The sequence below is a fragment of the Capricornis sumatraensis genome, chromosome 1 (assembly GCF_032405125.1).
Source record: "Capricornis sumatraensis isolate serow.1 chromosome 1, serow.2, whole genome shotgun sequence".
NCBI lineage: Eukaryota > Metazoa > Chordata > Mammalia > Artiodactyla > Bovidae > Capricornis > Capricornis sumatraensis.
The window spans coordinates 228,168,050-228,231,720 of record NC_091069.1 but is presented as its reverse complement, the minus strand read 5'-3'; the positions used below and the strand labels follow the sequence as shown (position 1 = coordinate 228,231,720).

Below are 63,671 nucleotides of genomic sequence, written 5' to 3'. Positions count from 1 at the left end.
GTATTGGTATCCATTAATTTATTTTTATTTTTTTATTTTTACTTTATTTTACTTTACAATACTGTATTGGTTTTGCCATACATTGACATGAATCCACCATGGGTGTACATGCGTTCCCAAACATGAACCCCCCTCCCACCTCCCTCCCCATAACATCTCTCTGGGTCATCCCCGTGCACCAGCCCCAAGCATGCTGTATCCTGCATCAGACATAGACTGGCAATTCGATTCTTACATGATAGTATACATGTTTCAATATTATTATTCAAGTTAATTTTCAATCCTCTGTATAATGGGTGATCTTTTAAATTGTATAGCAGGCATTTGGACTATATTTGAAGGATGGCCCCTGTCCTTTTAAAATTTTGTCTTAGCTTGCAATCTATTTATCTTTGGCCTGATTCTATGGTCTGTGGTTCCAATAACTAGTTTTCAAAGCTGTCTTCTGCTTCTCTTAGCTTGTGACATGAGGCTGCCACTGGTCTCAGCTAAAGCAGTTTGAGGGAGCTGAAGGAGCTTCCCCAGGCTTAGTGACTTTGCACCTCTAGGGAAGGGATTCTCCGGTGTGGGGGACAAAGACCGTCTCCTAGACTTGCATGATGCCATCTGCCCATGCTGCCAGCAGAATGGTTATTTCCGGGCTGTGGAGAAGAGTCATGTACCTTGTGGACTAGGAAATTGTGGTGGGATTCCCCCAGCTAATGTCCCCTACTACACGGTGTCTCTAGGAAAATGAGTTCAGTCTCAGCTCTGGCAGGGAGAAGAGCAGTTCCTCTGATTATTTAAAGCCTGTAAGGCTTCCAATCTATCCCTTTGTTGGTTCAGCCAATTTTTCCTAGTGATGTAGGCAGGACTCCTGATCAGCCAAGAAGAGGAGTTAGCCTATCTCTGACAGCTCGCAGAGCTTGCAGTTGTTGTGCAAGGCTGTCCAAGAGCCAGAGTGTGTGATCAGTGCTCAGGGTGAATCTAGGTTTTGAAGGGCCAAAGTAGATAGGATTTTACAAGCCTTCTTTAAAGAAAAAAACAAAACAAAAAAATAGTACTTAGGTATGAAAGTGAGTATTGTGTTAGATATATTAAAGAAATCATGTTTAACAAATCTAAAATTAAAAAAAAAACTGGTCATGCCACAGACACCTTAAATTCAGAAAAATAAAATATTTTTATTAATTGAAAAAACTCACAAGTCAAATTGCAATCATTTATGAGACATCAGGCATCCCTGCTGGCTCAGACAGTAAAGAATCTGCCTGTAATGTGGGAGACTGGGTTCGATCCCTGAGTTAGGGAGATCCCCTGGAGGAGGAAAAGGTAACCCACTCCAGTGTTCTTGCCTGGAAAATATCATGGACAGAGGAGCCTGGCAGGCTACAGTCCATGGAGTTGCAAAGAGTTAGACGTGACTGAGCAACAAATATTTTGAATGAGACAGCACTATAGAAAATGGTAAAGCAGGCTCAACTGATTTCAATTTGACCTGGCTGATTGTATAACTTTTCTGTTGCTGTGTAATTAACTACCATAAACTTAGTAGCTTACAACAACATACATTTATTATCTCAAAATTTTTGTCAGGTGTCTGGGCATAGCTCACCTGGGTCGTCTGTTCAGGGTCTTACAAGGTGTCAATTAAGGTGTTCTCTAGGCTGAATTACCATCTGGAGGCTTGAGTGGATGAATCTGATCCCAAGCTCTTTCAGTTTGTCGACACAGTTCACTTCTTTGCCACTGTATAACTGAAATGTCTGTTTTATTGTCTGGCTGTCAGCTGAAGGCTATCTGCAGTTTCTTGCCACCTGGACCTCTGCCTGGGGTTACTAAAAAATTGGTAGCTTACTTCCTCAAGTCATCAATAGAGAAAAAATATCTCCCTAATCAGCTAACAGTGACATCTCATAACCTTTGCCATATTACTAACCGAATCAAGGAAGAGATATCCCATCTCATTTTCATATTTTATTATTTTAGAAGCAAGTCATAGACCCTGCCTACATTCAAGCTGTGATAAGTGCTGTCATAAATGGATGTAATTTCAATGTGCAGGAAATTATTCAGTAGGAAAAAGTTTTAAGGGTAGAAATCAAGATGATGGAGTAGAAGGATTTGGAACTCACCTCTCTTTACAAACACATCAAAAATATATTTATACATGGAACAATTCTCACACAAAAGCAACTGTGAACTGGTATAAGACCTCTTATTCAACCAAAGCTGCAAGAAAGATCCTCATGTAGCTGGGCAGGATAAAAAAGAAAAAGACTTTGGGATGGGATTGGAGCTCCTGAGAGGGAGCTGTGAAAGAGGAAAGGTGCCCTTGCCTTGAGAATCCCCTTCAGTGACTGGGAAGTCCATTAGGACAGATGGAGAGCCCAAGGGGCCTGGAATGTGCTTGCCTAACTATCCAGGCAGAGACAGACAGGAGCTGTTGGCTTCCACTTCCCTGCCCTTTCCAGCCCAAAATGTGCTTGGGGCTGCGAGTATGTGAAGTGCCCAGACATTGAAACTAGGGCTTCAGCTGATGGACCCTTGGAAAGGACTCCATCTAGGCTGCATAGAGACAGCCTGAAGGGTGTGGAGTGTAGTCTGGGCTGACAGTTAGTGCATTCAGGATGGGGTGTGGTATGCTGTATACACCCCCAAATGAGCATATACACGGGTGTGAGTCAGCCATGAGAGCCCCATTTCCCCCTTGCCATGGTGGGGTGTGGCTTAAGAGGCTGCAAGCTTTGTGAGCTTGAGGACTGGGCAGAATGATTATCAGTTCTCTGACAGCAGGGGTCATCCAGGGGCAGGTTCCACAGCAGCAGACTTAGTCAGCCTACACATCAGGTGGTGGAAGGCATCACAGAATTGCATGTCCCTGGAGCACAGCCTCTGGGGAGGAGTATGGAGTGGTTCCTTTCCCAGCAGAGCACTCCACTCCCACCTATATTATACTGCAGCTTAGAGCTGGATCTGGGCCAGACATGCCCTAGGAGAGGCTTACCAGAGAGGCAAGCCAGGTAATGGTCGTCAGTACAACCATTTTGATTCATACAGCCACAACACCCCTGCCCTCTGTGTCAGACTAACACAGGTCTGGGATGAACACAGTGGAAAAGGGGACATGATCTTGGGCTGTTTCTGGGAAAAACTGAGGACAGCAGCACAGGTGACACATAGGCTCACTGTGACCACACAGGCCTCTCTTGCTTTGGCATCTCACCTCCTTAGTAACACAGCACACACTTAACAGGAATAGAGCTTTACTGAACCCAATCTTCAGGGCTTCTACTCCAACAACTGGGGAACAGGCCTGCCCCTGACAGGGCTAATGTAGCCACAAAGCAAAGAGGAAACCCCACCCAACATCCAGTGCAGGCTCTGGTCACCACCATACCAATCACACCCCCTAGCAAGGGGATAATGGCCGGCACACTCTGACGAAAAGTGTGCCAGGCATCCACACCAGAAACAGCCCAGGTACCAAAAATACTGGACTCACACAGTCTACACACAAACTCTCCCACATAAAAACAGCCCTCAAGAACACAGTATATGATTGTTTCTCCCAATACATACAGGCAGAGAAACCAGTAAAATGAAAAAGAAGAGGAACTACTCCCAGTTAAAAGAACTAGAGAAATCCCCTAAAAGAACAAATAGTGAAACAGACCTCTCCTATCTACTAGATCCTGTTCAAAAAGGAGGTAATAAAAATACTAAAGGAATTAAGAAAGATTATCAATAGAAACATAGATCACTGTGACAAGGAACTAAAATCTTTAGAGAGGAACCCATCAAAATTAAACAACTCAGTTGCCAAAATAAAAACTAAGCTAAAAGCAATGAGTAGGAAACTAAATAATGCAGAGGAATACATAAGGGATGTGGAAAATAGAATAATGGAAATCACCCAATCAGACATCCATCACCCAGGCAGAAAGTCAAAACATTCTCTGACATAAATTGAAGCATACTTTCTTAGGTCAGTCTCCCCAAAGCAAAATAAACAAATGGGACCTAATCAAACTTCAAAGCTTTTGCACTGCAAAGGAAACCATACACAAAACAAAAAGACAATCTATGGGATGGGAAAAAAATATTTGCAAATGTAACAAAGGGGTTAATATGCAAAATATACACACAGCTCCTAAAACTAAATAACAACAAAAAACCCAACTCAATCAAAAAATGGGTGGATGACCTAAATAGACATTTCTCCAAAAAGACCTACAGTAGGCCACAAGGCACATGAAAAGATGCCCAGCATCACTAATTAGTAGAGAAATGCAAATCAAAACTACAATGAGGTATCACCTCACACAGGTCAGAATGACTATCATCAAAAAGTCTACAAATAATAAAAGTTGGAGAAAGTGTGTAGAAAAGGGAATATTCTTATATTGCTGGTAGAAATATAAACTGGCACAGCTAGTATGGAGAACAGTATGAAGTTTCCGTAAAAAACTAAAAATAGAGCTACTATATGGTCTAGCAGTCCCATTCCTGTGCACACACCTGGAAAAGATGAAAACTCTAATTCAAAAAGACACATGCACCCCAGTGTTCATAGCAACACAATTTATAAAAACCAGTACATGGAAGCAGCATAAGTGTCCATAAACAGATAAATGGATAAAGAAGATGTGGTATGCATATACAATAAAATAACACTTGGTCACAGAAAAAAATGAAATACGGCAGCTACCTGCAGCAAAACAGAGATGGACCTAGAGATTATCAAACTGAGTGAAGTAAGTCAGACAAAGAGACACACATTGTGTATCATTTATATGTGAAATCTAAGAAATAAGATAAATGAATTGATTTACAAAACAGAAACAGACTCATAGACACAGAAAACAAATGTATTTTTACCAAAGAGGAAAGGAATATGGGAAAGAGGAATAATTTAGAAGTATGGGATTAACAGAACCCACAACTATATATAAAATAGCTGAGGAACAAGGACTTACTGGAAGACAAGGCACAATATCCAATATTTTGTTGTAATCTATATTGGAAAATAATCTTAAATATATGTTTATAAATAAATACATAAAACTCAATCACTTTCTTATACATGTTAAACTAATACAATATAGTAAATCAAGTATATTTCATTTAAAAGGCAATTAGTCAGTAAAGGGCTCTTCCCTGGTGGCTCAGATGGTAAAGTGTCTGCCAACAATGTTAGAGACCTGGGTTCGATCCCTGGGTTGGGAAGATTTCCTGGAGAAGGAAATGGCAACCCACTCCAGTACTCTTGCCTGGAAAATCCTATGGACAGAGGAGCCTGGTAGGCTACCGTCCATGGGGTCAAAGAGTCGGATATGACTGAGTGACTTCACTCACTCTTCACTAGTCAGTAAAATTAATTATATAATTATGTAATTTTAATGGTACGATAAGATTATAAAAGCTGATGCCGTGAAAGTGCTGCACTCAATATGGCAGCAAATTTGGAAAACTCAGTGATGGCCACAGGACTGGAAAAGGTCAGTTTTCATTCCAATCCCAAAGAAAGAAAATACCAAAGAATGCTCAAACTACCACACAATTGCACTCATCTCACACGCTAGTAAAGTAATGCTCAAAATTCTCCAAGCCAGGCTTCAGCAGTACGTGAACTGTGAACTTCCAGATGTTCAGGCTGGTTTTAGAAAAGGCAGAGGAACCAGAGATCAAATTGCCAACATCTGCTGGATCATCAAAAAAGCAAGAGAGTTCCAGAAAAACATCTATTTCTGCTTTATTGACTATGTCAAAGCCTTTGACTGTGTGGATCACAATAAACTGTGGAAAATTTCTCAGGAGATGGGAATACCAGACCACCTGCCCTGCCTCTTGAGAAACCTGTATGCAGGTCAGGAAGCAACAGTTAGAACTGGACATGGAACAACAGACTGGTTCCAAATCGGGAAAGGAGTAAGTCAAGGCCATATATTGTCACCCTGCTTATATAATTTATATGCACAGTACATCATGAGAAACGCTGGGCTGGAAGAAGCACAAGCTGGAATCAGGATTGCCAGGTGAAATATCAATAACCTCAGATATGCAGATGACACCACCCTTATGGCAGAAAGTGAAGAGGAACTAAAAAGCCTCTTGATGAGAGTGAAAGAGGAGAATGAAAAAGTTGGCTTAAAGTTCAACATTCAGAAAACTAAGATCGTGGCATGCGGTCCCATCACTTCATGGCAGATAGATGGGGAAACAGTGGAAACAGTGTCAGACTTTATTTTTCTGGGCTCCCAAATCCCTCAGATGTTGATTGCAGCCATGAAATTAAAAGACACTTCCTCCTTGGAAGGAAAGTTATGACCAACCTAGATAGTGTATTCAAAAGCAGAGACATTACTTTGTCAACAAAGGTCCGTCTAGTCAAGGCTATGGTTTTTCCAGTGGTCATGTATGGAAGTGAGAGTTGGACTGTGAAGAAAGCTGAGCGCCAAAGAATTGATGCTTTTGAACTGTGGTATTGGAGAAGACTCTTGAGAGTCCCTTGGACTGCAAGGAGATCCAACCAGTCCATGCTAAAGGAGATCAGCCCTAGGTGTTCTTTGGAAGGACTGAGGCTAAAGCTGAAACTCCAGTAGTTTGGCCACCTCATGCGAAGAGCTGACTCGTTAGAAAAGACTCTGATGCTGGGAGGGATTGGGGGCAGGAGGAAAAGGGGACGACAGAGAATGAGATGGCTGGATGGCATCACTGACTCAATGGATGTGAGTTTGAGTGAACTCCGGGAGTTGGTGATGGACAGGGAGGCCTGGCGTGCTGTGATTCATGGGGTTGCAAAGAGTCGGACACAACTGAGCACCTGAACTGAACTGATTGTAAAACTAATCTGGAGGACGTGTGGCTTATTAATATAAATACACACATTAATAATTATAGTTGTTATTTGAATTGACTTTTAAAAATAAAAAATATGTTACATATATACACCAGTATTGTAGGAGAACATCTATTTCCTCAGTATAGAAAATGCTAGATTAGGTACATCTAATATTTAGAATTAGTAAAATTTTACTTCTTCATTATTTTTCTAAGAAATTTATCTCCTACTTAGAGTACTTATGCATCATCTGAAAGCCATAAAAATACTTAGAGTTGAGAATGAAGGGTGTAGTAATAATATAAATAAAATAATGGTAAAATATGTTTATAACAACAATCCAAAAAGAGGGAATTCTTACCCTTACTAATCAAGGCTTACAGAGACTTCATTAAGGATTTTGTCTAAAAAGATAGAGCTAGAAAATCAAACCCTGGTGATATTTGGATTTCTGAAGCAAAAATGACATACTTTTACATATTTTTTATATCTGATAATATGAGTGAATTTCATTATCTAGCATTTACTCAGAATTCCCTAAGGATGGATCTGAAATGCTATTAGAAGAGCAGTTTGGACAATAATCCCCAAAACATCAACTCCCACATAACTCTGAGGCATGGATATGAACTTTTCATTATCTCAATGGAAAAAAACTAGATCAGTTCCAGACACGAAGGGCTGTGACCTGTACAGTAAAGTAGGACAGTGTTAAAACCAACAAAGAAGCAAAAATGAATCAACCCATTAGTTAAACTGGCTTCACAGATCTGTTTCTTTGTTTTGTTTTGTTTTTTTTTAAAGCCAGTGACCCTGTGGACTCAGTGTTAGAAGCCTGGTATCTCAACTAACCTGGAATACTAACTACCTGGTCATTTGGCAGAATTCCAAGTTTTGTTCTACAATTTGATCAAATGAGAAGCCCTACATTATTATCTATCCTGAGACACTGTATCAATTAACAAAGAGTGCTGAGTCAGTCTTCTTTTAAGGAAGTGATTGCTTAAATAACACACAGCCACATGTTCAATAAGATAAAAAACTGTAATAAAATAATTACTGGTACAGTTTTGTATTTCTATTGCTCCCAGTTTTTTACTCTTCAAATCCTATTTCCTTCTGACATTCTTAAAGAGTGCATCATAAAAATACCACAAACGATAAAACTGAGAGTCAGTCACCAGATGTGAGTCTACAACAGAGGGAATAACAAAGGATTCTGTCCTGCTTTTACTTTATGTCCTACATGTTGTCCTGCTTTTTACTTTATGCACAGCTTAGAAAAACTTACCCACAAAAAACAAGCTTCACTATTGTTTTGATTGGCCTTCTTCTTCTTTAAATTATTTACTATTATTATGCAACTGATACTAAAAATTTGATATCACATGGCTTAAAATACTTCACAATTACACTTAGATCTCTTTAAAGTAAATGGCTTCCACTTAAATATTAAAAGTTATTACACTTAAATTTTAAAATTTATTACACTTTATTTACTATTATTGTACAACTGATACTAAATTTTGATATCACATAGCTTAAAATACTTCACAATTACACTTAGATCTCTTTAAAGTAAATGGCAAACACACATACACAGAAGCAAGAACAGATTTGTTTGCTTATTTTTTAGCAGAGCTTTCCCTGGAAGTTAGTGACATAAAGAATATCCAAGAAATCATCTTGCCCTAAATGATAGTAATCATATGGATTACTTGTTAGCCAAGAGAAGAATAACTAGTTGTTTTGAAAAAAAAAAAAATGCTTAGCAAGAAAAATTCTATGGCTATGAAATAAAAATTATATTCCTTTGGAGTACTTGGCATTAGAAATGTTTCATGAATGTTAAACTTTCTAAGTATTTATATTTATATGATCTTATTTGGTAAGATTTTATCTTTTCAACTATAGAGTAAATGATATACAGAGTAACAGATAATAGATTCAAGGTATTAGATATGATAGAGTGCCTGAAGAACTATGGATGGAGGTTTGTGAAATTGTACAAGATGCAGTGATCAAGAGCATCCCCAAGGGCGGGGGGGGGTGGAATGCAAAAAGGCAAAATGGTTGCCTGAGGAAGCTTTACAAATAGCTGAGAAAAGAAGAGAAGCTGAAGGCAAAGAAGAAAAGGAGATATGCCGATCTGAATGCATAGTTCCAAACAATAGCAAGGACAGATAAGAAAATCTTCCTCAGTGATCAGTGCAAAGAAATAGAAGAAAACAATAGAATGGGAAAGACTAGAAATCACTTCAAGAAAATGAGAGATACGAAGGGAACATTTCATGCAAAGATGGGCACAATAAAGGACAGAAATGCTATGGACTAACAGAAGCAGACGGAGAAGGCAATGGCACCCCACTCCAGTCAGTACTCTTGCCTGGAAAACCCATGGGCGGAGGAGCCTGGTAGGCTGCAGTCCATGGGGTCGCTAAGAGTCAGACACGACTGAGTGACTTCACTTTCTCTTTTCACCTTCATGCATTGGAGAAGGAAATGGCAACCCACTCCAGTGTTCTTGCCTGGAGAATCCCAGGGATGGGGAGCCTGGTGGGCTGCCATCTATGGGGTCGCACAGAGTCGGACACGACTGAAGTGACTTAGCAGCAGCAGCAGCAACAGAAGCAGAAGATATTAAGAAGAGGTGGCAAGAATACACAGAAGAACTATACAAAAAAATCTTCATGATACAGATAACCACGATGGTGTGATCACTCACCTACAGCCAGACATCCTGGAATGTGAAGTCAAGCGGGCCTTAGAAAGCATCACTATGAACAAATCTAGCGGAGGTGATGGAATTCCAGTTGAGCTGTTTCAAATCCTAAAAGATGCTGCTGTAGAAGTACTGCACTCAATATGCCAGCAAATTTGGAAAACTCAGCAGTGGCCACAGGACTGGAAAAGGTCAGTATTCATTCCAATCCCTAAGAAAGGCAAAGCCAAAGAATGCTCAAACTACTGCACAATTGCACTCATTTCACACGCTAGCAAAGTAATGCTCAAAATTCTTCAAGCCAGGCTTCAACAGTACATGAGCCATGAACTTCCAGATGTTCAAGCTGGATTTAGAAAAGGTAGAGGAAGTAGAGATCAAATTGCTAACATCCATTGGAATATCAAAAAAAACAAGAGTGTTCCAGAAAAACATCTACTTCTGCTTTACTGACTATGCCAAAGTCTTTGACTGTGTGGATCACAACAAACTGTGGAAAATTCTGAAAGAGATGGGAACACCAGACCACCTGACTTGTCTCCTGAGAAATCTGTACGCAGGTAAAGAAGCAACAGTTAGAACTGGACATGGAAGAACAGACTGGTTCCAAATCAGGAAAGGATTAAGTTAAGGTTGTGTATTGTCACCCTGATTATTTAATTTATATGCAGAGTACATCATGAGAAATTCTGGACTGTATGAAGCACAAGCTGGAATCAAGATTGCCAGGAAAAATATCAATAACTTCAGATATGCAGATGACACCACCTTATGGCAGAAAGCGAACAAGAATAAACAAGCCTCTTGAAAGTGAAAGAAGAGAGTGAAAAAGTTGACTTAATACTCAACATTCTGAAAACTAAGATCATGGCATCTGGTCCCATCACTTCATGGCAAATAGATAGGGAAATAATGGAAACACTGACAGACTTTATTTCTTGGGCTCCAAAATCACTGCTTTTGAACTGTGGTGTTGAAGAAGACTCTTGAGAGTCCCTTGGACAGCAAGGAGATCATACAACTCAATCCTGAAGGAAATCAGTCCTGAATATTCATTGGAAGGACTGATACTGAAGCTGAAACTCCAATACTTTGGCCACCTGATGTGAAGAACAGACTCATTGGAAAAGACCCTGATGCTGGGAAAGATTGAAGACAGGAGGAGAAGGGGACGACAGAGGATGAAATGGTTGGATAGTATCACAGACTCAATGGATGTGAGTGAGCAGACTCCAGGGTTTGGTGTTGGACAGGGAGGCCTGGCATGCTGCAGTCCATGGGATTGCAGAGTGGGACATGACTGAGCAACCTAACTGAACTGATACAGAGTAACGCTTTCATATATCTTAGCAATGCAGAAGCAGCTGTTGTCCCAGCCCTTCTGTTCGGAGGCCCCAGGAGTAGAGTTCTCTCTGTAATACCAAGTGTCCCCCCTCATGCTCCCCGAGACATGGATGAGCTGGTGGTAGAGCCCACACATAGTTCTAAAGCCCCTTCCCTCTTGTGGAGTCCGTGTGGGGGCAGCTGCTTCATCTTCATGCTGCAAACAGAGTAAGTGCCCACGGAAGGTTGTATATTTAAGACCATTAGAAGATATGTTTTATGCTCCATCTCCCAGGGCTTCAGAGTTCCAATCCTGGCCACACATGTTGGCTAAGTGGTGTTCCTCAGGACTTGGGATCATATTGGGAAGCATCGATAAGTTAATCTTGTGATTAGGATACTGCATAACATTGCATGAGAGAAATTAACCTTGAATATAATACAACTGGGCTTCCCAGGTGGTACAGTGGTGAAGAAGCTGCCTGCAATGCAGGAGACATGGGTTCAGTCCCTGGGTCAGGAAGATCCCCAGGAGCAGGAAGTGGCAATCCACTCCAGTATTCTTGCCTGGGAAATCCCATGGACAGAGGAGCCTGGTGGGCTATAATCCATGGGATCCCAAGAGTTGGATGCAACTTAGCGACTAAACAACAACTATATATATATATACATATATATTTATATATATATATATATATATATATATATATATATATATATATATACATACATACATACCCAGATAGAGAATGAGAATAACTCACTAAATTTTTAAAATTCTCTCCCTAACAAATGTTCAGTTTTGTTCACTAAGACAAAAGCTCTCAAGTGTCATCCCCAGGCTAGCAGGATTATACCAGAAGTACTTAGAAATGCAAAACCTCAGTTGCTGTTTAGTCCCTCAGTCGTGTCCAACTCTTTGCAACCCCATGGACTGTTGCCCACCAGGCTCCTCTGTCCATGCGATTTCCCATGCAAAAATACTGTGCTGGGTGGCCAGTTCCTTCTTCAGTGGATCTTCCTGTCCCAGGGATTGAACCTGTGTCTCCTACATTGCAGGTAGATTCTTTACCCACTGATCCATTAGGGAGGCTCTACCCTAAACCTACTGAATGAGGAACTGAACCCATCTACTAAACCTATCTCAGGCCCAGAAATTTACTTTAACAAACCCTCAAGTGATTTTGATGTACAATTTAGTTTGAGAATCTCTAAGAAATCCTTAGCTTAAGGGTTAGTTGTAGGGAATACATTTGTTCTATTGCTGTTGATCCAAAATCAAACTAGAAACAATATTTAAAGTTTTTTTTTTTTTTAAGATATAACAATTAAATACTAAAAAAAAACCCTGAGCTATGGCAGGTGTCATTGAAATCTCAGATTTCAAGTTAACAACAGTGCTTCCCTTTAAAGAGGAAAAGTTAGAAACAAAATAATAGCTACCACCTTTGTAGTGTTTACTGTGGCTGTGAAGAAGGCATTGTCTTAAGCACTTTATATATAAGAACCCATTTAATCCTCAATTTGGGCTTCCCAGTTGGCTCAGTGGGTAAAGAATCCACCTGCATGCAGCAGACATAGGAGACTTGTGTTTGATCCCTGGGTCAGAAAGATCCTCTGGAGGAGAGCATGGTAACCCACCCCAGTATTCTTGCCTTGAGAATCCCATGGACAGAGGAGCTTGGTGGACTATAGTCTGACAAAGTGTCGGACACAACTGAAGCTGCTAAGCATGCAATCCCCAAATCAACTCATATAGGTAGGTAGTATAATTTTCCCCAGTTTACAGATGGGAAAACTAGGGCATAGAGAGGTTAATATGATTTGCCCGAAGCATGGATCTAAGGGGAAATGAAGTACAGAGGAACAAACAGTAGAAATGGGATGCTAACTCTAACTGGATATTTATTTCCATAGTCCTTATTTTAATCATAAAGAAATACTGCTGCTTATGATAAATTGTTTTAAGTACTAATTTTTATTAATAACCCATTTATTATTTAAAAGTAGTGCATAGGTATGTAAATACTATTTGAAGATGGGTACAAATGGAGTCTTTTTGTCTTAGTCAGGCCAATCCACATGTTAGGATCATGTCAGCACTATTTGCTTGTTTGTATTTTACTTTGAGGGACATTAAAGTGGCCTGCTTCCCTGATGGCTCCCATGGTAAAGTGTCTGCCTGCAATGCGGGAGACCCAGGTTCGATTCCTGGGTCAGGAAGATTCCCTGGAGAAGGAAATGGCAATCCACTCCAGCTCTCTTGCCTGGAAAATCCCATGGACAGAGGAGCCTGATAGGCTACAGTCCATGGGGTCGCAAAGAGTTGGACATGACTGAGCGACTTCACTTTCACTTAAAGTGGCCTGCACCATCAGTTCTCCCACTTTCCTTCACTCTCTGATGTCTTACACTTGCAGCAGAAAAGTTCTAGATTAGAACTTAAATCTCTGAATCATAACTGAATCATAAAAACAGAAGGTCACACACACTGAATCAACTCCCATACTCGAGTCAGTTTATAGATTGAAAAGTCCCTGAATAAAGAGGAGGTCAGGTCCCCTGGAGGAAGGACCCAGAGACATTACTAAAAATTTACACTACTAATATTTCCCCAAGCCATCCCTATGGGACCTATGGCCTTTTACTAGGGTAACTGTGCATTGAGGATAGGAAATAATGAGTCCCTGAGCCCATCCTGTTGCTATTTCCCCAGTTTACAGTGCATAACTGGAAGAAATACTCAGTAGTTGACAGAATGCCCTCACTGGTTCCTTGACATGTGGAGTGAAGGCAATTATGGTGGAAAAGACCAAGGAGAAGCCAACTAGGGCCACTTTTACCCAGCAAAATAGTAAACCAAAATCAATACTGTAATACCCAAAGATAGAGTAGAGATTAGATGCCAGGAGCCAGCACGAGGAGTCCCGCCCATGGCAAAGGTCATGAGGTTAAGGGGTCCGACAGGAGTCGGGCCTTAAGGGAGCCTCACTGAATTTTCTCAAACATCTACCCCCAAAACCAGAGTCTGCCTGCCACACTGCATTATGCTTTTCGCTTACGCTTCTGACATTAACAGGGGGCTGTCCCCCACCACCTTCCTCTAAAAGGAATTAACTTAGCTCCAGTCAATAAGTCTCCTGGGTGTAAAAAGATTGTCTCAGCTTAAACCTCTCTGATAGCTTTCTAACTTACCTGACCAGTCTGTCCGGATTTTTACAACTACGCATGTGAATTGTTTATGACCCCCAACCATCTTAAAGATATAGAGCCTTTTCTAAAAAGCTAAAAATTATATTGGTGATGGGTTTCACTGTTGAGTCCATGACTGCTGCCAGACCTCCACAGTCTTCATCTTTTAGGCACCTGGAGGATATTAATCAATGTAATTGGGATATAGAAAAAGGAATATAGGAGTTTTGATATTAGCAACACTAGACTTTTGAGTTAGTGAACTTTCTCTTTGTTATAAATCACTGTACTCCTCTTTCCTTGTTATAAATTGTTATGTCCTTGCTATATAAGAATGTAACCTTAATTAGTGCTTTCTGAGAGTGGCACCAGACTTTAGTAAGTACAACACTTTTAAGGCAAATAAGTTTTCTGGTTGACGGACCCGTATCAGAAAAGGGCCATAAAATGCTAATAGGCCTCCTGGCCAGAAGATGATGTAAATCACCTAAGACTTGTGTGTGCAGCTAGGTATGCAGAGAGAAAGCCTGGTCTTGATAAGAGTCAGGGCTGCTGACGCTGCATAACTTTGTATTATCCATTGACCTCTATGTACAACCAAAAGTATAAAAAGCTTTTCTGGACAATAAAGGATGGGCCAGTTCCTGGAATGATTGGTTCCCCCGTGTCTTCTTTTCTTTCTTACTCTATTTTCTGGCTGATTCCCATCTGGGGCATAGAGGCTAGCCGTGCCTACTTATTTGCCTGGGCTTCTAAGACCCACACAAGAGGGAGCCCAAGGCAGGGCACTCTCCGCTATTCAAGTGGGCGTCTGTGGCCCTACATACACGGTTCAAGTCCCTTGTCTCGGGGCTTTATTGGCTTTCTATGTAAACCAAGGAATACAGCCTCTTTCCTCTAAATTTCCTACTACACTGTTCTTTCCTAATCTCTTTATATTTCTAATTAAATAGTCCTTTCCCAGACGGTGACTCCGTCCCCACTTCGAATTCCCTGGATCCACCGGGGCTGGACCCCAGCAATTAGTGCCATTATCAAGGACTTGAAAGATGCAAACGTGGTGATTCCCACCACATCCCCATGCAACTTGTCTACCTGACCTGTGCAGAAGACAGAAGTATCTTAGAGAATGACAGTGGATTATTGTAGATGATCAGGTGGCGATTCCAACTGCAGTTGCTGTATCAGACAAGGTTTCATTGCTTTGAGCAAATTAACACATCCCTTTGTACCTGGTATGCAGCTATTGATATGGCAAATGCCTTTTTCTCCATCCCTGTCTCCAAGGTTCACCAGAAGTTGTTTGCTTTCAGCTGGCAAGACCAATAATAAACCTTCACTGTCTTACTTCACAGGGATGTAAACTCTGTAGTCCCATGTCATAGTTTATTTGACAGAGACCTTGATAACCTTTCTCTTCCTCAAGATACCACACTGGTCTGTTGTACTGGTGACTTTATGCTGACTGGACCTAGTGAGCAAGAAATAGCAACTACTCTAGGCTTATTGGTAAGATATTTGCATAACAGAGAGTAGAAAACAAATCCAGCAAATATTCAGGGGCCTTCCACCTCAGTGAAATTTCTAGCAGTTTGGTGGTGTAGGGCATGTTGAAATATCCCTTCTAACATGAAGGATAATTTGGTGCATCTGGCCCCTTCTACAATTGAAAAAAAAACAACAAACAAACAGGCACAGTGCCTCCTTGCAGCCTTTGGAGTTTGGAGGCAGCATTTTCTCATTTGAGTGTTACTGCAGCTCATTTGCCAAGTGTCCTGAATGGCTGATAGTTTTGAGCCAGAACCAGAGAAAGCTCTGCAACAGATCTGGTCTGCTGTGCAAGCTGCTTGGTCATGTTACCCAGCAGATCCAATGGTGTTTGAAGTGTCTATGACATACAGAGATGCTGCCTGGAGTCTTTAGCAGAGCCTTATGGTTTTGGACTGAGGCTGAAGCTGAAACTCCAACATTTTGGCCACCTGATGCAAACAGCTGACTCATTGGCAATGACCCTGATGCTGGGAAAAATTGAAGGCAGGAGGAGAAGGGGACGACAGAGGATGAAATGGTTGGATGGCATCACTGATACAATGGGCATGAACTTGGGCAAACTTCAAGAGAGTGAAGTACAAGGAGGCCTATTGAGCTGCAGTCCATGGGGCTGCAGAGTTGGACATGACTTGATGACTGAATGATATCAACTGGGTTTTGGAACAAAATCCTGACATCTTCTGAAGAAAACTACTTTCTTTTGAGAAATCACTCATGGTCAGCTATGGGCCTTAGCAGAGAAAAAAATTATTAAGCATTGACCGCCAAGTACCATGGGACCTAAGCTATTGGTCATGAACTGTCTGTTATCTGATCCAGCAAGCCATAAGACTGGGTGTGCATTGAAGTACTCTATCATCAAATGGAAGTGGTATATATATGATTGGGCCTGAGTAGGCCAAGAAGGCACAGATTACATGAAGAAATAGCCCCAATGTCTGTGGTCCCCACTCCTGCCACACTGACTTCTTGTTCACTCTCAGAATACCCCTGCCATCAATTCACAGAGGAGAAAAACACTCAGGCCTGATTTACAGATGGTTCTGCAGGATACACAGGCACCAGCTGTCGACAGCTGCAACACTACAGCCCCTTTCTGGGACAGCCCCGAAGGACAGTAGCCAAGAAAATCCTCCCAGTTAGCAGACCCTTGGGCAAGATACCTGGTTGTTCACTTTGGAAGGATATAAGGCCAGATGTGTGATAATGTTGCATGGGCTATATGATTCATCAATATTAATCAATGATTCATCAATGGCTACAATGACCATTTGGTTGGATGATCAGAGCTTTGGAATGAACATGGTTGGAAAACCAATGACAAGGAAATATGAGGAAGAGGTATTTGGGCAGACTTCTTTGGGCAAAAATATGAAGTTATCTGTGTCCTGTGTGAATGCTCCTCAAAGGGTGACCTCAATAGAGGAGAGTTTTAATAATCAAGCAAATAGGATGAACCATTCTGTTCTACCAGCCAATCCCTTTCCCCTGCCACACATCATTGCCCCTTGGATTCATGGTGGCAGGGAGAGCGGTCAGCACAGGTTCAGCACCATGAACTTCTCACCAAGCATGGTGAGACCCTGCAATATAAGAGACCCAGGTTCAATCCTTGGGTCGGGAAAGATCCCCTAGAGAAGGAAATGGCAACCCACTCCAGTATTCTTGCATAGAGAATTCCATGGACTGAGGAGACTGGTTGGCTAAAGTCCATGGGGCCAAAGAGTCAGACACAACTGACCAACACACACACACACACGGCCGAGGCTGAGCACCCACTCTGCCAGCAGCAGAGCTCAACCCTGAGTCCTCAGTATGGCATCACTCCAATCAGCTAGCTACCACATGGCAGGTTGACCTCTTTGGGCTCTTAGCTCATGGAGGGGCAGCATTTTGTTTTTACTGGAATAGATGCTAACTGATATGGATTTGCTTTCCTTGCATGCAATGTTTCTTCCAAAACTACCATTTGTGTTCTTTTTTTCCACCACATCATGGTATTTCACAAATGTTGCTTCTGACTGAGGAACACACATTACAGCAAAAGAAGTGTGGCAATGGGTTTCTGTTCATGGAATTCACTGGTGTTGCCATGTTCTTCACCATCTGGAAGCAGCTGGGTTGAAATAATGGTTAAACAGCTTTTTGAATATTTGGCTACAGCACCAAGTGCCAATGCCTTACAAAGCTGGGGTAAGGTTCTCTAGGAGGCTGTATTTGCTCTGACTCAGAATCCAAAATACAGTGCTGTTCTTCTGTAGCCAGTATTCACGAATACAGGAATCAAGGGGAGGAAATGGGAGCAGAACCACTATTACCCATAGTGAATCCATTAGCACAATTTATGTTTCCTCTTCCTGTGACCTCATGCTCTGCTGGCCTAGAAGCCTTAGTACCAGGATGAGGAAGGCCTACACTAGGAGGAAAAGCAATGAACTGCATTAAACTGAAAGTTAAGAACCACCACCCTGGCACTTTGAGCCTTTGACTCAACAGGTAAACAAGGGTGTAACTATCCTGAATGAAGTGACTAATCCTGATTACCAAGGGGAAACTGGATTCTACTCAACAATGAAGGTAAAGAAGAGTATTCTGGAATACAGGAAGTCTCTTAGGGCATATCTTGATATTACCATGCCCTGCATTAATGTCAACGGAAAACTACAACAACCCAATCCAGACAGGACTACTAGTGTGCTATGCTCTTTAGGGGTGAAGGTTTGGGTAAGTCCTCCAAGTAAAAAAATCAAACCATCTGAAGTGTTGTCTGCAGGCAAAGGTAATGGATAAAGGAAGAAGGCAATTATAAATGCCAGCTATGACCATGTGATCTGTTACAGAACTGGGAATTAGAGTGTTCCTTATTTTGTATATGTTGTGTGTATACCAGATGCCTTTGTTTTCCTCTCCTATTCCTTTATCATATCACATAAGATGTACTGACTTATTATCATGGTACTTATATATTAATTTTATATCATAGTATTTAAGTTACCAGGTATCAGAAGGGTATATGTCACTCAAGGACTTTATCTTCTGGGGAAGGGGTGATTGCGTTTTCAGTTGTAGAAGTATAGTCCTATCAGGTTAGGTGTAATTAACTTTTATTGTCTATATTCAAAGGTGGAGTATGGCTTAAGGAGGTATGTATAGGTGCCAAGTTGACACGGAGTAGACTCGTGATAGTTAGTTTTATGTGTCAACATGACTGGGCCATGGGTTGCCCAAATATGTAGTTAGGCTTCCTGGGTGTGTCTGTGAGGGTGTTTCTGGATGGCATTAATATTTGAATCAGTAGACTGAGCAAAACAGATTACCCTTCAAAACAGTGTAGCTGATTATCATCTGATCAGCTGGATGCCCACAAAAATTGGCATTAGGGAGAATTTACTCTCTCTCTGTCTGAGCTGTAATATCAGTTTTCTCTACCTTGGACTTGGACTAGAATACCATTAGCTCACCTGTGTCTCTAGGTTGCCAATGGAAGATTGTGAGACTTCTTAGTCTCCAAAAGCAAATAAGCCAATTTCATATATTAATATATATTCTCTTGGTTCTCTGGAGAAACTTGACTAATATAGATAGCTTCTGAGATTTTCCATCAGCCATGATGTGTTGTACGTCACAGTTTCTCCCTTTTATTACTGTGTGGTATTCCATTGTGAGACTATGTGGATGGATATTTTGGGATCTTTGCATTTGGTGCTATGAAAATAGCTGCTAGAAACGTTATTGTGCATGACCTTTGCTAAACATTTGCACTTACTTGAGTATATACCTTTAAAAATTAAAATCATAAAGTATATGTCTAGTTTTATTAGATACTTCCAAATGATTTTCTAAAATGGTAAACCAATTTATGAGAGTTCCAGTTGTTCTCCACTCTCACTTTGGTTTTGTCTGTCTTTTTAATTTTAAACATTCAGGGCAGGCAAACTTTGAAGTGAATAAATGTATATCTTTGATACCTCTGCCTGTGTCCAATTGAGAAACTTCCCTCTGTTTTTCATTTTCCTTATCCCTAGGGCCTTTCACTCAACTAATTTATCCTAGCTTCTACTAAAATGTTAGTTGATAAAAATGAAATACAAAACTAGAAGCCAGCAAGCATCATCAACCTACAGTTGTGTTTTAAAAATGTAGTCAGTTGCCCACATTTATATATTAAGTGATTTCATATAACATTTTGAATTGCAAGCTTTTTTGAAGAAAAGGGGGAAAAAAAAACCCAAACCAGAACATCTGTGAGTTAGCATTAGTGTTACTTACAAACTATTTTCTTTCCTTCCAGGTATATAATAAGATTGTATTTTTTTACTCATTTAAAGTTGTTTTATCTATCTTGGGTTGACCAGTGCATTGTGACTGTAGGTGAGGTACTTCACGTCTGAGGACTACGGTTTTTTGACTCTGCCTGAGACAAGGAGAGTACATGTCAATCTGCATCCTTCTGCAGATCTACTGCACTAAGTCCCCTACATACAAAGTTCAGTTCCAAGAGCATATTCATAAGTGCAATTTGCTCGTTAAGTCAAAGTTAGCCAAAGTACCAAATGACAAAATCAGCTATATAGTACTATACTGTAATAGGTTTATAATACTTTTCATACAAATAACACATAAAAAAACACAAAAACAAAGAACACATTTTAATCTTACAGTACAGTACCTCAAAAAGTACAGTAGTCAGTACAACATTTGGGGTATAGGGGCTGCCATCATGTGAACAGGCAAGAAGAGTTACTAACTGGAGGGGGGGAGAAGAGATGGGAGATGGCAGAGTTGAAGGATGATTAGCACAGGAGATGGAGGGCAAGCTACAATTTCACTCATACTTGATGTTGGGAGCTCAGGTTCTGTTTCCCTCCAAGAACCAGATACACGTTCGCATCTTTGAAAGTTCATAACATGAAGGTTTGCATGTAGGGTACTTATTGTGTTCCCAAACAACACAGCCATGTACTCTCAACAGCTCTGTCAGGATAAAGATAACATGTTTCTCACTCCTGTTTTCTCAATTGATTATAAAGTGACCTCTTAAAAAATGAAAAAAATATGAACACATTCTCTCTTAGAATGTTGTAAATCTATGAGTGAAGAAAATGGCACAGTCTCTCCCTGATATCCATTTCCAGGCAGGGGCTATAGCCATATCACAAACAAACGGCATGGATTACATGTAGACAGAAATACACAAAGACAAACAGAACAGAAAGAAATATACAAACAAAGAAAACATAACAAAAAATGCAAATGTTAAAACTAATGAAAAAATAAAAATAAACTCATGGAAATATTGTAGCAGTACCCAGAATAATTTCCATAGCTGACTGAGTCTGCTAGACCTCTGAATGAAATATTCTCCCACCCCAGGCATGTCTTCTGTCAGGCTGGCAGGAAGGCTGGATTATATCTGGACAGACTGTATCTGACTGCCCATTAAATATACTTCCCTTCTCCTAATCAAGGTAGTGATTTGCTTCTGTCTGTGCTCATCTGATATTGTGCCACCAATAATTAAATTACCTCAGTGCAAGTAAATCTGTCAAATGCTAAATATCCTTTTACCAAAAAAATCTAAAAGCAGTTATATTAATAAAAAAATTAAACTCAGATGTGAATGGTAGCCATGAAAGTAAAGATACATTTATTGACATTTAAAATAAAATAAACCTCTATGTAATCTATGACATAGACACTTTTAAAGTGTTTATTTCTGCAACAGATTAATTTGGTTCTTCCACCATAGTTAGAGGACTGCTGTGAGATGAGTCTGGATGACTGAAATGGGCCTTGTGTGCACGAGTTTAAAATAGTTTAGAATTAATTTAGAATAATTAATAATTAAAATGTCACTGTTATGAAAGTACCTTGAAATGTTTTAAATCAAATTTCTGGTGTGACTGCCAGAATACTGGACAAAAAAGGGGGATGTGTAATCACAGTTCTGGTTCTAGTACTAATTTCTGGCACTAATTTGGATACATGAACTAGGCTTTTCCAGCTTTCTCACTTGTACATTAGAATGTAGAGCAGATAGTTCTTCCTGTTTCTTCTAACTCTAAAATCCTTTGTTTCTATTTATTAAAATGTACTGATTAGACCTGGCATAATTCTGGTTAAGAAAATGAGTATATTTTAGTAAAGAAAGCTATGAGCTAGTGCTGCCCCCTTTTGTAGGCTTGTTTTATTCAGTTTTATGGTGGAGAGGGCAGAAACAGCTGGGAGGAGCAATTAAAATTAATTTAAAAAACTAGATAAATATTTTGTCATTTTAATTATTCTCACTGGCATCCCTCATCTGCCTATCCTTGCATAAGCAAGAGTCTAAAATTTGTTTATTTTCTAACTCTGTTTTGCTTGTTTTTAGCAAAAAAATAAAAGAGTAAATAATGTTCAATGACTGTTAGTGAAAATAACTGAGCAAACATGCTCTTGAAATTTTCAGAAGAAACATGGTTTCATCAATTTTTCCAAGATAAATTTTTCTGTATCCTGGATCATAAGACAGTTGCTCCTATATTAACTGAATGATGTTTTACATAATAAACAATAGTGGAAACAAACATTTTCAGACAATTGGAAATTCTGTATGAATGCCATCTGACAAAACATTGCATATGTTATCTTAAACAGAAAACAAAGGACTATCTTTTTTAGTCACTGCAAACAATTAATAATTCACAAGGAGAAAATTATTTTAATTGTTATGTTGATGTCTGAGCACTCTGCCTATGTTCTTGGCACTAACAAACCATGTCATTTCCATTTCTGGAATGTTCAAAGTAGATAATGTGAAAATCTAAACTAAGTACAGTTGACTCCTGAACAATGTGGGCAGTGGGAATCAGAAATCCACATATAACTTTAGAGTTCTGCATCTGTGGATTCAACCAAGTGTGGATCATGTGGCATTGTGCTACATATTTACTGAAAAAAATTGCATACAAGTGGACCTGCAGTTCAAACCCTTGTTCTAGGGAAAACTGCATAATTAAAACCTATTTCCATACAAAGCCAAACTCCAAGGAAATTTACAGAAATCTGTGCAGCTGAAAGTAAGGAAAAATTTGAAAATTCTATGTATTACACAGGCATTTTCTTTGGCTGCTAAGAGTTGCCAATTTCTGATTTGATTTCACTAATTGTGGCAAGGCAGTGGGCCTGAGCATTAAATGTATTGTATTAAAGACCCTCCCAATAACATGGGAACCCTCTAAGGGACACAATCCAGTATAAAAGAGAAACCAGGGAAAAAAAACTGGCAAATGAGGATTAATAAAAAGCTTGACTGCACTAGCCTGTGTTGGAGGTAGGGAGAAAACTGTCCATTGAGAATTCATAATCAAGATTTGTACTTGTTTAGGGTTTCACATTTAAAACATATACAGGACCTGGGAAGCACCAAACTGACAGAATAACATAAAAAGTGGTCTTCAGTTGGTTGCACCACTGGGACACCAGAGGAAGGAAAAACACCCTCAGACAAGACCTCCTTAGAGCCTCATGGGCTTCCCAGTTATAATCCTAAAATTTAAAAAATACATGAGGCAACATGCCACCATTTATCCTGTTTCTCTTCCTCTGTGTTAACACAGAAAGAAACCAGAGATCACACAGAGATGAAAGAGGCACACGGCACAGTGGTTTAAGGTATAGTCTCTGCAGTTACCTTCGATAGTGGCTTTTGGATACCTATGTAACTAGATGGCTTTGCACAAGATAACTAACCATAGTTTTCCATCTCTAAAATGGGAATCATCATAGTAACTTATCTAACATATAAGAAGTCAATGAGTTACTACACAGAAAGTAGTTAGAACCAGAAGCATGCATATAATACAAAAACACTAAAAAGAAATAGCTGCCCCTATCATCGTTAGCATCACAGTTAGCATCTTTGCTATTATAAGTAATTGGTTACATTATCCACCTATTTCATGATTAGGATTTTTTTCCTCAAAATCTACCCAGATGCATATAAGTCTGGGCTGCATTTAATTTTAAGGTAAACCTAGAAATTATATATAACAAAGTTATTTGATTTCACATGACTGGTCCTTTGTTGATATCAGCAGTAGAACTAAGAACCATGGGAAAATGTAGCAGGCAACTATTCAGCTATTTAATTATATGTGTCTAAAACTTAATTTTAGATTTTATTTTTTTAAACTCACTTATATATAGGTTTCCAATGTAAATCATTTGCCTTATAATGTGTTATGTTACTGTACGTATATTTTGATTTCTTAGAATCCAAGAACTGTTACATGGATAGATGCTCTAAGATACACACTTGGTTGGGTAAACAGAATATAGCTTTGATCTCAAGAGTAGATGTACCATGGTCATTACAGCCCTAGACCTCTCCCTCCCCCACCACACATTCCAGGGGCACTGACCACCAGCCTACTGTAGGGGACTGGGAAAACAGAGTTAAGGCAGCAGGCTGCCTCATCAAGTTTTCTGTTGGAACTTTGAACTTATGAGCTCACTAAGCTTTTGTATCAGCTAAATTCTGCCTGTTCTGCAACCCTCTCTTCCAGGACTTTGCAAGTCTCTCCCTTTATTTCCAACTCTTTTCATTACAATTCCATTTGAAGGAAGAGATTCCTCAGTACTCCCATCTGCCTACTATGAACCCCTGAAAAATTTTAGATTTATCTCTAAAAAATAGAAGTAATTGATACTTGTCTCCTGACATGGTCTGGAAAAGATTAATTTGCATTCATTTTATATTAGAAACTCTTGGGAAACTTCATATCTAGTTATATATTTAATTCGTTTACATTTGCTGAGGGATATACTACTGTTTTATTTTTGATTCCCCTTAAATACCCAGCCATGTCTTACAAATAATGGGACTTTTATTCATTCAGCATTCACTGAACATTTCAGATGTACTAGAGACTGTTCCTGGCTTCAGTGTAGGTTAATGAATAACTCAGATTTTACTGACTGACCTTTTCAACTGAATCATGTCACAAGTCATGTACCTACTGAGTGTGGCAGAGACAGGAGGTGTCCTAGTTCTCACATTTATTCCCTTCCCAGCACTCTGTACCATTATTCCCCATCAGAAAGAATAACACTTTCACGAACTCAAAAGTGACAGACTTACAATGAGGAAGGAAGCTCCAAAAACCATGGCTTTCATCATCGCATCCAGGTCTAATGGGAAGTGAATTTCAAAGTGGTCAGCATTGCTCACTGCTGATAACACATCATTCCACTTCCGAGTAATACTGCCCATGCTACATATGCCATCAAGTAATCTTACCTAGAAAGACAAGAATGAAACTTTGTGATGATCGAAAAGTGTTAAAATACATGTTTTAATTTTCTAATTAGAAACAATTTATATTGAGAGAGCATAAAAACAGTTCAGGAAAAGGACTTAGAACTTAATGTAATTTCAACTGAGGAAATTATAGTTAAGAAGGGTTATATACTATGCAACTAGTTAAGAGCCAAAAATTAAAAACAGAACTACCATATTACCCAGCAATCACATTGCTGCTGCTGCTAAGTCGCTTCCATCATGTCTGACTCTGTGCGACTCCACAGACAGCAGCCCACCAGGCTCCCCCGTCCCTGGGATTCTCCAGCCAAGAACACTTGAATGGGTTGCCATTTCCTTCTCCAATGCATTAAAGTGAAAGTTAAGTCACTCAGCTGTGTCTGACTCTGTGTGACCCCATGGACTGCAGCCTACCAGGCTCCTCCGTCCATGGGATTTTCCAGGTAAGGGTACTGGAGTGGGGTGCCATAGCCTTCTTCAATCAATCACACTACTGGGCATATATCCTGAGGAAACCATAATTCAAAAAGATACATGCACCTCAGTGTTCATTGCAGCACTATTTACAACAGCCAAGTTATGGAAGCAACCTAAATGTCCATCTACAGATGAATGGATAAAGAAAACATAGTACATGTATACAATAGAGTATTACTCGGCTTCTTGTTACAGTGGTTTCTCCCATTGTGGAGCACAGGCTCTAGGTGAAAGGATCATTTGCAGTAGTGTGAATGAACCCAGAGTTGGCCATACTGAGTGAATAATTCAGAAAGAGTAAAACAAATATCATATATTAACACATACATATATATAATCTAAAATAATGATACAGAGGAACCTATTTGCAGGGCAAGAATAGAGGGGCAAATGTAGAGAATGGACTAAGTCTTAAAATTATCAGGCTGATGCTCTTTCTTCATCTTTAAATGAAGCATTAAGGGGAACTTGTGTCATTAGGTATGATTTGAATTAATTACTAAATTCTTCTCAATATAGCAAAAGATTAGGACTGGGGATTGGGAGGATTCTCCTCCAGCTTAGCCAGCAACATGAAAAAGCAAGGAGGTATGGTACTGTGCACTTCATAAAAATCCATATTCTCACAACCTTTTGTAGGTTAAACTCACTGTCTTTAAGGTATCCTAGGACACCAAAGGACTTCTGCTTCTAAAAGGGAGACCCAGGCACTTACTATACGGTGAATATGTTAATGTCACTTGCTCATGGGAATAATATACTCCATCCTTTCCACTCTTCAGCTCAGCCACATTTTCTCCTTGCTACAGTAACGTTTGTCTTTTTTAATCAGATAAGCAATGCCGGATAATATGGTGAAATAAATATGGGAAAAATTGAAAAGTTTACTGGATAAACATGATGAACTTAGATGGATTGTCAAGCATTCAGAAAGGAATCTTTAAAAAGTCCTGAAAATATTTCTATAAATTTCTTTTGTCAAATCTTACTGTTAGGTAATAAGAAATTTCTCGTAGACACTGAAAGGCATTTTTTTTTAATGAAAAAATGCTATAGTATGACTTGTTATAAGTTCTGTTTGTATTAAAAATTATATTAGGTTAGGCTATCTCTCAACATTTTTTATATTTTTAGTGAGTTATTACTCTTTGTACCTTTATCAACTGCTGAAATCATAAAAAAAAGACCTCCCATTTTGGGAAAAGATGATAGAACCAATGAGCAATCTTTGAAAATGCTTTGATGTCAGCTGGGTAATTAACTCTTTCATTATACTACTATATTTTATTTATTTTTTAAAGCTTTTAAAATCTTTATTTCTTGGTTGCACTGGTTGCTGCACATGGGCTTTCTCTAATTGAGGTGAGCAGGGGCTACTCTTTGTCACGGTGCTCAGGCTTCTCGTTACAGTGGCTTCTCCTGTTGCAGAGCACAGGCTCTAGGTGTGTAGGCTTCAGGAATTGTGGCACGTGGGCTCAGCAGTTGTGGCTCGCAGGCCCTAGAGCAAGGCTCAGAGTTGTGGCACTTGGGCTTAGTTGCTCTACAGCATGTGGAGTCTTCCTGGACCAGGGATAGAACCAGTGTCCCTGCACTGGCAGGTGGATTCCTATCCACTGTACCAGGAAAGTCCTATATTCATTTTATGAGTGATATTATAAACCTCAATTCACTTATATGTGAAAGTGGACTGAAACAAGATCATTCAGAGGCTGATCTGCCCACATAGAGAAATTCTAAATACATTATTTTGACATTGCTGCTGCTAAGTCGCTTCAATTGTGTCTGACTCTGTGTGACCACATAGATGGCAGCCCACCAGGCTCCCCCGTCCCTGGGATTCTCCAGGCAAGAACACTGGAGTGGGTTGTCATTTCCTTCTCCAATGCATGAAAGTGAAAAGTGAAAGTGAAGTTGCTCAGTCGTGTCCGACTCTTCGTGACCCCATGGACTGCAGCCTACCAGGCTCCTCCGTCCATGGGATTTTCCAGGCAAGAGTACTGGAGTGGGTTGCCATTGCCTTCTCCAATTTTGACATTCAGTTCAGTTCAGTCACTCAGTCGTGTCTGACTCTTTGCGACCCCATGAATAGCAGCACGCCAGGCCTTCCTGTCCATCACCAACTCCCGGAGTTCACTCAGATTCAATCTGTCCATCAAGTCAGTGATGCCATCTAGCCATCACATCCTCTGTTGTCCCCTTCTCCTCCTGACCCCAATCCCTCCCAGCATCAAAGTCTTTTCCAATGAGTCAATGCTTTGCATGAGGTGGCCAAAGTACTGGAGTTTCAGCTTTAGCATCATTCCTTCCAAAGAAATCCCAGGGCTGATCTCCTTCAGAATGGACTGGTTGGATCTCCTTGCAGTCCAAGGGACTCTCAAGAGTCTTCTCCAACATCACAGTTCAAAAGCATCAATTCTTCGGCGCCCAGACTTTTTCACAGTCCAACTCTTACATCAATACATGACTACTGGAAAAACCATAGCCTTGATTAGACGGACCTCAGTCGGCAAAGTAATGTCTCTGCTTTTGAATATGCTATCTAGGTTGGTCATAACTTTTCTTCCAAGGAGTAAGCGTCTTTGAATTTCATGGCTGCAATCACCATCTGCAGTGATTTTGGAGCCCAAAAAATAAAATCTGACACTGTTTCCACTGTTTCCCCATCTATTTCCCATGAAGTGATGGGACCAGATGCCATGATCTTCGTTTTCTGAATGCTGAGCTTTAAGCCAAGTTTTTCACTCTCCTCTTTTACTTTCATCAAGAGGCTTTTTAGTTCCTCTTCACTTTCTGCCATAAGGGTTAGGTTACCTCAAAAATAGAATGAACCACAGCCATAGGTAGAATATGGCCCAAGCACTCCCATCATATCTTCTTTCTTCTCATTTTGGAGGCTCTACACCACCCTGCACAGGTTCCAGCTACAAAGCCAGTGGTGACACCAAGAGGACACTGCACCTCCAGCTGCCAATGAAGCAGAGACGGAGGTGAAGATGCTATATTTATACACACACACACACCACTAGATATGTTCTTAACTTATTCAAGGACTAGGGAAACTATTGTTGGGAGAGATAACCCTTCATGGTTCTCTGGTACTTCACTCTTAACACTTCAAGGATATCTTTGCAGAAAGAAACTTTGAAGGATGGGGCTATGTTTTCCTTCAGGACACAGAGGAGGCTGACTACTGCTTGCTATAAAACAGGCAGCTCCCTTTCTAATTCTATGGTGGATGTGGTTATAAAAGGGGATATTTGTGGTGATGGAACTGTTCAGTATCTGTATTGTGGTGAATACAGGAATCTATACAGGTGATAAAATTTCATAGAACTAAACACACATACACATATAACACAAATATAAGTGGAGAAATCAGAAAAAAAAAACTATCATGGGATAAATGTTCCATAAATTGAGTAAGTCTGTAATTTTAATTAGCTTTACTACATCACTGCCGCGGCCAGCACAAGCAAGAGTTGCACCTGCACAGGGAGAGAACGGAGCGTCCCTGCTAAGAAAAATAAGAGAGACAAAAGATGGGGTTGAGAGGATCAGACCACAAATGGCTGATGCCTTTCTTTATTAGGCTATAGTATTTATAGGATAATGTACATGACTTAAGACATGTACAGGATTATTTTTTAACTTCAGGATACAATCACTAGACCCTTACCATTGTATACAGAGTATAATAAATAATCTATCTTCTATGACATGTTGCAGGACACCCTGACCTTAAGGGCTGTAAAAACTCTTCAAGGGTGGCGGGACAGGGAGCTTAGGAACAATGCCTAAAGCTCTGCATACCTGCCGAGCAGCTCCCAAGACTTAACCCTTCACGGGCAGTCCCCCGCAGCTCCCCTCTCTTTATTTTTTAAAAGCTCCATAAGGTGTCGGTGTTGCAACATGTTTTTATGTATCAGAATTTTCATGTGTAAGAATTCTTTAACAATACTACGAATAAAACAAGGAGCCAAACAAATCATGATAAGCACAACAATCAAAACCGCGCCCACAGCAATTATGCTTCGCCACAGTGAATGCAAGCTAGGGAAGTTAGAAAATAAATTTTGTAAAAAATTGTCAACAGTATCAGCTATGTTTAGAGTAGCTTTAGGAGAATTTTCAATATTAAGAATTTCATTATGTAATTGTAATAGGTCTAGAGAAACATTAGTATTAAACCAAATCCCTTGTAGATGTTTTTTCACCTTATCCCACGGAAAGTCAGATGCATTATAAGCCTTTTTTGTAACACAAATCCATTTGTAATTAGCATGACATTGAATTTTCATGCGAAAGCTAATGCTCTGAACTTGTTCTCCTAGAACTCTAACCACATCATATAAAGCTGATAATCTATCTTCTATTTTTCTATCTATATCTTCTTGTGTTCCCATTACTTTAGTAACGTTATATGACAAGGAATCTACAGTATGAGCAGCTTGAATGGATTGTGCCAGAGATACAGAAGCGGTAACAGCAGTTGCTATAAGGGTGATTAAAGATACTATACCCAGAACAATCAGGCTCACACTTCTTTTAGTGCGGTTAAGAGCTGTGTTAATGCGTTGTAGCAATTCTAAAGCAGTCTCGTCATACCAAGCTTCAGTTATTTCAACTGGTAACATTACAAAAGCAGGTTGTTTTACTATTATAACTTGTTCTCCTTTTGCAACACCTCTTATGCAATTAGTAAGTATGCAATTAGAACAATTTAAATGATAAATATTCAATGACAATGTTATTTCCACATGGCCTTGTATCAACATAAATGGGTAAGGGACACAAGCTCGGGGATATAAAAACCCCGTAACTCCTACATTACCATATTTACTCCCACTGATATTGGGTTGTAAATATAGACTATTGCCATGACCAAAAGCAGCCAAAAGTTTCCACAGTTCTGTTTGATATATGTGAGCAGTGTTTACAGAGAGAATGGGTGGATGCTGTCCTCGATATTCAGGAAAATCAGGTTTTTCCCCAGGTGCCCAATCCCATAAAAAGGTGGTATTGGCATTGTTGATGTTGTACACTGACGCAACCCGGGCTCGACATAAAGTCCAAGGAGTGTCTATTCCTATGCGGATGCTTAGATGTTTGCCACAAAACGGAATGTCGAGAGGTCCAGTTCCGTCACGGTGCGATCTTTTTCCGGTTTTTTCATCAATGCCAGAAATAGTCACTCGAGGATAGGATATATCAGCTGACACCTGTATACAGTGAGGATGCTGTAATTGATAAGAAAAGCACATAGGATATTGAGTAGGAAGACCATAAAAGGAGATATTGGCTTGCTGAGGGGAAATATGAGTGTCTGATTTTTTTCCTAAAAGACTTGTGTCATTGACATAGACAGGTACTATTTCTTTATCCCAGCCCAATGATTGAATCATAGGCGGGTCTCCCCCCGAAAGACAAGCTCTAGCTATTTGTTTCTAATCATTTGGGGGTAGATTTTGAGTACCCAAATTTTTTATCATAGCAACAGTGAATGGAGCGGTAGGACCGTATTGTGAGCAAGCAATCTTTAACTCTTTCAATTGCTTGAAAGGCAGCGCTTCATAGAAATGCTGGTTGTTATGTTCAAAGACAGGAAAAGCAAGAGAAAAATCGGAGACAACCTCACCAAGTCGTTGTGCTTGTCTCAATGCCTTTTGTAGCGGAGACACATTTTCAGATGGCGGAGGAGGAGGCCCCGGAGGGGGATCGAGACCAGCAACAACGGAAGGAGCATAGGCAGGGGGAAGAGGTGGAGCAGAAGGAGATTTTGAGTTGTTACCAGGAAGCCCAACCCCTGAGTTCTGTAAAGCAACAGTGAGATTTTTTAAACATTCAACCAAATCATCTTTAGATGTTGACGCCCCCTTTTCTTGTGCCAAAAAACCCCAATCTTCTTGATGGTATTTAGCAGCCTCTTCGTCTAATTCCGCCTCATCTGTGAAGGAAAGTGAATCATCATTATCCGGCGGACGCGATAAGTTACAAAACGGAGGGTCACCTTTAATTCCCTCAGGAACAGCATACTTGGGCTCCGAATCAGGAACATGAAGAGGATTTTCTTCCTGTTTTAATAAATTTCCTAAACGTTTTAATTCATCATTATCAAAGTCCAGGCAATCACGAATTAGTGTCCAAAAGGATAAAGTTTCTACAGGAACCTTTTCAGGGCCATGTAAAGTATAATGAGTCCGAATTTGTTCCCCTACCTTTTTCCACGTCTCTAAACTTACTGTGCCTTCTCTGGGGAACCAAGGGCAAACTTCCTCAATAAATGAAAGAAAATTGATTAATTTAGGTTTGGAAATAGTAATTCCCTGGTGTTTTTAACATTACAGATAACATATGTGCAAACAATTGACGACTATGCGTCTGTCCCATATTTATACTCTCAACTATATACCTTACTACTCCTCCTTAATTTAAATCACTTGTATACTTATATACTCATGCTTTTCAGCTTAATAAGAGTAGTGGCGAGGAAAACTGTCGAACAGCCCCACGTTGGGCGCCACCTGCCACGGCCAGCACAAGCAAGAGTTGCACCTGCACAGGGAGAGAACGGAGCGTCCCCGCTAAGAAAAATAAGAGAGACAAAAGATGGGGTTGAGAGGATCAGACCAAAATTGGCTGATGCCTTTCTTTATTAGGCTATAGTATTTATAGGATAATGTACGTGACTTAAGACATGTACAGGATTATTTTTTAACTTCAGGATACAATCACTAGACCCTTACCATTGTATACAGAGTATAATAAGTAATCTATCTTCTATGACATGTTGCAGGACACCCTGACCTTAAGGGCTGTAAAAACTCTTCAAGGGTGGCGGGACAGGGAGCTTAGGAACAATGCCTAAGGCTCTGCATACCTGCCGAGCAGCTCCCAAGACTTAACCCTTCACGGGCAGTCCCCCGCACATCACGTGTGTGTGTAGTCAGTTGTGCCCAACTCTTGATGACCCCCATGGACTGAAGCTCAGCAGGCTCCTCTGTCCATGGGATTTCCCAGGCAAGAATACTGGAGTGGGTTGTTATTTCCTTCTCCAAGGTATCTTCCTAGCCCAGGGATCACACTTGTATCTCCTGCATGGGTAGGTAGATTGTTTACCATGGAGCCACACTGCATCATGGCTTACTTTAATCTTGGAAGAAAACTCAAACCATGAATATGAAGAAAAATTCCTAGTATATCCAAAATAATCAAAGATTAGAAATAAAGCTTCATTCCAAATATAAGACTGTTATTACAAAAGCAGTAGTGATAAAGTATGATACTGGAAATAAATATTAATAACAATCTCCCACCAGTGTACTATGTGCCAGGTGCTGTTCACAGCAGTTAATATTTATTATTATTTAACCCTCAAAAAGATCCAAGTGATGGGTACTATTATTTTCTCTATTATATAGAAAATCAAATCACATAATCATTAAGTATCAGCATTTAGTAAATTATTAATGTAAATAAATTAACATCTAGTAAATGCTAATAAATATGTCTTTTAAAAAATCCTGTGAATATTATTGTGCCTATTTTTAAGTACAAGAACACTGGGTTCCAAAGAAGTTAAATAAACTGTAGACATTTAAGTGGGTGACATATCTGGAATTCAGAATTCTGTTGGCCTCTTTTTAAAACTGCTTTCCTTTTCTCGTAGCAAACAAACAGTTTGGAGAAGAGTTGGCTTTCCAGGTGGCGCTAGCGGCAACGATTCTGCCTACCACTGCAGGAGATGCAGGAGATGCGGGTTCGATCCCTGGGTTGGGGAGATCCCCTGGAGGAGGACATGGCAACCCATTCCAGTATGCTTGCGTGGGAAATCCCCTGGACAGAGGAGCCTGGCGGGCTACAGTCCATAGGGTCACAGAGTCAGACATGACTGAAGTGACTGAGATACACATGCACAACCAAACCATAATTCAGAATATCTGCTTTCTAGTTCAGGCACTGCCACCTGCCAAACATAACACCATCATCAGACACTTAACTCTTCTGAACCACTCTTTCTTTATCTGTAGCAAGATATGGGTGTGATGGATTGTGTAAAGTTACCTAAAATCTCTGCTAATACTAAAAGCCTAAGCGTATGTTTACCAATACCTTATCTAGGGATCCAAAGGTACCTTTAGATAAGTGTGTGACTACTGTTCTCAGTGACAGGTAAATTTCTAATTCAGTACACACAATTGATAGAACTGTGGACACTAACTAAACAATTCTAATTTGTTCTTGGCCTACCAATTATCACCGAAAAGCATGAACCCATAAGAAAATCCCTTGGTGGTTTTTCTTAGGTGAATTAATTAAATTGATTAATTAAATTTTCCCCTCCCCCAAATCTTCTTCCATACTGACTTGTCAGAGTCAGTGAGAATCCCCATCTCCATGGTTTTGGAAAGAGTACAACCATGTGGTGAATAGTTGGATCAGGAAGAAACAATGGATTAGACTTTCATTCTCTGACCTCTTGCCCAGAGGAGGGACAACAGAAACAGGTGCATTTGAAAGGTCCCTGCATTGCCATGACTTCTTGGCCCATAGAGTCAGTGACCCTGAGCACAGAGGGCCTCAGTGTCTCAGCAGCATTCTGCATAAAGTCGGCTCCATGTTCAGTTACAATGTAAACCATCTGGTCCAGGTTGTTTTCAGCATAGTATCTATAATTAGTTTCAAAGTGTGTTAGTCACTCAGTCTTGTCTGACTCTTTGTGACCCCATGGACTGTAGCCCACCAGGTTCCTCTGTCCATGGAATACTCCAGGCAAGAATACTGGAGTGGGTTGCCATTTCCTTCTCCAATTAGTTTCAAAACCTGCCATCATTAAAACACAAAATGAGAGAGCCATCTTAAATTAGAAGTAGTAAAAGTAGTCCTCAAGAAGTTATTTGTGCAACATTTGTTACAGATATAAAGAAAAACAACTTTTAAAAAATTTCATGTGAAATAAATGCAACTGATTCAAACATCAAAATATTTTATAAGAAGTATTTAGATCTTTTAGAATTTAAAACATTTATTTTAATCTCAGGGTAAAATGATTAAAATTTTTTTTCACATAAGAGTAAAGATTGAAACCATATTAAAGAAGACTGATCATGTCTTATACAATACCTATATCCAGAAAATTTGACTTATAAAAGTATTTTGATGAGATTGTATGTTGCTTCATGAATTAGTCAGCTTGTGGAAGATGATTACTATAATTGCAACTTGCAAATAGGAAAAGGACCAAGAAGAGTTAAAAACTTTATGCTATAGTCAAACAAATGTGTGGAGCTGTTGCTTTAAGGGTTGGGAATGTTTTAGTGATGAAGGACCATCTCCATGTTGACTGTTCTCATTCTTCCTATTTCCAAAGCAAGGGCCCTGGACTGAAATTCAGCAAATCAAGATTCTGCTTGTTATTTGCTAAGTCATTTTGTTTTTCTGCTCTTTTTCTCCCCTTATCTATACAAGTTAATGATAGGAGTGGAGACAAGGACTAAACAAAGAACCAGATAATATATAAGATTTGATGATTACATGATTTATAAATAAATACAATTACACAAAGATAATTCTCTTAGTTTCTAAAGGAAAGCTTTCCTCTTTGAACCACTAAAATGGATTAATCTAAAGAAGAAAGTGGCTACAAGATAATTCTGATTATAATGTTGCTGATTCAAACTTCCACCGTATTCAAGTACTGTTGAATATTGTTGAATTATACATACTTTCCAGAGGCTCAAAATGCTGAAGAACATGTATGTAGTCCAACTGTTGGGAGAGAAAAAAAGCAATTAGGAGAGAAATAAAACAATTAAGTCAGCATTAGAAAAGAAATCGATCATATATTATAGCATATTAATTGATTTTTAAAGTGTCTTTAATAATAGCATCAGGGCTTCCCTCGTGGTTCAGATGGTAAAGCATCTGCCTGCAATGCGGGAGACCCAGGTTCAATCCCCATGTTGGGAAGATCCCCCAGAGAAGGAAATGGCAACCCACTCCAGTACTCTTGCATGGAAAATTCCATGGACTGAGGCGCCTGGTAGGCTACAGTCCATGGGGTTGCAAAGAGTCGAACATGACTGAGTGACTTCACTTCACTTCACTTCACTTACTATGAATAGAATTAATTAAAAATATATTTTATCAAGTGAAATTAGCCTATTTGCACTTGATCAGATGGTTATTAGCAGAGATGACCAGATAGGAGAAACAGTTTCCTCCAGTTCTACCGTAAAAGATCAAAACATTTATCTAAAATATCAGAAAATCACCTTCCTGCTACAGTGAATGAACTGAGAAGAAGCTGTGTTGACATGGACTGCTCCCAGCTTAGTCCTGTGATCTCCACTCACTGACGCCTGACATGTCTCCCACAGACTGGAGTTGTCAGGAAGTTCATGATGGTTTAATATGGACCAGCCACAGAAAAGCCAGTTTTCTCAGTGGTTTACAGAGAGTGGATTAGCCAGTGGACTTTACGCAGGAATGTCCAATTTTAAATTATTTCACGGGTACTTCTGAGAAAATAACATAGTGACTGCCATTCATGTACACTACTAACCACCATCTTCCCGCAGCACATACTTTAATTAGGAAAAGTATGGATAGGGCAGGCAACATGTGACTAGGATCAGCGCAAAGAAAAGGGAGGTTGGGAATACCATTAGGTAAATTTTTATCTTTACTTTATTTCAGAATTACTCCCAAGATAGACATTTGACAGTTCCATTACCTATTATATTTGATTCCTTCTAAGCCTGGGATTTCTTTGGAAGGAATGATGCTAAAGCTGAAGCTCCAGCACTTTGGCCACCTCATGCAAAGAGTTGACTCACTGGAAAAGACTCTGATGCTGGGTGGGATTGGGGGCAGGAGGAGAAGGGGACGACAGAGGATGAGATGGCTGGATGGCATCACGGACTCGATGGACGTGAGTCTGAGTGAACTCCGGGAGATGGTGATGGACAGGGAGGCCTGGCGTGCTGCGATGCATGGGGTCGCAAAGAGTCAGACACGACTGAGCGAGTGAACTGAACTGAAGAGAGGAAGTCTCCTTGAGGACAGACTGATAATACCTTATACAATTTTACCATTCCTAATCTGTGAACATAGAACATTGACTGAAATGCCATAATTCTTAAATATTTGTTGAATAAGTTAATGAATTTGTTGAATAAGTTAATGAATACATTTTGAAATGAATTGAAATGATGGGTGTTTAGTCATGTGAGTGATTACATGTAGAGATAACATAATCCATGTTTAATTCAGTAGTATTTTTCCTGTGAAAACACAAAAAGGTGGTGGGAGGAGTCTGAAAATGTCTTGTAATATTTCAAAAGTGGTCATTAAAATGGTTTACCATCCCTTTAAAATATTCTAGCATCTTAAATCTAGGATTAAAAGAGAAAACATATTCACTACTTGGTAAAATGTCCACTGCTGGGCAAAATATTCTAAAGAAATGAAGCTCTTTATTGTGGGAGAAATTTACCCCATAACAAACTGTGGCTATTTAGAAGTAGTTATTTGAGGATTTATTGGAGTTGCTGGCAAACTTAAGTCTCAGACACCAAATAATCCTGCTATGCTAGACAGAATTCCACTAACAGGTTTTGAAAAGGATCTACATATCTTCCATATGACATTTCAAAGATCTAAGGAAAATACAGAACAATGATTGTGTGTGTGCCTTCCACTCACAACCTAGGAGGCACTTTAACTAAACAGCATCAATATAGTTCTCATTTATTCTGTACTTCCTGTGTTCCAGGAATTATATTACATGTCAGGAATTCTCATAATGCCGGGTAGGGCAAGGATAGATAGTACTGTTTTATAAATGAAGGAATTAAAATATCAACAAGTTAAGAAGTGTGTTAAAGGTTGCAGAGCTTGTAGGGGATAAAGTCAGAATTAAAAACCATATTGTCTGGCTCCAAAGCCTTTTTTTTTTTTTTTTTCTGGTTTTGTTTTTTAACTGAAACCATTTCTGAAAGGGAAAAGTGAATCGATAGTATCTGTCAAGGTAACAGAAAAAGTTGAACAACTTTTTTGAACTTAAGTAATTTTAAAGTTGTACAATTTTATTTCTTTATTATGCATTATAATTTTTATTTTTTATTTTTTTAAAAAAAATTATTTATTTTAATTGGAGGCTAATTACAATATTGTGGTGGTTTTTGCCATATATTGACATGAATCTGTACAATTTTAAAGGGACCATTTAAAGGGAAATGGTCTAGGAGACCCTAGGCTTGCAAGGACAAATTCCTCTATTAGTGTGTGAGTAGAGAAGTGATTTTCCAAAATGTATTACCTATAAACATTCTATAAAAGGGTTTACTCTAGCAGTTTAATGGATTTTATGTGTATTTATAGTTGTTTTACAAAGAGAAAATTTAATAAAATTTTTGTGTTAAATTTCAGTTTCCTAATACAACTGTATTGAATTTCACACATTGTTTCTATAGCATTGTATCAATAGTTTGCAGTGCATAAGATTAACAATATATAGAATTGCCAAAAGGAACTGGGCAACCTCAAGGAATATTTTATTGACTATATTGGGAGACAAGTATTAAATTATAGTCTTTTGCTCACAATGAACTTCAGAACCCCTGGCATCCAAAACCAAATGGGCCAAGATTACAGAAGGTTTTCCACTAACAACTTTATCTTAAAGTACAATTTTTGCATGTCCACCATTTTGTTCACCAAACCTGCCTATCCCCAAATTTCTGATCAGGGTTTCAGGGTGGTTCTACAATTTTTATGTAGAAGGGGTTGAGGAGATCACCATTTTGTGGGAAGGGGAGTCTTATGGACTTGATTAGAAGCTATGTGTGCTTGGTTGCTGTTGTTTAGCCTCTCAGTCACGTCCAACTCTTTGTGACCCCATGGACTGTAGCTCCCCAAGCTCCTCATCCATGAGGTTCTCCAGATAAGAATACTGGAGTGGGTTGCCATTTCTTTCTCCAGGGGATCTCCCCTATCCAATGATTGAACCTCCATCTCCTGCACTGGCAGGTGGACTCTTTACAACTGAGTTACCAGGGAAGCCCATATATGCTTGGTAATCACCTTATTTTTTTACTAAGGTATTAGGTTTTGGGTGGGGGGGCTGGAGTGGCTAATGAATTATGAGTGGTGAGGGAAAGCAAGGGGTCAAGCCACTTGATGATTTGGCTATTAAGGGTCTGTTTCTTTCACATCACCTTTCCTCATGTTCACTTAGTTCCTAGTAAATGACACCCCAGCTTGCATCTACCATAGCATTTTTCTATTCCTACTTCTGTTTTTCTAATTCTCTACAAGAGGCCACCTTGAGTATCTTACAGTTCAACCTACTCTGTTTATGAAAACCACACTCTTCCCACTAAAAGAATCCCTATCCTCTACATTTCTTAAATTTGTACCACCACTTTTAAAGTCTCAGAAATTAGACACCTGTTATCACTAACCTTTATCCACCCTCTACAACTTTTCATTTCTTCTTGTTGGATCTCCCAGATCATATTTCATAAGGAAACAATTTAAGTATTCCAGACCAGGAGGACAGTTCAGCATAGGAGCTGGCTCTGGCATCCAAGTTGTTGGAGCAGACTTACTTGGTGAAGGGTACCAGCCACGTTGGCACTGTATAGGATGGGTGCCACCAGTTAGCAGGTATGAAGGGAGGGTCCTGAGTTGCTGTAGGCTGTAGTATCCCACAGGCAAGTCTCCTGGGGTGTATGCAGGTGAAGGGACAGTTGTTTACATGTAGTGAAAACTAATATATTGAGACTTAGCATTAATTTTTATATGAAGATTACATGAGTCACGTGACAGGTTCTTAACAATGAGAAGAAGTGCCATTTTCTACGGGAAGGGGCATGTACCAAAAATGTAGTGGGAGGATTTCCAGATTATTAACTCATTTAATATTCTTATACCTATGAGATAATTATGCCCAGTTCACAAGTACAAAAACTAAGGTTGAGGAGATTAAGTAATGTGTTACCCTCTCTATGCCTATCACATAAAGCTAGTTAACACAGGGTCTGGCATAAAATTACCATGATGCAAATTTCTACTTTTATATTCTTTACCATTATTGTTCAAGTTCACGTAAGTGGTAACACTGAGATTTGAAGTCATTTGCTAGTTTCAAAGGGATGATTTAGACTGCTGCATTGTCTGTGAATTTGTCACCTGTTTATACCCTCATCATCTGGTTCTCACAAGCTTTCCTCCAACCAAGGATCAGTTAAATTTTAACTCTGTCAATATAAAAAAGATCACAGTCAAGGAAACCAGATTTCCTTAAAGAGACATGATGTTTAAGAAGATAAGCACTCAAAATCATGAATTAATAAATAAGAGGGTATAACTAATGGGTGACTTCAGATTTTGTTTTTCTTTTACTAAATGTCTCTTAAAAGCAGCAGGGATATCATCTCCTTTTATCTCTGCCTTCTCCAGCCAGGATGGTATCAGTACAGGCCTAACAGGGAGCTTGAACTCCTGCCAGCAGTAACAAGGAGCACTTCACCTCCACCTGTGCAAAAGGAAGGCTCCCCATAAGGAAGCAGGATCCCCTGACATTTAATGAAGAAGCATGGGTAACTTTCCACAAACATTTCACAATGACTGCTTAAAATATGAAGATTACCAGCATTTAGACATGAGACTGTCCATTCTGCTGGGAAGAATCTATAGTTCTTGAAAAAAATAAGATCTAAGTATTTTTATCCCCAAATTTGTTTCATTTTACTTTCTTAGATTTAAACTAGTTTATTGGTTTATTTATGTAAGTAATTGGGCTTTGGTCCACTACTGCTTAGGCGGCTTCCCTGGTGGTGCAGAGGTTAAAGCGTCTGCCTACAATGTGGGAGACCTGGGTTCGATCCCTGGGTCGGAAAGATCCCCTGGAAAAGGAAATGGCAACCCACTCCAGTATTCTTGCCTGGACAATCCCATGGACGGAGGAGCTTGGTGGTCTACAGTCCACGGGTCGCAAAGAATCAGAGATGACTGAGCGACTTCACTTTCACTTTCCACTACTGCTGCTACTGCTGCTAAGTTGCTTCAGTCCTGTCCGGCTCTGTGCGACCCCATAGACAGCAGCCCACCAGGCTCCTCCATCCATGGGATTCTCCAGGCAAGAACACTGGAATGGGTTGCCATTTCCTTCTCCAATGCATGAAAGGGAAAAGTGAAAGTGAAGTTGCTCAGTCGTGTCTGACTTAGCGACCCCATGGACTGCAGCCTACCAGGCTCCTCTGTCCATGGGATTTTCCAGGCAAGAGTACTGGAGTGGGGTGCCACTGCCTTCTCCGGGTCCACTACTAAGGGGTATCTAATAAACTCTAAGTTATTTCTAGCTTTGGAGAGCCTTACGTGAAGCCCTGTGAGAGGGAGAACCACAGCTCTCTTTCTCTGACCTTTGAGGAAAGTCTAGAACAAAATGTAATAAACAGTCAAATCCACAAGACAAAAGGTGCTTTCCTCTTAACCCCAGCCAAAAGAGATGGTTTTTAAAAACTACTGTAGTTAAAAACAAAATAGAAGAAACCAGGTTGAATATTTTATTCTCAGGTTTTATTACAGATTTATTTTAGTTAAAATGCAACTAACTCCAAATTAACAGGAGATTCTAGCTGAGACCTGACCTATAAAACTGACTGAAGCCTTGATAACATTTGTGGGTTTTTATTTATTCTCACCTTTTTTTTTGTCAAGAATTTATTGACTGAAAATTCTAACTTAATTTCATAGTCTACTCATGGATGTATAGGTTGGGAAACAAAATTAGAACAGTAATTCTCAAATTTAGCTGTTGACATAATTCAAAAAGACACCCATACACCAATGTTCATTGCAGCACTATTTATAACAGACAGGACATGGAAGCAACCTAGATGTCCATTGATAGATGAATGTATAAAGAATTTGTGGTATATATATACAATGGAATATTACTTAGACATAAAAAGGAATGAATTTGAGCCAGTTCTAGTGAGGTGAATGAATGTTATACAAAGTGGTCTGTTATACAAACTGAAGTCAGAGAGAGAAAAACAAGTATTATATATTAATACATATTAAAAATAGTACTGATGAACCTATTTGCAGGGCCAGAATAGAGACACAGATGTAGCAAATGGACCTGTGGACACAGCAGGGGAAGAAGTGGGCGGGACAAACTCAGAGAGTAGCACTGAAACATATACATGCTGCTAAGTCACTTCAGTCGTGTCTGACTCTGTGCAACCCCATAGACGGCAGCCCACCAGGCTCCCCCGTCCCTGGGATTCTCCAGGCAAGAACACTGGAGTGGGTGGCCATTTCCTTCTCCAAACATATACATGAGCATATGTAAAATAGCTAGCTAGTGGAAAGTTGCTGTATACCACAGGGAACTCAACCTGGTGCTCTGTGACAACCTAGAGAGGTGGAGTGGGGTCTGGGGGTAGGAGGAAGGTTCAAGAGGGAGGGGACATATGTATACCTATGGCTGATTCATGTTGATGTATGGCAGAGGCCAAAACAACATTGTAAAGCAATTGTCCTCCAATTAAAAATAAAATTTAAAAATTTAGCTGTTGATAAAAATCAACAAGATAGAATGTTTTTCAAGATTTTTGTTGGAGATCCTGATTCAATATGTGGCCAGAAATCTATCATTTTTATTTTATTAAAAGAAATCCTACTGTTTTGATACACTTAGCATATATTAAACTACACTTTAAGAGATGATTAGAATTTCTTTTTCCTGAAACTTAAGATCCAACCAGATCATTCTGAAGGAGATCAACCCTGGGATTTCTTTGGAAGGAATGATGCTAAAGTTGAAGTTCCAGTACTTTGGCCACCTCATGTGAAGAGTTGACTCATTGGAAAAGACTCTGATGCTGGGTGAGATTGGGGGCAGGAGGAGAAGGGGACGACCGAGGATGAGATGGCTGGATGGTATCATGGACTTGATGGACGTGAGTCTGAGTGAACTCCGGGAGATGGTGATGGACAGGGAGGCCTGGCATTCTGCGATTCATGGGGTCGCAAAGAGTTGGACACGACTGAGTGACTGAATTGAACTGAACTGAACACATAACCTGCCATTAAAAGTGAATGTTCATAGCAACATTATTTATAGTAGCCCAAAAGTGGAAAAAGTCCAAATGTTCATGAAGAGATCAATGGATAATTAAGATGTTTATGCAACAGAATATGATTCAGCATAAAAAGGGATAATGTTCAGACACATGCCGCAACATGGATAAACCCTGACAACTATATGCTGAAAAAAGTAGGCATAAAAGGCCATCTGTGTTATGATTCCATCTATACAAAATATCCAGATTAGGCAAGACTATGGTTTTTCCAGTGGTCATGTATGGATGTGAGAGTTGGACTGTGAAGAAAGCTGACCTCCTAAGAATTGATGCTTTTGAACTGTGGTGTTGGAGAAGACTCTATAGTGTCCCTTGGACTGCAACGAGATCCAACCAGTCCATCCTAAAGGAGATCAGTCCTGGGTGTTCTTTGGAAGGAATGATGCTAAAGCTGAAACTCCAGTACTTTGGCCACCTCATGTGAAGAGCTGACTCATTGGAAAAGACTCTGATGCTGGGAGGGATTAGGGGCAGGAGAAGGGGTTGACAGAGGATGAGATGGCTGGATGGCATCACTGACTCGATGGACATGAGTTTGAGTGAACTCTGTGCATTGGTGATGGACAGGGAGGCCTGGCGTGCTGCAATTCATGGGGTCTCAAAGAGTCAGACACGACTGAGTAATTTAACTGAACTGATAAAATAAGTAAATCAGTGGTTTCCAGGAGAAGGACAAAAATGTGGAGTGATCGTTAACGGAAGGTGATGAATAAAATGAAAATGTTCTGAATTTAAATTTAAACTAGTGATGGTTGTACCACCTTGTGAACATACTAGAAACCACTGGCTTGCATACTTTTTAAGTGGTGAATTTTATGTATAGAAATTTATCTCCATTAAAAAAAGAAATTAAGATAAATCATGTTGAAAGACACTAAATATTGAGAAATGGTACTGACTGTATTATGTTGGATTGTTAATATCTGGGTTTAGAAGGGGTTGACCCAAGAATTGGGGGTTACACTGGACCAGATCCAGACAACATGCATAAACATGAGGCAGAGGGGAAAAGAGCCCTGCCATTTTCAGAAAACAATGCAGGAGCAAAGGCTGCCTGAGCTACAGAATCTCATTTCCAGAAAGTCACAGTGTCTCTGCATCATCTCACAGATGGTTATTTTTGAAACTGTAAGTTTTTGCCTCTCTTCTTGATTCTGTTACCAAGCCTCATCCAGTTGGGACTATTGTTGACTTCTCACCTTTTTCTTATTTCTTTTTGTTCCAGTAGTTCCTTCACACTGATCCTTAGAGCTGTCTTATTAGATATCAACTAGCTGTTCACAGGATATTTACTGAGCACTCATTATGCAATGGACCCTGTGCCAGAAGTTAGGAAGGTGATGAAAAAACAAACTCAAGTATCTACTTTATAGCCCTGATGGCCTGTTAAACAGCATCTGCAGATCCCCATGGTCTCTTGGATAAGATGCAAACTCCTTATCTGCACTCAAGCCCTTTCACCATCATTTCTCTGCACTTTTGCTATTTGTCCCAAATAGGCCTTTATCATGTCCCCAAGAAACCACCAGGTCTTCATGACCTTGTGCTTCTGGATATGTTTTTCTTTCTCCAAGGCTTGGTCCCTTTCCGATTTTTGGGAGGGTTGAGAAAATCATTATGATGACAACAAAACTTTACTTCCTTAGTTAGGATTTCTCTCATCACTGGCAGAATCAGCTACTCTTGTCTTCTGTGCTTCCCTGGTGGCTCAGATGGTAAAGAATCTGCCTGCAATGTGGGAAACCTGGGTTTGATCCTCAGGTTTGGAAGATCTGGAAAAAAGGTAATGGTGATCCACTCTAGTGTTATTGTCTGGGAAATCCCATGGACAAAGGAGTCTGAGGGTACTACATTCCGTGGGATTGGAAAGAGTCAGACATGACTGAATGACTAACACTTTCATTTCACTTTCATCTCTCGCAGAATCAGTTACTCTGTCTTCTGTTCCTCTATAATATTTGCTTCATATTTCCCTAATAATGTGGAGAATGCCATCAATGTTTTCACAACTTCTGACCCCAGGAGGCTATAAATTCCCTGAGGGCAGGAATTTGTTCCACTTGACAACCAGTAAACTACTTGGAATCCAGCAGGCATGCAATATTTATTGTTGAATCAAGAAACTAATCAGTTAATTAAAAGAGCAACCTTAATTTTTCGTGTCATTTTCTGTCGAAGAGAATATTTAACTTAGCAGGTATAAATTGGGAATTGTATTCTGGAGGGGCATCAGAATTTGGATCTGATGAATTTAAATGGCAGTTGTAGGCAGGAGGAACACCAGACATTAGATCCAGGAGCTCTGTTTTATTTTCCATTTCACTGACAGGTTGATCAAGGCTTGTGGTAATAGGCCTTAGAGAGAGGTAGACTACAAGGGAGAAATAAAATAATTTGATGACTGAAGATATTAAACTTTTAGTATGCTAAATAATCAGTGTATGTAATCACTACAATATATACCACTATATTTACTATAGAACATGTAAAATATATATTAAACATTAATCTATACACACAGTAATTCTTAGGCTGAACATAAATGAAAAAAGTAAAGCTGAGCAATTATACTGTACTTGTGATTTACACACTGAGTTCTCAGGCTGGTGGTTCATATGACCTGGTATTGCTCTTATTTGTATATCCAAATTCCTTCCAAGATAGTCAAAATTCTTTGTCCTCTAATGCACTGTGAAGAATTTGGCATACATGACATCAATCTGATTTTTTCCCCCATATCTTTTTTGGAAAGTAGCTGTGTCAAAGTAAGTTCAAAACAAAGCAACATATACTTAATGCTTTAAAAGGCAGTGTGCAAACATCATTCATTTAGAGGTGATTTAGTTCACTTTGCTGCTGCTGCTGCTGCTAAGTCGCTTCAGTCGTGTCCAACTCTGTGCGACCCCATAGACAGCAGCCCACCAGGCTCCTCTGTCCCTGGGATTCTCCAGGCAAGAATACTGGAGTGGGCTGCCATTTCCTCCTCCAATGCATGAAAGTGAAAAGTGAAAGTGAAGTCCCTCAGTCGTGTCCGACTCTTCGCGACCCCATGGACTGCAGCCTACCAGGCTCCGTCAAAGAGTACTGGAGTGGGTTGCCATTGCCTTCTCCAATAGACCTATTTTAGGTGGCTCCAATTTTAAATATGTGATATAAAATTTAACTCACTGCAGGTTCTCAGTAAAGGTAAACAAAAAGGAGAATATGAAATTTAGGGAAAACCTAAGTCTAGAAATACCAGTTTTATTTTACATGCAAGTGCACCCTGAAATGGGCTTCCCTGGTTATTCAGTGGTAAAGAATCGCCTGCCAATGCAGGAGACGGGGTTCCATCGCTGCGTGGGGAAGACCCCTGGAGAAGGGAATGGCAACCCAGTCCAGTATTCTAGCTTGGGAAAATCCCATGGACAGAGGAGCCTGGTGGTCCATGAGGTAGCAAAGAGTCCCTTGCGACTTAACTGAGAAGGAGCACCTGAAATAACTACATCTTTCCAGTTTGCCTGAATGCTAGAGAGATGGGTTCTCCCTGTAATCCCCGTCCCTCTGCCAGCAAAGCACGTTAAGTGACTACAAACCCTTTTACCTGCGAGTCGACCTGACCTGGGTCCCCAGCGCTGTGCAGAGGGAACGCCAGGCCGAGATCCCGGAGGAGCCCCGTCTGGCGGGACCCGGCCTGCAGGACAGAAACGCGGCGGTGGGCAAGCGGCCCTAGGGGCGGGCCCAGGCGGAACACTCTAGCCAACAGCCTTCTTCCCGGGGCCACGGCCGCCGTCTTCAAAGCCGGCTCCCTCCCGGTGCCCCGAAACTTCAGGAACTACCTGAGGATGCGGCGCGGGGCGTTGCCGGCCTCGAACCTCTGTTAGCAGGGGGCCAGCCCCACTCACCGCCAGATCAGCTGTCCCCTCGGAACCGGGGACGCCGGGCCTGGGGTCCCATTTCATCCGCCGAGGAACGGGAAAGGGGCGGGGCGGGTAAAGGGAGAAGGAAGAGGAGGCTGTTCAAATTCAAATTAAAATAGAGATGGTGGGCGAGGGGCGCTGGCCTGGGGGCGTAGTCCCGCGGGCAGGGACCCTCCTGGGGCACCTTCCCCTCGCCGCGCCGCCCGGTGCTGGGCGCTCCGCCGCCTCCGCGGTCGGCGGCCTCTGGAGGCGCGGCCGCCACTTGGAGCCAGTTTACAAGCGAAAAACGTGGGAGACAGGAAAACAAGGAGAAACAAGTTGTCACCGTCACCGCTCTCATGTGAGGTAAAGAAAAGAATAAGAGCAAGTCGACGGTTGCCTGTAATCCGAGAGACACTTCCTAGAGCCTGTGAGGCAGGACTTCCTGACAGAGGTTACAGAGTCCAGGAAGGAAAAGAAGCGCTGCTAATTTGCACCTGTCGTCCCCTCCGCCCCCGCCCAGACCGTCGGCTTGCGCGCTTGGTCTTGGCGATGCAGTGCTGGCTGAAAACGGAGGTTCAGGGCTCAGGCATTTGTTTTCCTTTCCACAGGGTCGGAGGAGGCCAGTTTGATGTCGGAAGGAGCAAGGAATGGTGTCAGGAAAGAGGAGTAAGGGAGCAGGGTTGCCTGTGTTTTCTGAGAGAAAAAATGGCATTTGTTAATTAAGGTTGTTAGACACAAGTATTGATTTTAAACTACTGAGGTTCAGGTCTGAGGTCCACGGGGAAGGAACACAGTTCTTTTGTCGCTGTTGGGTCAGTAAAGCTGCTGTTGGGTCACTGTAGTAAAGCCCATCTACTGACCCAGAGTTGTGGTGAAGGAAAGTGGTTTATTGCAGAGTGCCAAGCAAGCAGTCTAGGCAGCCGGTGCTTAAAAGATCTGAACTCCCTGATGGTCTTTAGGCAAAAGGGTAAAGTCAGAGTGAAGGAGGCAGGGTGTGGGGTGGATAATCCGCTCCTGGACATTGTTCTGATTTGTTGGTGGTGAGGTAATCGGGTGTCAACATCTTCAGCCTTCTGGTTCCAGCCAGTCTGGGCCAGTCTACCTGCTTGCAGCAGCCAGTAGACTTCTTCCACATGCTGGTGTTTTCAATTTCTGCAAAAGAGCTCAAAGGATATGGCTCAGAATATTATCTATAGCCTTTGAGATCAAGGAACTTAAGGCCTATGACTTTGTTTAGTGGCTTTCGTTATTATATAGTTTGTCTTGTTTGACTGTTTTTCTTTCTGTGTTTTCTCACCTCTCTGATTAAATTTATTATTTGGGACTTAGTGAAGGCCTTGGAGCTAAAGTTTTTCTACAGACAAGAGGTGGCCGAGGAATCTGGGTGCAGGAGGTCTGTTCTGAGAAGACCAGAAGTAGTCCTATTTGGTTACACATTGAGGAGAACTGGGAGAATCTGGGTCCCTGATCTTACAAGAAATTCAGTTCAGTTCAGTTCAGTTCAGTCGCTCAGTCGTGTTCAACTCTGTGACCCCATGAACTGCAGCATGCCAGGCCTCCTTGTCAGTCAACTCCCGGAGTCTACCCAAACTCATGTCCATCGAGTCTGTGATGCCATCCAACCATCTCATGCTCTGTCGTCGTCTTCTCCTCCTGCCCTCAATCTTTCCCAGTATAGGGTCTTTTCCAATGAGTCAACTCTTCGCATGAGGTGGCCAAAGTATTGGAGTTTCAGCTTCAGCATCAGTCCTTCCAATGAACACCCAGGACTGATCGCCTTTAGGATGGACTGGTTGGATCTCCTTGTTGTCCAAGGGACTCTCAAGAGTCTTCTCTAACACCACAGTTCAAAAGCATATAAGAAATTAGAACTGGACAAAAATAGATTACATTCTGAGGAGAACTTGGCACTGCCCCCACTATGGGAGAAGTTTGGACAGGAGAAAGCATATGGGAGGGAAGTTCTGGAATTTTCCATTTTCCTTGATATGCATGCTATTTGAGAATAAGTTTTTTTTAAAAAAAATACTGTATTTTTTCATAGAAATTGCACAGAATACTTTTCAAATGTAGAGATAGTGTGAAAGTCTCTCAGTCCTGTCCAACTCTTTGCGACCCAATGGGCTGTAGCCTACCAGACTCCTCTGTCCATGGGATTCTCCTGGCAAGAATACTGAAGTGGGCTGCCATTCCCATCTCCAAGGGATTTTCCTGACCCACAGATTGAACCCAGGTCTCCCCCATTGTGGGCAGATTCTTTACCATGAAAGTATAAAACAAACAGGCACCAAAGCTATGATGATCTAAACTTAAGTCTTTAACAAAGTCAGGATCTGATGATGTTCTGGCTTCAGTAAGTCAGGTGATGACTACATATTTTTTTAAGTATTTATTTTCACCTGTCTTAGTGTTTTTAGCTGCACTTTTTCATGTTGTGTGTTGTTATTTTTAACTGATTGCTTCTATTTTGTCACAGTCCACTTAGAGTGTATTAATATATCATTTAATACAAAATTAAGAAATTTGTGCAACATGCTTCAGTTCCTCAATCCTTCAGGTCACTGTTGTCACATATTTTATGTGAACATATATAAATTTCATGTACATTGTTATAATTTTGGCATAGAGTCAGTTTTATTTCATAGGTATTAAGAGAAGGGAGAAAAAGAGCTTATACTTACCACATGTATACAATTCCAGGTGTGCTTCATTCTTGCTTGGATATTTGAATTTTACATAGTGCACCTCTCCTTGGGCTAAAAAATTTCCTTTTGAATATCTTAAAGTGCAGATCTGGTGGCAGTAAGTTCTCTCATCCTTTATTAATCTGAGAATAAATTTATTTTGCTTTTATTTTGAGATTCATCTTATTAAATACATAATTGTATATTGGCAGTGTTTTATTGTTGTATTTCCACAAATTTTAAAAACAGCATCCGTTTGATTTCCATTTTTATCTGATGTTGAGTAGGCTATCATTGTTTTAAAGATATATTTATATCTTTGGCTTTCTTACAGTTAGTCTAAAATATGTGGTTTTCTTTGTGTCTTTCCTGCTTGGGGTTCTCCTAGCTTCGTGGATATGTCAGTTGATTCCTCCTCTCCCAATTTTAGCCAGTGTTTTTTGAAATTTCTCTTCGCCATTCTTTCCCTTATTTCTAGGAATCCAACTGAAATATATGCCAGAACTCTAGATTTTGTCCCACAGATCACTGAGGCTTTGTTTGTATTTTCATTCTTTTATTCTTCTATTTGAACTGGATATTTTCTTTGAATTTCTCTTCAAGCTTTTACCTTTATTTCAATCTGCTGTTAAGCCTCTCCCGTGATTTCTCCATTTCACGTGTTACACTTATCATTTCTCTTCTTTCTGTTTGGTTCTTTATTGCATCTTCCGTGTCTCTGTTGAGTTTTGCAGTGTGTTTCTTCATTATAATCATCTTTTTAAGCTCTTGAACATTTATGAAAACTTTTACAATTCTGAGTCATCTTAAGTCTATTTCAATGGATTGTTTTTATTCTTAAGACAAATGATCATAATTCATTATAACTTAGGATGTATGACTGAGTCATTTGTATGATGAAATATTGTTTGGCATTAAAGAAAGTTTATATATACTATTACAGAACAGTTTTAAGTACCTTCCCTGTTGATGCCAATACCACCTCCCCCTAAAAAAGACCAAAAAAAAAAAAAAAAAGAAGCAGAGAAAAGAAATTGGAAATTTAGATAGATACATAGATAATTGATCAATAAACACTTATCTATGCACTGAAACATTATCCAGAACACAACAGGATAAAATAGGTGATCGACTCTAAAGAAATCACTGGGAATAGAGAGATGCTTTTCATTATATGTCCTTATGTATTTTTTAAACAACTTTATTTCAGTATAATTCATTCATTTAAAGTGAACAATAAAGTTGCTTTTAATACATCTACAGTGTTGTACAACCATTACTACAATCAATTTTAGAATATTTTATTACCCTCAAAAGAAACTCTACCCTCTTTACCTTTCACCCCAACCTTTCCCTGCTTACTCCATTCCCCTACCCCTGAAAGTGAAGTTGCTCAGTCGTGTCCGACTTTTTGCGACCCCATGGACTGTAGCCTACTAGGCTTCTCAGTCCATGGGATTTTCCAGGCAAGAATACTAGAATGGGTTGTCATTTCCTTCTCCAGGGAATCTTCCTGACCCAGGGATTGAACCCAGGTCTCCCACATTATAGGCAGACATTTTACCATCTGAGCTACCAGGGAAGCCCCCCTACCCCTAGGCAACAACAAATCTACTTTCTGTCTCTCTAGATTTGCCAAGTCTGGACTTTTTATAAAAATGAGATCAACACAATATGTGGTCCTTTGTGACTAGCTTTTTTCATTTAATATAATTTCAAGGTCATTGAAGTTGTACTATTGTATCAGTACTTCATTTCTTGTTATTATCAATTATTTCACTTGTGCCTATATCACATTTACTTATCCATTCATAAATCATGGACTTGATTTTTTTCTGCAACTCACATGTATTATCTTTCAAAAAATAATACTGTGAAACCTAAATAGTGTGATGGCTTTTGCAATTATATTTTAAGTCAATAATCAAAGAGTAAATTGCTAATATATGGAAGTTGGCAAGCTTTTAAATATTAAAAGCTGCATGCTGCAATGAATATTTGGATACACGTACCTTTTATCAAATGTGTGGGTCTAAGTGTAATGGTTACTTTTATGTGTCAACTTTATTGGCAATAGGATGCCCAGATTAAACATTATTTCTGGGTGTGTCGTTTAAGAGTTTAAATGTCATTTTATGAAATTAGCACTTGAATTGATGAACTCAACAAAACAAATTGCCCTCTTCCGTGTGGATGGGCATCATCTAATCTGTTGAGAGCCTGAAGAGAACAAAAGGTAGAGAAAGGAGGAATGTGCCCTTTTTTTTTTTTCCTGCCTCACTACTTAAGATAGGACATCTTGCCGAGGTCCAGCCCCCGCAGGATCCAGGGAAACCCGAAGGAGGAACGGTGTCAGCGATTTCGATTGATTGATTGATTTTTTTTTAATTTTTATTTTTACTTTATTTTACTTTACAATACTGTATTGGTTTTGCCATACATTGACATGAATCCACCACGGGTGTACATTCGAGAGAGAGAGATAAGGAAAGAATGTTGAAGATAAGAAAATAGAGGAGAGAAAGAGGCTGATATTCTTTGGTTTATCTTCCCTTTCAGGTCTTAGAAACCTGGGCAGATAAGTGAACGCAGGGAGCCTCTATGTTCCAAGGGATCAACCTGACAAAGAGAGGGAGAGGGAGAGAGAAAGAAAGATAGAGAGAAGAAAAAACACGGGGTGACCAAGCTGTTTCGAATAGCGAGGCCCAAAAGCTTTATTTTTCAAAAGGTACTTTTATACCTTGCCTTATACATAGAGGGAAATGAAAGATGCAAGGTCATACAGAGTCAGCCCAAACATTCCAGCAGTTTTGCCCTTGTCGAAACCAGGATTTTTTCTGCATACCTTTCCCACAAATGATGTTGTGTACAGTATCTTCTGGCCTTGGAGGCCTGTGAACATTTTATGACCCTCTTTTGATAAAGGCTACTCAACCAGAAAACTTATTTTCCCTCAAAATGTTTTTTCTTTATATTTCTAACCTATGTCAGCTTCAGAAAATGCAAACAGAGTTACATTTTTCACAGAGTAAAGGTGTAGTGAGTTACAAGAAAGAACCAATTAGCTCAAAGATCTAATGTGGTTAAATTCAAGGCTTCACTTGTTTTTCTTACATTCTCACTATGTTAACTAATGCATTCCCAGGTGCACAGTGGATAAGAGATATGGGAACTTAGCAACAAGCATTGGCCCAATAATGAAATCTTACACCAGCACTACTCTAATAACTTTTAACTCTTTGAAAGGCTCTATGTTTTAGGCTTTCCATGCCTCTCACAGTTGGGAGGCTGTAAATGATCACATGCGTAGCTGTAAGAGTCTGGATATACCTACCGAGCAAGCTAGAATGCTAACAGAGGGGGTTTGATTTGAAATATTCCTCTCATGTCCAGGAAACTTATTAGCTATAGCCCTAAGTTGATTTTCTGCAGAGAAAGGTGGTCAGGGTTAGACCCCTGTTAATGTCAGAGGAGTTGGTGAAAGTCATGAAATAGTAAAACAGACAGATTCTGGTTTTGGGGATACATGCTCGAGAAAGCCTAGGGAGCCCATTGAGTTCTGAAGCCTTGCTTAACAGTTCTCTTCCACATGACTTTTGTCATGGGTGGGATCTCCTGTGGTGGCTCCCAGCAACGTCTCATCTTGTCCTGCCCTCAAAAGGGGATTTATAACATCATTGTCCCTCATTCTCAAGCCTTTGGACTCAGATTAAATTACATTATCACCTTTTCCTGGATCTTCACCTTGCAGACTGCAAATCATGGGACTTCTCAGTCTCCATGATCATGTGACTCATAGTAAGTCAATCTCAATCTCTCTCTCTTTCATATACTGAGCATGACACACTGTTGGTTCTTTTTCTCTGAAGAACTCTGACTAATAAAATATTTATGGGGTTAGTTTCTGATGTATAGGATATGTTGAATGAAATGCAATTGTATTGACTTATAGTTTAATTTCTTTTATTCATTCGTATGTCCACATAATGATAACTATATATATCAGAAGTGAGTTTCAACACCTATCTCTATTAGCTTAAGACAGTTTTATCATTACTTATTCCTCTAGGGGCAGAAATGAAGACAGCCCAGTAAGTTGCCCTGAGCAGGTAAAACTTTGACCTTTCTTCAAAGTAATATGCTTCAGATATTTACCAGCACTTTTATTTATTTTTTTTTTTACCAGCACTTTTAATGGGCTTGAGTAGAAACTGATTTTAAATCACCTCTAACTTTTAGTTGGACCTTGGGCAAGATATTGATTCTTTATTCTTAGTTATTATTGGCATAATAATACCAACCCTCATGTTTCAAAGAATCTTTGTGAAGACTAAAACTGAAAAGTCTGCAAGCCCCATGAGGGCAGCTTCTTCAAATTTGTGTCCAGCGAGTAATTCAGTTTGGCCCATTAGGTGGTTAATAAGTAATGCTGAATTTTGCTTTTTGTTTAGTTGCTAGGTCGAGTCTGATAGTTTGTGACACCATGAACTGTAGCCTGCCAGGGTCCTCTGTCCATAGGATTTCCCAGGCAAGAATATTGGAGTAGGTTGCCAGTTCCTTCTCCAGGGAATCTTCCTGACCCAGGGAACAAGCCCATGTCTCCTGTGTTGGCAGCAGATTCTTTACCAGTGAGCCACCTGGGAAGTTGCTGAATATGTCACAATCAAATAGTTATTCAGATGAAGCCTTTTTAATGTAACATTGGAAAGAACACTTCTGTTTTGGACCTTTCTAGCTTGGTAGTTATATTACTTCTGTGTCTTACTTGGTCATCTTTTCTATTAGCTTAAGACAGTTTTATCATTACTTATTCTTCTAGAGGCAGAAATGAAGACAGCCCAGTAAGTTGCCCTGAGCAGGTAAAACTTTGACCTTTCTTCAAAGTAATATGCTTCAGATATTTACCAGCACTTTTAATGGGCTTGGGTAGAAACTGATTTTAAATCACTGATAAGATTTTAGAAGAATCAACAATTTCTGCAAAATTTTTGGACACAACACTTTCCCTCCAATGGAAGAGTACACTAAAATGTTTCTTGTGTACAAATTTTGGACTTGTTCTAGGCTATTTGAAAACAGTTAATCTGTTCATCTATATGAAGATAAAAGGCTTCTTCATTGTCAGTGTTTACTCCCCTAGCTCTTGAAACAATTGTAAGAAATATGGGTTTGCCGAAATCCATAAAGTTTCTGAGGCATCAAAAGAGAAATTTCAGTTCTTGGACAATCAGGACTGAGTTAAGAGAGGGGAGTAAAATTAAATTAATTCTGGGGTATAAAGCATTAGAAGAAAGCAATGAAACAATAACAAAACCACAAAGTTAAGTTGTTTATGCTAAAGAATATTTCAGGAGAAAAGTGGTACATGTCCACACTGTTGAGTTCCAAACAACCTCAAGACCTGAGAGAACAAATTTCCTCTCTTTATGGCACATTCAAGAGAATTGAACTAGACTGTAAACAACCAACTAAACAAAATTTACAGGAACCATATTTTGCAAAAGAACTACTAACAGTGATGACTGATTTTGGGGTATAACATGTTTGTGGTGAAAGTTGTCAAGTTGTACAAATGGGCAGATGTAGGTCAGAGAGGACCTTGAGGGAGAAAGCACCCTGGTTTCTGTGTTAACATGAGAAAAATGATAAAGCTCATTGAAGAGTGGAGACTTGGTGGTTTTTTATTGTTTGGGTTAAGAAAATGTTGGATTCACTATACCCGTATAGTTACAGTATGACCTAGACACAATCTGAGCTGTGTGAAGATGCCCTTCCCATATATATTAATAACGATACTCCTTCCTCAGCAGGGAACAAAGAAAGGTATCAAAGCTGGGTGGTACAATACTGTTCCTTTATATTTTAGATGTAGAGGATTCTGAAACAGGTTAAACAGGAGTTCATAAAAATAAGATACAAAGACATTGGGTCAAAACTGGTTAAATCCTCTAGTGTACATGTATCAAAAAGTCAGAGGAAAGGCCAGAAGAAAAATGGGAAGGCTTATCAAAGAATGTAAAAGATAAAAATTTGGTGTAAATCTTGAAAGGGAAAAAAAGATTTCAAGCAAATCTGACAAAACCAGTACTTGGAAGATCAACCATCTTTTCAGAACTAAAAAAAGATAAATTTAAAAATAAATTTCTGATATCCATTTTCCTGTAGAATGCATTCTGTGAGAGTGTGTATGGTACCCATTCATAGGTCACATAAGCACTGTTGGCATTGGTTTCTGGAGGAAGAAGCCTGAGAAATATTGTACTGTCTTATACTTGTGGAGAAAGCGCAAGTAAGTTGTTGGGGGTAAGAGTCTTGAATTCTCTCATCCATGCTGAAATTCCATGGGAGTGAATGTTGTGAAGGAATACAAATTGTTAAAACTGAAAAATATAACTAGACAATGATGATGCAAAAATGGAGGATAAAATAATAGATTAAAGATTCTATGAATACCAAATGTGTTTAAATAAAACAATGATAAAGAATCTGCCTGCCAATGCAAGAGATGTGAGTTTGATCCCTGGGTCAGGAAAATCCCCTGGAGGAGGAAATGTCAACCCACTCCAATATCCTTGCCTGAGAAATTCCATGGTCAGAGGAGCCTGGCTGGCCATAGTCCATGGGGTTGCAAAGAGTCAGACTTGACTGAGGACACACACCTATGAGGAAACAAGTACAAGAGAGAAAAAGCAGACCCTAGGAAAGGCATGCAAAAACATTATTAGTCTGCTGACCAGATGCCTCGAGACATATGACTCTTGGAATAAGTCCAGAGGGAACAGAAAAACATCTTGAAAGCACAATGTGTGCCTGGAGGTGGAAAGCCATCATCAGGTTGTTCCATGACCTGGCATCTCTGAGTCAGATATTTTTTTTGTGTCTGGAGCTTTGTTTTTCAGACAGAAACATAAGTCATTAGATAAAAGTAAATCTTTATGCTACATGCCTAGCCTATCTTTGACAGCCGTATGGCTCCATATGCTTCTGAGAGCATGTTCTCTCTCCCTTGCACATACTGCCCTGCCTGAAAACATACAATAAAGCTGACTTGATCAGATTGGGCACCTTCACCTCAGAACGGTGTTGGTCCCCTGATCCTCACTTTCAATTCTTGTGTCTTTCTCATTCTTTTGCCGCACCCTGCTTTCGGGAAAACGTGCTGTGCTTTCGGAAACCGTGCCTTGTTGAGCTGGACTCGACACCTATACAAACACTTTGCTGTGAAAGAATTTGAATCAGATGAAATAGTATATATGAATATATTTTGGAAATGTATTGAACATAGTTTAAACTTCTCACAGAATAATCCGAAGCTGAATCCTAGCTGATGAAGACCAAAGAAAATGTTTACTTTCTCCTTTTATTCACCTCTTGATTCTTTCTCTCTTCATTTAACATTATCTCTAAGATAATGTGGACAGTGAATTTAAAAAACCCAGATAAAAACTTAGACTAAAATTAATGTAGCACTTTCCCCAACAACTTACTTGCTACTATACTTATAGCCAAGTATAGTAAAAAGGGTTTTTGTTAGGACTTTGCCATTAACTTACTTTCTGAACTCAAGCAAGATTTTTTATAGAGTGAGGTTTCGCATGTCTTCAGCCTAAAATTCAGACTCCCACTAGACCAAATTCAATTATATAGAATTTTTATATTCATATAGGACTACAGATCTGTTCTCTCTTTTAAAAAAAACTCCTCAGTTGAAAGAATCACCCTATAGGTATAGACAAATTTATTTTTGAACCAACTTATAAAACAGTGCATTCAAGTTGTATATATCTGATGTTTGCTTTGTTATCTTTCTGCAGCACTCATAGTGTGTTCTGAGATTTTGGTAGACAAACTACATTAGATAAGAGTCATTTGCTGGGTGTATACTGGGGTATCTTCTAAGCTCCACATGGGAAATACATTTGAGCCTCACGTCAGTCTGGAACCATGGTTCGCAAATGTGTCTGTACCTTAGTCTGGAGAAATTTATTAAATCCAGACTGTATGTACAGAGACCCTGACTTAATTATTCTGATATAGGGCCCAGAAATTAAGTACTTCTTCCAGCTGTAGTATTTTGGTGAAACCAACAATTCTATCTTCTTGCTCCTTGTCTTTCCCCTGCTGATTTTGAAGGAAGAACTTCATCGCTTTTGTTATTGTTTATATGTCTCAAACTTAATGTGTAATCTTCTCCTACCTTCTGTTGTTGAAACTGGTCTTTTCCTACCTTTTCCCCATCATCAAAAATACATTCATGTTTATTTTTCAGAGCTTCTGAAGCTAAAAATTGTCCAGTAAGGAAAAAAATATGTAATCTCTTTTGTTTGCTTTTTGCTATCAAGGGAGCTTTAAGCTCCTATATCTCTGCATTTATCACTTGGGCAATAAGCTTTGTCAAAAGAAAGGAGGGTTTTGTCAGTGTCTCTTCCAAAAATATTGGAAAAGAGCTGCTCATTTTGACCTCAGTTTGGTCTGTGCCAAGTCATAGTAGAAGTCATTATGTCACAGGGAATTAGCACACTCTGCCAAGTCCCAACTTCTCAAAACCACTGGATTGTGCTATGATAAACAAAGCATACTGGTTAGAAAAAACATAGTCATTTAGAGACAACTTCAGTGCTCTGAACCCTTTCAGGAGTCTGGCATACCTTGATCCGTAGGCTTAATTATCATAGTCACGTCTCCTGTGTCTCCTGCATTGACTGGCAGATGCTTTACCACTGCACCACCTGGGAAGCCCACAGTTTCTCATAAGATTGTTTAATAGTTTAGATGAGTTAGTGAGTATGGTCAGGAGGTAGTACTGGGCTTGGGGAGTTTTTATACAGTGTTTCTCTGGCAACAATCCAATGGCTAATCTGACTTTAGAGTTCCTGGGGGTAGTTTCTGGGAGAAATATTTACATGTATCATTTTTAAATTGAATTTTATTGAGATAATTGTAGATTCACATGTAGTTGCTTAAAAATAATAGAAAAATCCCTTAAACACTTTACTTAATTCTCCCACCAGTCACATTTTGTAAACTTAGTATTACAGCAAGGATATTGACATTGATATAATTGAATTTATTTAGATTTCTCCAGCTTTATTCTCCACTGGTGTGTGTGTGTGTGTGTGTGTGTGTGTGTGTGTGTGTGTGTGTGTGTGTACACATATGTGTTAGAGGGGGATTGAGTTGTATGTAATTTTATCACAGTTGTTGGTTTGTGTATCTAGCACCTTAGTCATGTTATGGAACATTCCAGATCATAAGAATCCATCAGGTTGCCCTTGTATGACCGTACCCACCTCGCTCTAGTTTCTCCATACATCTTCTCTCCTATGCTAACTCTGGAAATCAGGACTCTGACCTCCACTTCTGAAATGTCATTTAAAAATTGTTGCATAAATGGAATCATACAGTATGTGACCTTTGGGGACTGACAATTTTTTACCCAAGGTGCATGTATCAATGATTTGTTTTTCTTATTGCTGAGTAGTATTGCATATTATGAATGTACTACAGTTGAACTAGTCATCAACTGACGGACATCTGGACTATTTTCAGTTTGGGGCTGTTATGAATAAAGCTGCTATGACTTATGCATGAAAATAAATTTCTATTTCTTTGGGAGAAATGCCTGAGCTGAAAATTTCTGGGTTCTATGATAATTGCCTGTTTTGTTTTATAAGAAACTGCCAAATATTTTCAGAGGGTCTAGTATATCATTTTAAATTCTCACCAGCAGTGTATGAGTGATGTGTTTTCTCTGGATACTTCCAATGTTTCGCGTGGTAACTAGTTTTATTTTAGCCATTCTGATAGATAGTGGTTTCAACTTACATTTCCCTAATAGCTAATGATGTTGAACATTTTTTCATAAACTTATTTGCTGTTTGTATATCTTCTTCTGTGAACTATCTGTTCATGTCTTTTACCATTTTTAAATTGTATTATTTTTTTTACTGTTGAGTTTTGAGAGTTCTTTATGTATTCTGTGGTTCTTGATTGGATATGTGGTTTGCAAATATTTTCTCTTAGTGAGTAGCTTGTCTTTTCACTCTCTTCATTCCTTCTGCTTGCATTGGGCTTGTTTTGCCTTTCTTTATCTAATTTCTTAAGGTAGAAACTTATATGATTAACTTGAGATCTTTCCTCTTCTGTAATATAAAATTTTAACAGGTGGCTCAGTGGTAAAGAATCTGGCTGTCAATGCAGGAGACTTAGGAGATCCAGGTTTGATCTCTGGGTTGGGAAGATCTCTTAGAGGATGAAATGGCAACCCACTTCAGTATTCTTGCCTGGAAAATTCCAGGGACAGAGCAACCTGGCCAGCTAGAGTCCATGGGGTTGCAAAGAGTCAGTAATGATTGTGCGTGCACACACACACACATACACACACACACACACTCACACACACACACACACACACACACACACACACACTACTGTAAAATTTCCCCTCGGCATTGTTTTAGCTGCATCCTACATATTTTAATACATTGCTTCTTTATTTTCATTCAGTTCCATGTATCCTTTTTATGTCTTGTTATTTAGAAGTGTGTTATGTTCTAAATGTTCAGAGGTTTTTTTCTTTTCTGTTTATTTCTAGTTGTTTCCATTATAATCAGAAACATGTTCTGCAGATTTCAACTCTTTAATTTGTTGTGATTTATTTATGATCAAAAATATGGCCTATCTTGGCGAAAGAATGTATATTTTGTTGTTAATTGCTGGAGTGTTCTTTATATGTCAGTTATTCCCTGTTGGTTGTGTTCTTCAGCTCATCTACATCCTTGCAGATTTTTTTCATAGTAATTCTCTCATTGCTAAATGAACTGTGTGCAACTCTGGGTACTATTTAAATATCTTATGTTTAGTAGACACCATGTTTAGATTTATCTAGCTGATTGTGGTCTACTTGGGGCAATAGTTCTGGTAGGCCAGCAGGTGAAGGCCAAGGGAAGAGCTGACAGAATAGCAAAAGCGCTGGAACTAGAGACACATGGCTTGCTCCATTTCTCTCATTTTCACTTTGTGTTAATTATATTAAGATGAAAATGTTTAAGTTCATTTAAGATGCATTTTGAAGACCCTCTAACACAATGAATGTATTGCTGTTAGACATATCTATGTCAGATGGTAGGGTAATTTCCTTTCCATTGCCACAATAACCATCCAGAGATAAGGTTCCTTTACATTTATCTTCAAGGGTATGCCAACAAAATAAGAATATTTTTGGACATAGAAAAAATATGAGAAATTGTATTGTATCTACCACAAAATTAGACTGAGTTTCTCAGCCATGACCTGACAATATCTAATCTATGGTATTTATATTCCTGTTCAATATTTTACCTTATTCTGCAAGGTCTGACCAAAACTAAAATGATTTATTTGGATAAACTGAGATGACTGAGTTTCATGCTAGCAAGAAAATAGTGGAGAAGTATTTTAATGCTACAAAACGTATGTTTTTAAAAATAATTCTAAATGAAGAACATTTTATATGTAATTATTTATAGGAAGTATTTTGTAATAATCATCATTATAAATATATGAATTTTCAGACTATCTCTTTTGCATTTCTCGTATTTTGAATACATCAGATTAGAACTCCTTACTTCAGAAGCGAGAGGTGGTTACATCATGATTTTCAGATCAAGAAAACTTATATAATCCTTCTCACCCTCTCAGATTTATTAGGCCTATATTTCAGAGTTCTGGCTAGGACAACATCCATGGCTAGGAGATGCTACTGTACTGTTAGTTCTGTGTATACAAAAAGATGTGTTTACATTTTAAAAAATTAGGATGCTATATACACAGTTTTACAACTGAAATATTTGTTTTATGTATATAGCCTATCAGCTAATTCCAGAGAAAATCTCAGAAATACAAATATTCTACAAAGGCATCCTTGGTTCCCCTGTACAACACCCTGACCTTGTATGATGCAGAACAGGCACAGTTGGGCAACTCTGTCATCACTGGGAAAGAGTTCCTGAGCCACATGTCATTTCAAATACTGTTTGAAAGTGAGGACATCTACTCTAGACCCAGACCACCTAGATTTGAACTCCAGCTTTGCAACTTACCCAGAAGTAAAATGACCTTGAAGAAATCACTAAATTTTCTTTTGCTTTTGTTTCTTTCACTGTAAAAAGGGGATGGTATTAGTATCTGTCCTAGAGATTTGTTGTAAGATTAAATATGTCAATGAATGAAGAGTGTTTGTTGCAGGATCTGGTTTAGAGTAATATGTTAGATATTATTCTTAAGTTTACATCACTGATGATTTATTCTGTAATAAGAAGGTCAATTGCCACATCAATTTTGATCACTAGATTTGTGACCTTGGATATTTCACTTCATTCATCTGCCTTTGTGCTTCTCACTGGTAAGATGAGTAATGCTTGCCCTTGTTATCCCACAATGATTTAAGTAAGAGTTGTATTCAAAGGCTCAGGGCACAGAGCACACAGGAGCAAACATCACATAATGTAGGTGGGAATTCACAGACAGTGTCAGTAGGAGTGTGAGTTCTTGTTTTTGCAATTTTCTAGGGAGATGTGCTTGGACCATGGGGTTGGGTGTTGGGAGAGGTATTCTGTACCCTTCTTTCTTTTCTTTTTAATGGAGAGAACATAACAGTGATCTTACTCAGAAAGTTAAATAATTGAAGTTGTAGTTTCAGTTTTTAATGATGTTATGAAAAAGCTAGTTCCCTAAAACGTACCTGGAAACAAAAAAGAAAGTTACGAGACAACCTAGAAAGAGAGAGAGGTCCACAGTCAAGACAATATTCGTTTTTCTGCATAAGAATGAAATCTAAAATATAAGTAAATAAATTATTTTTACTTAAAAAAATTAAGGTATAGTTTATATGTAGCATTATTTAGTTCCGGGTGTTGTTTAGTTGCTAAGTCATGTCTGACTCTGTGATCCCATGACCTTGTAGCCTGCCAGGCTCCTCTGTCCATGGGATTTCCCAGGCAAGAATACTGGAGTGGATTGCCATTTCCTTCTTCAGGGGATCTTCCTGAGCCAGTGGTCAAAACCACATCTCCTGCATTGATAGGCAGATTCTTTACTGCTGAGCCACAAGGGAAGCCCAATTTTAGGTGTACAACATACCAATTTGATATTTATATATATTGCAAAATGATTACCATAAGTCTGGGGAACATCAGTCACCATACAGTTACAAAATTTTTATTCTTGTGGTCAGAACTTCTAAGATCTACTCTCAGCAATTTTAAAATATGTAATATATTAATAATATTATTGACTATAGTCACCACACTGTACATTACATTCCCATGACTCATTTATTTTATAACTGAAAGTATGTAACTTCTCCCTTTACTCATTTCTCCCACCCTTCAATCTCTTCTCTGTATCTATTAGTTTAGTTTTTATTTTCTTTTAGATTCCACACAAAAATGAAATCAATATTTGTCTTTCTCAGTCTGACTTATTTCACATGGTATAATCCCCTCAAGAACTATCCATGTTTTTGTAAATGGCAATATTTCATTCTTTTTTATGGCTCAGTAGTATTCTTTTGCATATATGCATATATATATTTCACATCTTTTTTGTCTGTTCATCTATTGATGGACACTTAGGTTGTTTTCATATCTTGGCTTGAGTAAATAACATTGCAGTGAAAATAAGTGTGCCTGTATCTTTTTAAATTAGTGTTTTTCTGTTCTTTTTATAAATGCCCAGAAGTGGAATTGCCAGATCATATGGTAGTTCTATTTTTCAGTTTTTGGGAACTTTCATACTGTTTTCCATAGTTGTTGCATCAATTTACATTCTGACCAACAGTGCACAAGAGTTCCCTGTTCTCCATAGTCTTGCAAGTACCTGTCATTTCTTGTGCTTTTTTCATAATAGTCATTTTAGCAGGTGTGAGGTGATATCTCACTGAGGTTTTAATTTATATTTCCCTGATCATAAAAGTGATGTTAGGCATCTTTTCATGTGCTTATTGACCATCCTCATGCCTTTGGAAAGATGTCTATTCAGATCCTCTGCCAATTTTTAAAATGGATTGCTTGTTTTTACTATTGAGTTGTATGAGTTCTTTATATGTTTTGGATATTAACCCTTTATTGGATATATGATTTGCAAATATTTTCTCCCATTCATTAGGTTGCATTTTCATTTTTTAAAATTTCCTTTGCTGTTCCCTGGTGGCTTAGTGGTGAAGAATCTGCCTATAACACAGGAGCTGTAGGAGACGTGGGTTCAATCCCTAGGTCAGGAATATACCCTGGAGGAGAGCATGGTAACCCATGCACTCTTGCCCAGAGAATCCCTGGGACAGAGGAGACTGGAAGGCTACAGTTCATTGGGTTGCAAAGAGTCAGACACGACTGAAGTGACTTAGCATAGCACAGTGCAGAAGCCTTTTAGTTTGATGTAGTCCCACTTGTTGACCTTTGGTTTTGTTGCTTTTGCATTTTGGTGTCAAATACAAAAATCATCATCTGGACTGATGACAGAGAGCTTACTGCTTATGTTTTCTAATAGGAGTTTTATAGTTTCAGGCTTTATATTCCAGTACA

The 63,671-nt window shown here is 39.4% G+C and overlaps 1 pseudogene; it reads right to left on the bottom strand.

Moving 5' to 3' along the window:
* Positions 1–10,854: 10,854 nt before the first annotated feature.
* Positions 10,855–46,486, bottom strand: LOC138076847 (phospholipid scramblase 4-like; annotated as a pseudogene).
* Positions 46,487–63,671: the final 17,185 nt, after the last annotated feature.